Source organism: Bombina bombina, chromosome 3, assembly GCF_027579735.1.
Source record: "Bombina bombina isolate aBomBom1 chromosome 3, aBomBom1.pri, whole genome shotgun sequence".
Taxonomy (NCBI): domain Eukaryota; kingdom Metazoa; phylum Chordata; class Amphibia; order Anura; family Bombinatoridae; genus Bombina; species Bombina bombina.
The window spans coordinates 478828218-478900306 of NC_069501.1; the positions used below are offsets into that span (position 1 = coordinate 478828218).

A 72089-nucleotide genomic window follows, 5' to 3' on the forward strand; every position below is an offset into this window, starting at 1 on the left:
AATAGTAGTACGTTTAGCAAGAGTAGAGATAGCCCCATCAACCTTAGGGATTTTGTCCCAAAACTCTAATCTGTCAGATGGCACAGGATATAATTGCTTAAAACGTTTAGAAGGAGTAAAATAATTACCCAAATTATTCCATTCCCTGGAGATTACTTCAGAAATAGCATCAGGGACAGGAAAAACTTCTGGAATAACTACAGGAGATTTAAAAACCTTATTTAAACGTTTAGATTTAGTATCAAGAGGACCAGAATCCTCTATTTCTAATGCAATTAAGACTTCTTTAAGTAAAGAACGAATAAATTCCATTTTGAATAAATATGAAGATTTATCAGCATCAACCTCTGAAACAGAATCCTCTGAACCAGAGGAATCATTATCAGAATCAGAACGATGATGTTCATTTAAAAATTCATCTGAAATATGAGAAGTTTTAAAAGACCTTTTACGTTTACTAGAAGGAGGAATAACAGACATAGCCTTCTTAATGGATTTAGAAACAAAATCTCTTATGTTAACAGGAACACTCTAAGTATTAGATGTTGAAGGAACAACAACAGGTAATGTAACATTACTAAAGGAAATATTATCTGCATTAACAAGTTTGTCATGACATTCATTACAAACAACTGCTGGAGGAACAGACACCACAAGTTTACAGCAAATACACTTAACTTTGGTAGACCCAGCACTAGGCAGCAATTTTCCAGAAGTATCTTCTGACTCAGGGTCAATCTGGGACATCTTGCAATATGTAATAGAAAAAACAACATATAAAGCAAAATTGATCAAATTCCTTAAATGACAGTTTCAGGAATGGGAAAAAATGCCAGTGAACAAGCTTCTAGCAACCAGAAGCAATAAACAATGAGACTTAAATAATGTGGAGACAATAGTGACGCCCATATTTTTTAGCGCCAAAAAAGACGCCCACATTATTTGGCGCCTAAATGCTTTTGGCGCCAAAAAATGACGCCACATCCGGAACGCCGACACTTTTGGCGCAAAAAAACGTCAAAAATGACGCAACTTCCGGCGACACGTATGACGCCGGAAACAAAGAAAACATTTTTGCGCCAAAAAAGTCCGCGCCAAGAATGACGCAATAAAATTAAGCATTTTCAGCCCCCGCGAGCCTAACAGCCCACAGGGAAAAAGTCAAATTTTAAGGTAAGAAAAAAATTGATTTATTCATATGCATTATCCCAAATATGAAACTGACTGTCTGAAATAAGGAATTTTATATAAAAGTGCCCAACCATAGCTTAGAGTGTCACAGAAAATAAGACTTACTTACCCCAGGACACTCATCTACATGTAGTAGAAAGCCAAACCAGTACTGAAATGAGAATCAGTAGAGGTAATGGTATATATAAGAGTATATCGTCGATCTGAAAAGGGAGGTAAGAGATGAATCTCTACGACCGATAACAGAGAACCTATGAAATAGACCCCGTAGAAGGAGATCATTGAATTCAAATAGGCAATACTCTCTTCACATCCCTCTGACATTCACTGCACGCTGAGAGGAAAACCGGGCTCCAACCTGCTGCGGAGCGCATATCAACATAGAATCTAGCACAAACTTACTTCACCACCTCCATAGGAGGCAAAGTTTGTAAAACTGATTTGTGGGTGTGGTGAGGGGTGTATTTATAGGCATTTTGAGGTTTGGGAAACTTTGCCCCTCCTGGTAGGAATGTTTATCCCATACGTCACTAGCTCATGGACTCTTGCTAATTACATGAAAGAAATGAAGAAATGAACAGCAGCCAATCAGCATCAGCAGTGCTGAGGTCATGAACTCTTTTACTGTGATCTCATGAGATTTGACTTAACTCTCATGGGATTTCATAGTAAGCTGAATAGGGAAATAATATGAGAGTGCACGAGGCTCATCCCCTAAGCTATCCCAGGACAGACATACTAATATGCTGCTTAGAAATCCTTTACAATGGGAGGTGGCTACTGAGAAACTTTTGAGGTAAAATATCTTTCTTTTTTACATAGAGATGTTCAGGAGATATTTTCTAGTCAGCTTTTTACAGCTATACTGCATCACTTTCAAGCGTTTAAACATTTCGGTATTATGGCCCTTTAAGGGAGATTTCTATAAAGTGTTTTTTTTTGTTTTGTTTTTTCCTGCCTGAAGCACTGTAGATGCAGTTATACTCTCTATTATTTCTAATGTACATATTAGATATACGTGTGTTTAACTATTAACCAGTCCTTTGCTATGTAATAGCAGGGATTATCGGTTATTTACTGCTATCCAGTGGTGGTTTTTCTAGCATTTCAGATTTAATCCTCTCCTCCAGTAGAGGTATATTGTGAAATATTATAAGCATTTTGTTCTGCTTATATTTTCCTTTCTTCTGTACATATTAAATATGTCTTTGGGGATTCCTTTTTGATCCTGTACATATTAACTTTCTCTGAAATATAATTTATATATAGGATATTCATATTAAATATGATATGCATTTCCATCTAAAGGGGAGGAGAGTCCAAGGCTTCATTCATTACTATTGGGAATTAAGAACCTGGCCACCAGGAGGAGGCAAAGGCCTCTAGTTATCAAGCTGTCCACCGCAAATATGCTGGAATTCCGCAGTGTATTTGTGGCGAGGCTGATTCGCCATAGTTATCAAGCACTACTGCCCGGTAAAAGTAGAATATAGTGACGTAAGCTACGATCCGCCGGACTCAGTCCGACACAGATCGATGGTTACGTCACTACAGATGTTCCGAACGCAAGTTCGGCACAATCTGACTACTTTTGGTTGTTATCAAACTACTACCAGGTACGCTCGCCACTATTCCGGGCCAGCGTACCTGGATTTCAATCCGCCGCCCTGGAGGCGGCGGATCCCATAGGAATCAATGGGAATCTGACCATAGCGAAAGCTCATGTTCGCTGCTGCCCGATATCCCATTGATTCCTATGGGAGATGTCTGCACCTAACACCCTAACATGTACCCCGAGTCTAAACACCCCTAATCTGCCCCCCCCTACACCGCCGCAACTAAATAAACTTATTACCCCCTAAACCACCGCTCCCAGACCCCGCCGCAACTATAATAAACATGTTAACCCCTAAACCGCCGCTCCCGGACCCGGCGCCACCTACATTATACATATTAACCCCCCTAATCTGCCTCCCTGTATACCGCCGCAACCTACATAAACTTATTAACCCCTATCCTGCGGATCGCGGACCCTGCCGCAACTAAATAAAATGTTTAACCCCCTAAACCGCCGCTCCCGGACCCCGCCGCCACCTATATTAAAGTTATTAACCCCTATCCTGCCCCCCCTATACCGCCGCCACCTATATTAAAATTATTAACCCCTAAACCTAAGTCTAAAACTAACCTTAACCCCCCCTAACTTAAATAATATTTTAATAAATCTAAATAATATTACTCGTATTAACTAAATTAATCCTATTTAAAACTAAATACTTACCTGTACAATAAACCCTAAGATAGCTACAATAAAACTAATAATTATATTGTAGCTATTTTAGGATTTATTTTTATTTTACAGGCAACTTTGTATTTATTTTAACCAGGTACAATAGTTATTAAATAGTTATTAACTATTTAATAACTACCTAGCTAAAATACTTACAATTAAACCTAACACTACACTATCAATAAATAAATTAAATAAATTAACTACAATTACCTAAAATTAAATTCTATTAAATAAACTAAACTATAATTAAAAAAAAAACCCACTAAATTACAGAAAATAAAAAAGAATTACAAGAAGTTTAAACTAATTACACCTAATCTAAGTCCCCTAATAAAATAACAAAGCCCCCCAAAATAAAAAAAATGCCCTACCCTGTTCTAAATTACAAAGTAACCAGCTCTTTTACCAGCCCTTAAAAGGGCTTTTTGCGGGGCATTGCCCCAAAGTAATCTGTAAAAAAAAATACAACCCCCCAACATTAAAACCCACCACCCACATACCCCTACTCTAACCCACCCAAACCCCCTTAAAAAAACCTAACACTAACCCCCTGAAGATCACCCTACCTTGAGCAGTCTTCACCCAACCGAACCGAAATCTTCATCCAAGTGGCGCAGAAGAGGTCCTCCATCCAGCAGAAGTCTTCATCCAGACAGTGTCTTCAATCTTCATCCATCCGGAGTGGAGCCATCTTCCAAGGAGCTGTTGCAGAGCCATCCTCTTCAACCGACGACTGAACGATGAATGAAGGTTCCTTTAAGGGACGTCATCCAAGATCAGCCAATTGGATTGAGCTTGCATTCTATTGGCTGATCGGAACAGCCAATAGAATGCGAGCTCAATCCAATTGCCTGATTGGATCAGCCAATCGGATTGAACTTAAATCTGATTGGCTGATTGAATCAGCCAATCAGATTTTTCCTACCTTAATTCCAATTGGCTGATAGAATCCTATCAGCCAATCGGAATTCGAGGGACGCCATCTCGGATGACGTACCTTAAAGGAACCTTAATTCGTCGTTCAGTCGTCGGTTGAAGAGGATGGCTCCGCGTCGGCTCCTTGGAAGATGGCTCCGCTCCGGAGGGATGAAGATTGAAGACGCCACCTGGATGTAGACTTCTGCTGGATGGAGGACCTCTTCTGCGCCACTTGGATGAAGATTTCGGTCCGGTTGGGTGAAGACGGCTCAAGGTAGGGTGATCTTCAGGGGGTTAGTGTTAGGTTTTTTAAGGGGGGTTGGGTGGGTTAGAGTAGGGGTATCTGGGTGGTGGGTTTTAATGTTGGGGGGGTTGTATTTTTTTTACAGGTAAAAGAGCTGATTACTTTGGGGCAATGCCCCGCAAAAAGCCTGTTTAAGGGCTGGTAAAAGAGCTGGTTACTTTGTAATTTAGAATAGGGTAGGGCATTTTTTTATTTTGGGGGGCTTTATTATTTTATTAGGGGGCTTAGATTAGGTGTAATTAGTTTAAACTTCTTGTAATTCTTTTTAATTTTCTGTAATTTAGTGTTTGTTTGTTTTTTTGTATTATAGTTTAGTTTATTTAATTGAATTTAATTTTAGGTAATTGTAGTTAATTTATTTAATTAATTTAATGATAGTGTAGTGTTAGGTTTAATTGTAATTTAGGTTAGGATTTATTTTACAGGTAATGTTGTAAGTATTTTAGCTAGGTAGTTATGAAATAGTTAATAACTATTTAATAACTATTGTACCTAGTTAAAATAAATACAAAGTTGCCTGTAAAATAAAAATAAATCCTAAAATAGCTACAATATAATTATTAGTTATATTGTAGCTATCTTAGGCCTAGATTTGGAGTTTGGCGGTAGCCGTGAAAACCAGCGTTAGAGGCTCCTAACACTGGTTTTAGGCTACCCCCGGTATTTGGAGTCATTCAAAAAAGGGTCTAACGCTCACTTTTCAGCCGCGACTTTTCCATACCGTCAATTGCGTATCCTATCTTTTCAATGGGATCTTTCTAACTCCGGTATTTAGAGTCGTGTCTGAAGTGAGCGTTAGAAATCTAACGACAAAACTCCAGCCGCAGAAAAAAGTCAGTAGTTAAGAGCTTTCTGGGCTAACGCCGGTTCATAAAACTCTTAACTACTGTACTCTAAAGTACACTAACACCCATAAACTACCTATGTACCCCTAAACCGAGGCCCCCCCACATCGCCGCCACTCTAATACATTTTTTTAACCCCTAATCTGCCGACCGCCACCTACGTTATACTTATGTGCCCCTAATCTGCTGCCCCTAACACCGCCGACCCCTATATTATATTTATTAACCCCTAACCTGCCCCCCACAACGTCACAGCCAGCTACCTACAATAATTAACCCCTAATCTGCCGACCACAAAGAGCCGCCACCTACATTATAGCTATGTACCCCTAATCTGCTGCCCCTAACACCGCCGACCCCTATATTATATTTATTAACCCCTAATCTGCCCCCTCAACGTCGCCTCCACCTGCCTACACTTATTAAACCCTAATCTGCCGAGCGGACCGCACCGCTACTATAATAAAGTTATTAACCCCTAATCCGCCTGACTAACCCTATAATAAATAGTATTAACCCCTAATCTGCCCTCCCTAACATCGCCGACACCTAACTTCAATTATTAACCCCTAATCTGCCGACTGGAGCTCACCGCTATTCTAATAAATGTATTAACCCCTAAAGCTAAGTCTAACCCTAACACTAACACCCCCCTAAATTAAATATAATTTTAATCTAACAAAATTAATTAACTCTTATTAAATAAATTATTCCTATTTAAAGCTAAATACTTACCTGTAAAATAAATCCTAATATAGCTACAATATAAATTATATTTATATTATAGCTATTTTAGGATTAATATTTATTTTACAGGTAACTTTGTATTTATTTTAACCAGGTACAATAGCTATTAAATAGTTAAGAACTATTTAATAGCTAAAATAGTTAAAATAATTACAAATTTACCTGTAAAATAAATCCTAACCTAAGTTACAATTAAACCTAACACTAAACTATCAATAAATTAATTAAATAAAATACCTATAATTATCTACAATTAAACCTAACACTACACTATCAATAAATAAATTAAATACAATTCCTACAAATAAATACAATGAAATAAACTAACTAAAGTACAAAAAATAAAAAAGAACTAAGTTACAAAAAATAAAAAAATATTTACAAACATTAGAAATATATTACAACAATTTTAAACTAATTACACCTACTCTAAGCCCCCTAATAAAATAACAAAGCCCCCCAAAATAAAAAAATGTGTTTAGACTCGGGGTACATGTTAGGGTGTTAGGTGCAGACATAGGAAGTGTTTCCCCATAGGAAACAATGGGGCTGCGTTAGGAGCTGAACGCGGCTTTTTTGCAGGTGTTAGGTTTTTTTTCAGCTCAAACAGCCCCATTGTTTCCTATGGGGGAATCGTGCACGAGCACGTTTTTGAGGCTGTCCGCGTCCGTAAGCAACTCTGGTATCGAGAGTTGAAGTTGCGTTAAATATGCTCTACGCTCCTTTTTTGGAGCCTAACGCAGCCATTCTGTGGACTCTCAATACCAGAGTTATTTTAAAGGTGCGGCCAGAAAAAAGCCAGCGTTACCGACAAAACTCTGAATCTAGCCGTATGGGTTTATTTTACAGGTAAGTATATAGTTTTAAATAGGATTAATTTAGTTAATACGAGTAATATTATTTAGATTTATTAAAATAATATTTATGTTAGGGGGGGTTAGGGTTAGTGTTAGACTTAGATCTAGGGGTTAATAATTTTAATATAGGTGGGGGCGGTATAGGGGGGGCAGGATAGGGGTTAATAATTTTAATATAGGTGGCGGCGGTATAGGGTGGCAGGATAGGGGTTAATAACTTTAATATAGGTGGCGGCAGAGTCCGGGAGCGGCGGTTTAGGGGTTAAACAATTTATTTAGTTGCGGCGGCGTCCGGGATCTGCAGGATAGGGGTTAATAATTTGAATATAGGTGGCAGCAGTGTAGTGGGGGGCAGGATAGGGGTTATTAGGTATAATGTAGGTGGCGGCGTGGTCCGGGAGCAGCGGTTTAGGGGTTAATACATTTATTATAGTTGCGGCGGGGTCCAGGAGCTGCGTTTTAGGGGTAATAACTTTATTTAGGTGCGGGGGGCTCTGGGAGCGGCGGTTTAGGGGGTAAAACAGTGTAGTTTAGTGTGGGTGCTTAGTGACAGGCTATCAAGAAAGCCGCAAAGAAGCCGATGAGCAGCGAGATCGATGACTGTCAGTTAACAACAGTCCGCTGCTCATCGCTCCTTACTTGGTGCGCGGCTTCTTGACAGCTTTTTTTATAACTTTGGCGAACGTATTCAGGTCCGCGGTGGCGATGGTAGGCGAGCTTAGGCGAGTGTATTGGGCCGGCGAATGCAGGTAAGTAGACGCCTTCACAACTAGAGGCCAAAGGCTTAAATACCTCCCCCACTTCCCTCATCCCCCAGTCATTCTTTGCCTTTCGTCACAGGAGGACGGCAGAGGAGTGCCAGATTTTCGGAGTAGTCTCTTATGGAGGGTAGTACTCTTCGCAGTGGGACTGGAGTTTTAAGTAGTCCTGTCAGCCTTTCAGTGAGGGCCTGGGCAAATGTTAGAGTCCAGAGATGCAGGGGGAGTCTTTCTGCGAAACCATCCCGACTCATATAAACAGCTCCATAAGCAATCAGTGTTGACGAGTTTCGCTGCCTGCTTTCTTCACTCAAGTCCATGTCAGGAGCGAGGCTACTAACCTGTCACACTTGAAGGGCCGTGTTCTTGTTCCATGGCGTAGATTCTGGTAAGATTGTTTAATTTTTTTTATTAATAACATAGAAGACAGGGTCACAGTGTGGCGCCTTTTTATCTTTACAGAATCTAGGGTTAATATTCCAGGAAGGGGGATTATTGAACGGGGGGGGGGGGGGGTTATACATAATATTGTTTATTGTGTCATTGCTGCACTATGTGTGAGATGAGGCTCTGGCAATGTGTGAAACTTTCAGGTTACTTGCGGAATCTTGAGCGGCCATTGTTTGGTGCGTTTTTCCCTAGTGCAGGGGCGGTCCTGCCAGGCATTCCATGCGACTGGGTTTGGCTATCTATCTTTCCTGTTGATCTGTGGTGCAGAAGACGTAGCGGCTTCTGTAGTCCGGATCCTAGGAGGTGGTGAGTGCCCCGGCCATTGGTGGTATAAATGTGCCTTTTTAATAAAGTTAGTCTAACCAAGCGTGCAAGCAATAGAGGACTTTGAAGCGTTGGAAGGCTCTACTTCCATAAAGTCTAATTCCTGTGTTTATTGCGAGGAGGTTCTGATAGGTCAGCCTGCACAACTATGTTCCACATGTCTTGATAAAGTTACAACATCTAAATGTAAACGGATGTCTAGTACTACTTAGCCGTCCACCTCTGAGGTTTCTTCGTCCCGGGAGGTACGTTCCCTACATTACATCTCCGATTGCACATGCAGTGCCCCGGGGGCTGACCATTACTCCTTCAGGAGAGATTTGTTGGTCGTCAGACTTTGCGGACCAACTGGAATCGGCGGTTTCGAATGTGATCCATGCCTTACCATGTTCTGCTAAGCGCAAGCATAGGGTTTATCATAGCGTCCCGGCCCAGTGTTTTTCCTCGCCGATGGGAGATCCAGAGGCTCTATACGAGGATGAGGCCCACTCTGACTCTTCGGAGGAGCTACCTTATGGGTCGGAGTCCGTGTCATCTAAACCAGTGGAGGAGGAGCCCGGTTATAGGTTTAGGATGGAAAATTTGCACTTTCTGCTACGGCAGGTGCTTGCTACTCTGTCCGGTCCAGGATTGGATTCGATTATATCCACGGTTACGGGAGGCAAGAGAGCTTTCCTACTGCAGAATAAGAAGGCTAAGCCTAAGGGATCTACTTTTTGTGCGGATAAGGCCCAGCACCAGCAACCCGCCGCAAAAGCGGACCAGTCCAAGGGATCTTGGAAGCCGGTTCAATCTTGGAACAAGTCTAAGCAGAGCAAGAAGCCCGCCAAGACTAAATCGGCATGAAGGGGCGGCCCCCGACCAGTCTCCGGATCACGTATGGGGCAGATTATCTCTATTCTCAGACACATGGTTGCAGGACGTTCAGGACCCTTGGGTTCTAGAAGTAGTCTCCCAGGGTTACAGGATAGGATTCAGATCCCATCCACCCGAGGGCAGATTCCTCCTGTCTTCAAGAACAGAGAAGAGAGAGGCCTTTCTAGAGGGGGTGTGTGTTATTTTTTTTTCCTTGAGATTCCCAAGACTGTTTTACCTTTCCAACGGTTTCTAAGATTTGCATTTCTGGACCAACACTTCGTTTGTGGCCCTTCACGAAGGCGCCTTACCTGGAAGACATCCTAGTTCAGGCGCTGTCATTCAGCCTCGCAGAGGATCATTCGGGGCTCTTCTGCTCCAATCTCATGGTTGGAAGATCAACTCAGGAAAGAGTTCCCTGGTTCCCAGCAACAGGGTAGGGTTCCTGGGCACGATAATGGACTCTATGTCCATGAAGATATTTCTCACAGCTCAGCGGCGCAGGAAGCTTGCGTCCACCTGTCTTGCCCTTCATTCCTCCTCAAGGCCATCGGTGGCTCAATGTATGGAGGTGATAGGTCTCATGGTGTCAAGCATAGATGTCATCCCATTCACCAGGTTCCATCTCAGACCTCTTCAATTGTGCATGTTGAGACAGTGGAACGGCGATCATTCAGATCTATCACAGCTGATATCCCTGGATGCTCGGACTCAGAACACCCTCTCTTGGTGGATTTGTCCGGAGCAACTGTCCATGGGGACATCCTTCTTGAGACCGTCCTGGGAGATTGTGACCATGGACGCCAGTCTGTCAGGTTGGGGAGCGGTTTGGGGTGCCAGGATGGCACAAGGAAAGTGGTCCAGGGAGGAGTCTCTCCTTACGATCAACATCCTAGAACTACAAGCAATCTACAATGCTCTGAAGGCTTGGCCTTCTCTGGGGTCGGTCAGTTTTACCAGATTCCAGAGCCACACCATTACCTCGGTGGCTTACATCAACCATCAGGGGGGTACAAGGTGCTCCCTCACTATGAGGGAGGTGTCTCGGATACTGGAGTGGGCAGAGTCCCACGACTGCTTGCTCTTAGCAATTCACATTCCGGGTGTGGACAACTGGGAAGCAGACTTTCTCAGCTGACAGTCCTTCCATCTGGGGGAATTGTCTCTACACCCCGAGGTGTTTGCAGAGATTTGTCTCAGATGGGGAATGCCAGAGATATCTCATGGTGTCCAGACTCAATTGCAAGCTACCTTGATACGGGTTGAGCTCCAGGGATCCACAGGCAGAGCTGATAGATGCCTTAGTGGTTCCTTGGGGATTTAGCCTAGCTTACATTTTTCCACCGTTACCACTTCTACCTTGTGTAGTGTTACTAATCAAACAGGAGCGGGCCTTGGCCATTCTGATTGCTCTTTCGTGGCTGGGGAGGATGTGGTTTGCGGATATGGTGGGGATGTCATCCTCTCCCACCGTGCAGGTTACCCTGTCGCAGGGATCTGCTGTCACAGGGCCCCTCTCAACATCGAAATCTAGATTCTCTGAGGCTGACTGAGTGGAGATTGAATGCCTAGTCTTAGCCAAGAGAGGCTTTTCTGAAGGTGTGATGATACTCTAATTCAGGCAAGGAAGCCAGTTACTCGTCGCATCTACCATAAGGTGTGGAGGACTTACTTGTCTTGGTGTTAGAAGCATGGATATCCTTGGGATAAGGTGATGGTATCAAGGATTCTGTCCCATCTCCAAGATGGTTTGTAGAAGAGTCTTGCCGCTAGTTCCTTAAAGGGACAGATTTCGGGATTATCAATTTTTTTTGCATAGGAGACTCGCTGAGCTCCCTAAAATTCAATCTTTTGTTCAGGCTCTGTCTAGAATCAGGCCTGTCTTTAGACAGTCGGCTCTGCCTTGGAGCTTAAATTTAGTACTTAAGGTTTTGCAGAGGGTTCCGTTTGAACCTAGGAATTCCATAGAAATTAAGATTCTGTCCTGGAAGGTTCTCTTCCTGTTGGCTATTGCATCGGCACGTAGAGTATCTGCACTAGCTGCCTTGCAATATGACCCTCCTTATCTGGTGTTTCATGCGGATAAGGCTGTACTTCACCCTAGGTTGGGTTTTCTCCCCAAGGTGGTGTCTAACCTTAACATCAATCAGGAAATAGTTGTTCCTCCTTTGTGTCCTAACTCTTCCTCTTCAAATGAGAGGTTACTTCATAACCTGGATGTGGTTCATGCCTTGTAGTTCTATCTTCAGGCTACAAAGTATTCAGGCAGTCTACATCTCTTTTAGTGGTGTATTCTGTGAAGTGCAAGGGGCAAAAGGGCCTCTGCTACTTCTTTGTCTTTTTGGTTGAGGAGCTTGATTCGCTTGGCTTATGAGACAGCGGGACATAAGCCTCCTCAGAGGATCACAGCTCATTCAACTAGAGCTGTGGCTTTGTCTTGGGCCTTCAAGAATGAGGCCTCTATGGAGCAAATTTGTAAGGCGGCTACCTGGTCCTCCTTACACACTTTTACAAAGTTTTACAAATTTGACATGTCTGCTTCTGCAGAAGCTGTTTTTGGGAGAGAGGTTATGCAGGCTGTGGTGCCCTCAGATTAGGGCCCGCCTTTTACCCTCCCGGGTTCATTCAGTGTCCTCTAGAGCTTGGGTATATGTTCCCAATAGTAATGAATGAAGCCGTGGACTCTCCTACCCTTTAGATGGAAAACATAAATTATGCTTACCTGATAATTTCATTTCCATCAAGGGGAGGAGAGTCCACGGCTCCCGCCCGTATCTCAGTTGGGCGGCCCTAATCATCTTCTGGCACCTTTTTTACCCTGATATTTATCCTACTGTTCCTTGTTCCCTTGGCAGAATGACTGGGGGATGAGTGAAGTGGGGGAGGTATTTAAGCCTTTGGCAGGGGTGTCTTTGCCTCCTCCTGGTGGCCAGGTTCTTAATTCCCAATAGTAATGAATGAAGCCGTGGACTCTCCTCCCCTTGATGGAAATGAAATTATCAGGTAAGCATAATTTATGTCATTTAATATTTTTTAAGTGTATGTATGTATGTATGTAGGTAAGTTTTTCATACAATGATTTATAGGAATATAAATAAAATGTCTTAGGATTTATTGATTTTTATGTTGTTCATAATATATATATATTTTGTTATATCTTCGGATATATTGATACATATTAAAGGGACACTTACCCCAGATTTTTTCTTTCATGATTCAGATAGAGCATGAAATTTTAAGCAACTTTCTAATTTACTCCTATTATCATTTTTTCCTTCGTTCTCTTGCTATCTTTATTTGAAAAAGACGGTATTTAAGCTTTTTTTTTTGGTTCAGTACACTGGGCAGCACTTTTTTTATTGGTGGATAAATGTATCCACCAATCAGCAAGAACAGCCCAGGTTGTTCACCAAAAATGGGCCGGCATCTAAACTTACATTCTTGCTTTTCAAATAAAGATAACAAGAGAATGAAGAAAATGTGATAATAGGAGTAAATTAGAAAGTTGCTTAAAATGTCATGCTCTATCTGAATCACAAAAGGAAAAAAAAATGGGTTCAGTGTCCCTTTAAGTATAGTGTTATCCTTATGATTTCTCATAATGAGGAGATTCAGCTATGTCTGACAGCATATCTTTGTATTTTGTAAATACATAGTGATCTTTTTTATTTTTATCTCTAATATGATTTAATTCATAATTATTTTATGTATCTGTGTGCTTCTCAGTGAGGAGATTAAAACTCTGGCTGATGCACATTCTATTTGTATTATATAAAATACGTTTTCTTAGTGATGTTTATGTCACTATCATTATAATGATTTCCAAAGCTGACTGTTACTGCTCTCCATTTTCTATGGTGTAGTGGTATTCCACGCACCTAATCCTTATTTTCCATATTGTCTCAGTGAATATTGGTCACTAATTTGGTTCCAATCATTCTTATATAATTTTGTATGTGTACAATTTTTCTATTCTCTGACTGTGGAAATGCAGCTAATGATGTCGCTTCAGGACCTGTCTCTCTCTGGTGTAGCTTAGTGGTTAGCACACCTGACAAGGAGGCAGAAGGTTGAGAACATACTTAAAGCCTCTGGTAGCTCAGTATAAAGTCACTGGGATATAACATGAGACCATAGTTCAAGACCTGATGGGGGTGACAGTACCCCCCCCCCCCCTTCCAAGGCTGACCTCCTAGCAGCTTTAGCTTTCTTGGAAGTTTTCAAAGCAGATCCTACTCCCAGCTGATGAGTAGCAATTTCCATGAAGTAGCTGTCCAAACTGTGTTGAAACATAAAAGTGGTGTATACTGTAATGCTTTTATGTAAGGGGGACTTCGTATCACCTGATCAAGGTATAGGGAAGGCATTGTAATCCTTATTGCATGTCTTACCCAGAATCCTTTTCTGCATTTGAAATCAACGTGTTTTGCGATTTCCTGTGAGGATTCACAAATCAGATTCCTGTTCTCAAGGAACATTCTCAATATGTAGCCCTTCCTTTTGGCCTGGCTACACCTTCCAGGATCTTTTCAAAGGTGCTGGGGGTTCTTTTATCTGTAGACAGTTCCTCAGGGAATTGCTGTGACCTTGCTCCCATGCTTTGGCATGTGCTATTTTAGTCCATCTTGGGAGATTGGGACTACGGATGCTAGCTTCTTAGGCGGGGAGTAGCTTGGAGTCTAAGGAGCTCTGGGACCCTAGTTACCGAAGGAGTCCGCCCCCCCTACATAATTTTCATCCATAAGGCAGGGAGAGTCCACAACTTCATTCCTTACTGTTGGGAAATACAACACCTGGCCACCAGGAGGAGGCAAAGACACCCCAGCCAAAGGCTTAAATATCCCTCCCACTTTCCCTATCCTCCCAGTCCTTCTTTGCCTTACGTCACTAGAGGAGGTGGCAGAGAAGTGTCAGAAGATTCAGATAGTCCTGTAATGGTTCCCTTAAAGATAGGACTGGCGTTTTAAGTAATCATATAAACCTCAGTTAGAGTCTGGAGATGCAGGTAAAACATTTTTTGTGAAACCATCCAGACTGTTAGCTAACAACTCCTGAGCAATCAGTGTTGACGAGTTTCACTGCTTGCTTTTAATTACTCATACTGCCTCTCAAGTGTGACAGCCTTGTAGCCACACTCTGACAGGGACCTCTGTTCCACTGCATGGATCCTAGGGAGTAAGTCTGCTCTATTGTTATAGCAGGGACTCCTGTATAGGGTCACATTGTGACTCCTCTCCTCTATACCTCAATAGGATCAAGGTTTAATATCCCCTTTAGGGAGATTATTGGTAACGGTTATGGGGATTTTTAGTTCTGCATTAGGTTTGGGCTCATAAGATTGTGTGCTTTTGGCTTGGTAACAGACAGGTTTCACTTTAATTTTTGAGTGTTGCGCAGCTCATATTAGCTTAACACTCTTTTGCATAGCAGGGGAAGTCCTGTCTTGTGCACCACGTGACCGTGTGTGGCCTCTTTCACTTCCTTGCAATCCTGCTGCAGACAGCACTCCTGATGAGAGTGTTTCACTGATCATTTGTCTGGGTCTAGGAGGTGGTGAGTGCCCCAGCCATTGGGATTTTAAAGGTGCCTGTTTATATTAAAAATGCTTGCTTTTTGTAACTTTTTTCATTTTATTTATTTATTTATTTATTTTTATATCCCATCTGTGGAATTGCATGCCAAAGCTATGGAGGACTCTGATACTATGTTAGAGGGTTCCACTCCTTCTGTAGTGAATAATAATACCTGTTTATATTGTGAGGAGGCTGTGGTTTGCCCGCCTGCTCATTTTTGTTCATAATAAAGATAATATTGGACAGCCTGTCGAGAGATTTGCTCTCTTGGTGGCTCTATCAATATCACCTGTACCAAGGCACGTGCTTCTTGAGACCATCCTGGGAGATTGTGATTATTGACGCAAGTCTATCTGATTGGGGAGCCGTTTGGGTTGCCAGGAAGGCACAGGGTCTGTGGACACAGGAGGAGTCTACGTTGCCGATCAATATCTTGGAACTTCGGGCAATATCCAATGCCCTAAAGGCTTGGCCCCTTCTGGGTTCGTCCCAGTTTATCAGATTCCAATTGGACAATATAACTTCAGTAGCCTACATCAACCATCAGGGGGGAACGAGGAGTTCATTAGCGATGAGAGGTTTCTCAGATCCTGGAATGGGCAGAGACCCACAACTTGTATGCTGTCAGTGATTCACATTCCGGGTGTGAACAACTGGGAAGCAGACTTCCTCAACAGGCAATCAGAGGTATTTGCAGAGATATGCTCCATATGGGGGATGCCAGAGATAGACCTCATGGCCTCCCGTCTAAATGCCAAACTACCCAGGTAAGGGTAGAGATTGAGGGATCCTCAAGCAGAACTAATATATGCTCTAGCGATTCCCTGGAGGCCCATACTCTTATCTATTTCCTCCATTACCTCTTCTCCCCCGTGAGGTGGCTCTGATCATGCAGGAGCAAGCACCAGGGATTCTAATTGCTCCATCCTGGCCGCGGATCTGGTGGTGATGTCCTCATCTCCTCCATGGAGGTTACCCTGTCTCAGGGACCTGCTACTAAAGGGTCCCTTCCTACATGAAGATCTAGATTCTCTGAGGCCTACTGTGTGAAGATTGAATGCTTAGTCTTAGCCAAGAGAGGTTTCTCTGAGAATGTTATTGACACTTTGATTCAAGCTCGTAAGCCAGTTACTTGACCCATCTACCATAAAGTGTGGCAGGCTTATCTGCACTGGTGTGAAGAGCGTGGTTTTTCTTGGCATAAGGTTAAGGTTGCCAGAATTTTCTTTTCTCCAGGAGGGACTGAAGAAGGCTCTATCTGCTAGTTCCCTGAAGGGACAGATAACAGCCCTGTCAGTGTTGCTGCACAAGAGATTAGCCGAGCTTCCGGATGTGCAGTCCTTTGTTAAGGCCCTGACTAGGATCTGGCCTGTGTTTAGAAGGTTGGCTTCGCCTTGGAGTCTCAACGTTCTTCGTGTGTTGCAGCAGGCTCCATTTGAGTCAATGCATACTGTTATCCTGGAAGGTTCTGTTAGCTATTGCCTCTGCTCGCAAGGTCTCAGAGATTTCTGCCTTGCAGTGTGATCCCCCTTACCTTGTTTTTCACACCGATAAGGCGGTTTTACGTGCTTCGTTAGGTTTCCTTCCTAAGGTGGTGTCAGATTGGAACATTAATCAAGAGATTGTTGTTCCTTCCTCGGTGAAGGAATGTTTGTTTCACAATCTAGATGTGGTTCGTGCCTTCAAATTTTACATTCAGGCTAAGGAGTTCAGACAATCTTCATCTATTCAGGTAAACGTAAGGGTCAGAAGGCCACTACATCTTCCTTGTCTTTCTGGTTGAGGAGTGTCATGCGCCTATCTTACGAGACAGCGGGACAACATCCTCCTGAGAGGATTATGGCTCATTCCACTAGAGCAGTAGCTTCTTCCTGGGCTTTTAAGAATGAGGCCTCTATGGAGCAGATTTGTAAGGCGGCTAACTTGTCCTCCTTACATACTTTTTTCTAAATTTTTACAAGTTTGATTTTTTTGCTTCGGCTGAAGCAGCTTTTGGGAGAGAGGTTTTGCAGGCTTTGATGCCCTCAGATTAGGGTCCGCCTCCATTTTGTTCCCTCCCGTTATTCCTTCAGTGTCTTGAGCTTGGGTATGGTTTTCCCAACAGTATGGAATGAAGTTGTGGACTCTCCCTGCCTTATGGGGAAAAAAATATGCTTACCAGGTAATTTCCTTTCTTTCCTAGCAGGGAGAGTCCACAACCCTGCCCTTAAGATATTTTTGTTTGGGTGCCTCCCTTTTTATAATTTCTTCTGGCACCTTTTATACCCTGATGTTTCTCCTTCTTTTCCTTGTTTCCTCAGCTGAATGACTGGGAGGATAGGGGAGTCTGAGGGATATTTAAGCCTTTGGCTGGGGTGTAGTGCCTCCTCCTGGTGGCCAGGTGTTTTATTTCCCAACAGTATGGAATGAAGTCATGGACTCTCACTGCCAGGAAAGAAAGGAATTTATCTGTTAAGCATAAATTTTGTTTTTCCAGAGTTGAGAGCAATCTACTATGCTCTGGTAGGTGGCCTCTTCTGTGTTCTGCCTGGTTTATCATTTTTCTTTCGAAAACTTGATATTTGTTTTTTTCCAACTATTGGGATGGAACAAGGTGTTCCCTAGCTATGAAGTAGGTCTCTCTTGCATCCTTCACTGGGCAGAGTCCCACGCTTGTCTCATTTCGGATTCTCTCCAGGGTCATAGCCATCATCTCTCTGGTGCGGGCCTCTGTCATCCTAATTGCTCCAGCTTGGCCTTGCAGGTCTTGGTTAGTAAATATGGTGAATATGTCATCCTCCCCTTCTGGGGAGGTTTTCCACTGAGGAAGGACCCTCTGTTTAGGGTCCTTTTTTTTTTTTCTCCTTCTAATCTAGATTCTCTGAGGCTATCTGCATGGAGATTGAAACCGATAGTCCTGTCTAAAAGAGGCTTTCTATTTTTTAGACCGGGTTCATTGTCTCTTTTAATCTAGTCTTGTTAGCCAGTGACTTGCCGGATGTATCAAAGGGTCTGGCTCACCTTTCTTCCTGGTGTGAGTCTCAAGGCTCCCTTGGCACAAGGTGAGAGTTCCTTGTATTCTGTTATTTCTCCAAGATGGTTAGGGAAAGGGTTTGTCATCCAGTTATCTGAAGGGACAGATCTCTGTCTTTTCTGTTTTTTGAAAAGTTTGCCTATTTTCAGGCATTCAGTCTTTTGTTCAGGACCTAAAAGATTAAGACCTGTGTTCAGACCTGTTGTCCCTCATTGGAGCCTTAATCTAGTTATTTGTGTTCTGATGCAGACTCTGTTTGAGCCTATGCATTGTGTGTCTTGGTCAGGTTTTGTTTTTTTGGGGAGTTTTCTTCTGCTAGTAGAGTTTCAGAATTATCCACTTTCCAGTGTAAACCATTTTCATGTCAATAATGCGGTTCTTCGTCCCACATTGGGATTTCTTCACAAGGTGGTATTGGTCTGCAATATAAATCAGGAGATTGTAATATCTTTCTTTTGCCCTAATGCTTCTCAGAACAAACTTTTTTTTTTTTGTGCCCTAGAGTTTTATTTCCAAGCCTAGGATTTTAGACCTTCTTCCTTGTTTGCTCAGGTAGGAACAAGGGTCAAATGGCCTTTGCAACTACTCCTTTCTTTTGGGCCGAGGAGTGTCATTTGTTTGGTCTATGAGGATGATGTTCTGCAGCTCTCTCTACTCGTGCTTTTCTTATATCTGTACTTTTAAGATCGAAGTTTCCATGGCACAAATCTATAAGGCCACTTGGTCCTATTTGCATATATTTTCAAAAAAGTTTAGAGTTTGATTGTTGGTCTCAGCTGAGGATTCTTTTCGGAGAAAGGTGCTTCATGCGGTGGTGCCTTCAGTTTAGGTGCGCCTGCCTCCCTGTCCAATCTGTATCCTCTCTGGTTTGGGTATTGGTTTCCCAACAATAATTGAATGAAATCGTGGACTCTCCATGCCATTGGAGATAAAAAAAAATTGATGCTTACCTGATAAATTATTTTCTTTCCTGGCATGGAGAGTCCACGACCCGCCCTTTTATAAGTTTTAAGGTGACATTTATTTTGCTATAATCTTCAGGCACCTTTTTACCCCTAGTGTTTCTCTTTCCTTTTCCCTTGGCTGAATGACTGGGGATTATGGGAAGTGGAAGGATATTTAAAGCTTTGCTAGGGTGTCTTTGCCTCCTCCTGGTGGCCAGGAGCTGAATTCCCAACAGTAATTGAATGGAATAGTGGACTCCCCATGCCAGGAAAGAAAAGAATTTATCAGGTAAGCATAAATGTAGTTGTGTTTTTTTGTTTTTTTTTGTTTTTTTGTGGGGGTACTCACCGGTACTGAGTACCCCCACCTCTGCCAACTCATAACAGGTAAAATGTCGTATTTTGCAGCCCCTCTTGTGAAAACCAATCAGACATTGTAAATAATATTGTCCCTTTTTGCTTTTCTCAAAGTTACTGAGCAGAATAAATCGATCAATAATCAGTGAGTACTGGCACCTTTTCTTTTACAAAAAAAAGCACTGTGTATATGTAATGTATGTATATGTGTATTTACATACATATATACTTTACACATATAAACACATACATACATATGTATACATCTATATAAGTGCATTGGAGCCCTTTACTGTCAAGTAGAGGAAAACCTTTAAAAGCAGTTTATACAACATTCATATTTATTAAAGTGTTTAACTATGTATTTACTGTAAATATTTTACGTTCCAATGTTCTGCACATAGCAGAATGTTTTATATATAATTAAATAGATATAGATTTATACCTATTTATAATCCTGTATATATGTACTGTAGGTATAAATCTATATTTGTGCAAAAAAACCTATATTTCTCTTTCATATTCTGCTATGTGCAGAACATTGGATTATGAAATCTGCAATATTATCTTATGTTGCAATTTTAATAACCGCAATTGTGTTAACGCAACCTACGGGGGGGTCAACGTTTTCAGCTATATTGAAGCCTATGGGGAAATGCAATGTTGGGTTCAAGACTTCTCAAAGTATCTTTGTTACCGCAACTTTGTGAACGCGAGAGTGCAAACTTTTTACATTCAACTTGTAATACGAGCACGAATCTCAGAGCACAATTAGAAAAATTTCTAATTTACTCCTATTATCAATTTTTCTTCGTTCTCTCTGTATCTTTATTTGAATGTAAATTTAAGAGCTGGCCCATTTTTGGTTCAGCACCTGGGTAGCGCTTGCTGATTGGTGGCTACATTTAGATAACGATCAGAATGTGCTACCCAGGTGCTGAACCAAAAATGGACCGGCTGCTATGCTTACATTCTTGCTTTTTCAAATAAAGATTGCAAGAGAACAAAGAAATTGATAATAGGAGTACATTAGAAAGGGGGATTATTGAACAGGGGGGGGATTGTACATAATGTTACTGTGTCATTGCTGCGATATGTGTGAGATGAGGCTCTGGCAATGGGTGGACTACAGGTTTCATTCCTGGAGTTACTTTATGCGGCCGATTTGGCGTGTTTTGTTTTTCCCTAGTGCAGGGGTGGACCTGCAAGGCACTCCATGTGACCGGGTGGGGCCTATTCAACTTCCTCTTCTTGACCGGTGGTTGCAGGAGACAAGCGGCCTTTTCTGTGGTCTAGATCAAAGGAGGTGGTGAGTGCCCCGGCCATTGGAAGTATAAAGGTGCCATTTATATATTATATCTAGTCCGTAATAAAGGTGTAACCTACGGAGGACTCTGACGCGTTGGAGTGTACTCCCTCTTTAGCAAAGTCTAATACCTGTGTTTATTGTGAGGAGGTTCTGATAGGTTTGCCTACTCAACTCTGTTCCACATGACTTGACAAAATGACTACATCTAGAAAGAATAAGATGTTTAGTACTACTGAGCCATCCACCTCTGAGGGTTCTCCGTCCCGTGAGGTGCATTCCCTACATTTATCTCTGATTACATATGTAGCTCCCCAGGGCACGACTATTCCTCCTGAGGGAGAGGGCCGCTGGCCATCAGATTTTGCTGATCAACTGCAAACGGCAGTGTTGGCAGTGATTAGTGCCTTACCACATTCTAAGCACAAGCATAGGGTAAAACATTGCGGCCCGGCCCAGGGGTCTTCTACCCTGATGGATATCTCGGAAAGATTATCCACTGACGAGGACAACTCCGACTCTTCGGAGAACTTCCTTCTGGGTCGGAGTCTGTGTCATCTAAACCTCAGACCGCGAAGGAACCAGACTTTAGGTTTAGGATGGAAAATTTGCGCTTTTTACTGAAGCAAGTGCTTGCTACGCTGGAGGTTCCGGAACCGAAACTACTGGAGGAACCTTCGATTCCAAAATTTGATAAAGTATATGAGGACAGGGTGGTGCCCGTGCCTCAAACCTTCCCGGTTCCTGTTAAGATGGCCAACATTAAGAATGAATGGGAGAAATTGGGATCATCCTTTCCCCTTCCTCTTCTTTTAAGAAACTGTCTCTAAGGTGGATGGTGCTATTGTCACGCTCGCAAAGAGTATGTTGATTCCTCTCGAGGATAGTTCGTCGTTTAAGGAGCCCATGGATAAAAAATTAGAAAACATGTTGAGAAAGATGTTTCAGCACACAGGGTTAGTTTTTCAGCCGGCAGTGGCGGTAGCTGCGGTAGCCGGAGCTGTGACATTTTGGTGCGAATCCCTGTCCGAGAGGGAGACTTCCATTGACGAGAAACAGGATAGAATTAAGGCCTTGAGGGTAGCTAATTATTTTATTTGTGACGCCAATATGCAGATTATTCGCCTGAATGCAAAAATATCAGGTTTTTCTGTCCTAGCCTGTAGGGCTCTGTGGCTGAAGTCATGGTTTGCGGACATGACCTCTAAATCTAGGCTTCTATCCTTTTCCTTTAAGGAAAAGATCCTATTTGGTCCAGGACTGGACTCGATCATATCCACAGTCACAGGAGGCAAGGGCGCCTTCCTGTCACAGGATAAGAAGGCTAAACCTAAAGGATCTACTTTTCGTCCCTTTCGTTCGGACAAGGCTCAATGCCAGCAGCCCGCAGCAAAAGCGGAGCAGTCCAAGGGAACTTGGAAGCCAGCTCAGTCTTGGAATAAGTCCAAGCAGAACAAGAAGCCCACCGAGACAAAATTGTCATTAAGGGGCGGCCTCGACCGCTCAACGGACTTAGTAGGGGGCAGATTATCTCTTCTCAGAAGTCTGGTTGCAGGATGTTCAGGACCCTTGGGTTCTGGAGGTCATCGCCCAGGGTTACAGGATAGGGTTCAGATCTCTTCCGCCCAGGTGCAGATTCCTCCTGTCAAACTTGTCTTCAAGACTAGAGAAGAGAGATGCCTTTCTAGAATGTATGAGGGATCTCTCTTCTCTTGGAGTTATTGTACCAGTACCTCCAGCAGAAAGAGATCTAGGGTACTATTCAAACCTTTTTGTGGTCCCAAAGAAGGAGGGCCTTGCTGTGGCGCCCTATCTTGATGACATCCTAGTCCAGGCGCCGTCGTTCAGTTTAGCAGAGGAACACTCGAGGGCTCTTCTTCTCCTCCAATCTCACGGATGGAAGAAACTCAGAAAAGAGTTCCCTGGTTCCCAGCAGCAGGGTGGAATTCCTGGGAACGATAATAGACTTTATATCCACAAAGATATTTCTCACAGATCAGCGATGCAGGAAGATTGCATTCACCTTTCTTGTCCTTCAGTCCTCCTCAAAACCGTTTGTGGCTCAGTGTATGGAGGTAATTGGGCTCATGGTATCCAGCATCAGTGTCATTCCATTCGCCAGGTTCCATCTCAGACCTCTTCAGCTGTGTATGTTGAGGCAGTGGAATGGCGATCACTCAGACCTATCCCAACAGATTTCTCTGGACGATCGGATGAGGGAATCCCTATCTTGGTGGATCCATCCGGAACAACTGTCCCAAGGGACATCCTTCCTGAGACCGTCCTGGGAGATTGTGACCATGGACGCGAGTCTGGCAGGATTGGGAGCTGTTTGGGGGTTCCAGGATGGCACAAGGAAAGTGGACTCGAGAGGAGTCTCTCCTTCTGATCAATATTCTGGAACTGCAAGCAATTCTCAATGCTCTGAAAGCTTGGCCTCTCCTGGGGTCATTCAGCTTCATCAGATTCCAGACAGACAACATTACCTCGGTGGCCTACATCAACCATTGGGGGGGGGGCAAGAAGCTCCCTAGCAATGAAGGCGGTATCTCGGATATTGGAATGGGAAGAGTCCCACAACTGTTCGCTATCAGCAATCCACATTCAGGGTGTGGACAACTGGGAAGCAGATTTTCTCAGCAGACAATACTTCCATCCGGGGGAATGGTCTCTCCACCCCAAGGTGTTTGCGGAGATCTGTCACAGATGGGGGACGCCGGAGATAGATTTCATGGCATCCAGACTCAATTGCAAGCTACCCAAATATGGGTCATGGTCCAGAGATCCCTAGGCAGAGCTGGTCAATGCCTTGGCAGTACCTTGGGGTTTCAACCTAGTTTACATTTTTCCACTGTTGCCACTTCTACCTTGTGTAGTGGCCCGCATCAAGCAGGAGCATGCTTCGGCTATATTGATTGCTCCGTTGTGGCTGTGGAGGAAGTGGTTTGTGGATCTGGTGGAGATGTCATCCTCTCCGCCATGGAGGTTACCCTGTCGCAGGGATCTGCTAGTACAGGGTCCCTTTCAAAATCTAGATTCTCTCAGGCTGCCTGCGTGGAGATTGAACGCTTAGTCTTGGCCAAGAGAGGATTCTCAGAGTGATTGATACTCTCATTCAGGCCAGGAAGCCAGTCACTCGTCGCATCTATCATAAGGTGTGGAGAACTTACTTGTCCTGGTGTGAGAAACATGGATATCCTTGGCACAAGGTTAAGGTATCTAGGATTCTGTCCTTTCTCCAGGATGGGTTGGAGAAGGGGCTTGCCGCCAGTTCCTTAAAGGGACAGATTTTGGCGTTATCTGTTTTGTTGCACAAGAGGCTCACGGAGCTTCCTGATATTCAGTCTTTTATTCAGGCTCTGGCCTCTATTTATCAAAGCGTCAACTATGGTGCATTCGCGGGCGTCAATACTCTAGCCAAACTTCGCCATACATTGCAGCCACTGACCTTAATACGCTCGCCATATTTATAAAAAAAAAGTCTAAAACCTGTGCGTCAAGTACGGTGCGAAGAGGATTGGACTGTTATTAACTAACAGTCATCGATGAAGAAGCGATTCGGGCTTTTCCCAACTTTATTTATATCTGCAGTTCAGTCCACGAACATAGCACATACCTTGTTAGGACATGATTGTATATAGATATTTTAATTTTGTTTTTTTAAATACAATTTTAAAGATAGCAAGTAGCAACATATTCTTAGCAAAATGGAGAGGGAATTATGTTTTTTATAAATTGTATATACTGTGCATATTTTACTATGATTACGTTATATTTGCAACTTCTATTTGTGTGTTTATATGGAGTATATGTATATGAGATCTATCACTATTTGAAAGGGATAGGAAATAAAATATTTAATTTACAATAGTGGGAGCTAGCTGCTAATTGAGCCTATTATGTAGTTCTTTTGTCTTTGTATATTTATTATTGCGACAAGTTAGGTGCAAAACTGTGCACAAAATATGTAATCATTGATTTTTAAAGAGACAAACTTAGAGCATAATCCATTCAAAGCATTTTTATATCTCTATATCTAATAATGTATTAAATGTAGATCAATAATATATTTTTTTTCAGGGTCTACATATTTAATAGTTTGTTATTGACTTCTTGTTAGGTTATATGTTTCATTGTCTTGCATCATCAAACATATATATATATATATATATATATATATATATATATATATATATATATATATATATATAAAACAAGCAATAGGTCCAGCACAAGTCAGCAGTTCATATATAAATAGCAAAGTGCACGGCAGCCAGAGGGTCCTGCTCACCTCCAATATGTAAATCCAAAGGAAAAAGACAAAGTGGAAAAACCTTTATTGAGGTGTCATCATGAAAAGACAGCAACTTTTCGGGTAACGTAGACCCTTAATCATGCTATGGATTGCTATGCAACACAGCTTTAAATAGGCTGAATACCTTAATTGCAAACATATTAACTCCATAAGAGCCAAACATTATTAACCAAATGTGAATGTTTCTACTGCCATCTACAGGATAGGTTCATATATTACTCATAGTGAACATTTAAAGCATATTTTTCTTCAAAGTTAGAAAATGTTAAGCACATAGGTAAAGTTAAACACATGCGCCATGTTGCATATTTTGATCATGAGATCCAAAATGTAAAATATTTTTATAAATGTGAAGAACTATAATTTATAAAAACAAATGGAGATCATAATCTCTGTTTAGACCTACAGGATGCAGAGTTTTAAGATGTTGAATCCACCATACCTCTCTCTTATTTTAATTCCAATTCCCTATTACCTCCTCTCCTAAGTTTTGGAATATGGTTGATTATTTGGAACCTGAGTTGACTGACAGTGTGTCCCATTTCTAAAAAATGGGAAGAAACTGGGAGTGTATCTTGGCATCTAATTGAGGACTAATGTCCACTAATCCTATCTCTGATGGGGTGTGTCGTCTCTCCTACATAGCCCCTCCCACAAGGGCATTTTAATAGGTAAACCACAAAATCTGTATCACGAGTATAGTAGCCATTCATTTCCCGAATTTTTCTTTCATTGTTTTTTGATATGTGTTTACCTTTTATCATTGCATTACATTGTGCACAATGAAGACAGGGGTATGAACCTTTCTTAGGAGTTTTAAGATAGGTAATTCTGTTGGTATTGGTGCCACCTATGTCAGCCTTAACTAAAGTGTCCCTAATGTTTTTAACTCTTCTATAGGAGTGCATAGGGGGATCTTTAAATTCAGGTATATGAGGGTTAAACTTTCCTAAAAGATACCAGTGTTTCTTTATAATATTAGCAATATGATCACTGTGTGTATTGAACTCAGAAGAGAAAATGACACGTTTAGTGTCTTTCTTTATCTTTACCTTTGTATCATGTAAAACTTCATTTTTACACCTGGTGATCATACATGGGGGATATCCTCTTTCAATAAATTTGTCAGCCATTTCCTCAAGTCTAGTGCCTTGCATATCCTTGTCTTGCACATTTCTAATGGTTCTAATAAATTGGCTTTTAGGAATAGAAGAAAATCTTTCTTAGGATGATAACTGTTATACTGAAGTAATGTATTGCGATCAGTAGGCTTCACATACAAATCCGTTATAAGAGTTGTATCTTTTTTATATATAACTGTGTCAAGATAATACACAGAAGTGTAGGAAAAATGTTATGTGAATCTCAAACTGTCAGTACATTTATTGAGGTCCTCCACAAAATCTATTAAAGATGTTATAGGGCCCCTCCATACGCCAAACACATATTCGATATAGCGCAGCCATAGCCTGCATTTTGTTTTAAAGTCTAGGGGCGCGATCTGATATAGATCGTAGTTTGTGGCGCAAGCGAGGGAACCCCCGCCGCCCGTAGTTTCAGCTCGCAACTCGGGCTATCCCATATACCGCGCCATCAGATGTTAAAGTGCCGTAAGTCAGATAAACCAGCGATGTCCAGAAATCTGCGTAAGTACAAATTTCTGGAGTCCCCAGTGACTTACGGCACTTTAGAAACTGCCGGCGCCTACAAAACCTGACTATGTTATAAAATCTCCCGTACTGTCTAACACGCCTCCCAAACATAGCCCGACACGTATACCCCTCTATCCGCTATCCCCCCTCACTCTCCTAATAATAAAAAATGTATTAACCCTAAACCTCCGCTCCCGGACCCCGCCGCCACCTAATAAAGTTATTAACGCCTAAACCGCCGCTCCTGGACCCCGCCGCCACCTACATTAACTACCCCCTAATGTGAGCCCCTTACACCGCCGCCAGCTACATTACCTACCCCCTAATGTGAGCCCCTTACACCGCCGCCAGCTACATTACCTACCCCCTAATGTTAGCCCCTTACTCCGCCGCCAGCTACATTAACTACCCCCTAATGTGAGCTCCGACTCCACAGCCAGCTTCATTAACTACCCCCTAATGTGAGCTCCTACCCCGCCGACCAGCTATATTAAAATTATTAACCCCTAATCTAATCCCACTACCCCGCCACCAGCTATATTAAAATTATTAACCCCTAATCTAATCCCCCTACCCCGCCGCCAGCTATATTAAAATTATTAACCCCTAATTTAAATCTCCCTACCCCGCTGCCAGCTGTATTAAATTAATTAACCCCTATTCTAAATCCCCCTACACCGCCGCCACCCATATTACATTTATTAACTCTAATCTAATCCCCCTATACCGCCACCACCTATATTAAATTATTTAACCCCTAATCTAATCCCCCTATACCGCCGCCACCTATATTAAATTAATTAGCCCCTAAAATACTAAACTATCCCTACCACTAAACCTAAGTCTAACCCTACAAATAGCCCTGAAAAGGGCTTTTTGCGTGGCATTACCCCAAAGAAAACAGCTCTATTGCCAGCCCTTAAAAGGGCTTTTTGCGGGCCATTGCCCTAAAGTAACCAGCTCTTTTACCAGCCCTTAAAAGGGCTTTTGCATCTAATCTAAATCCCCCTACACCGCCGCCACCTATATTAAATACATTACCCCCTAAACTAATCCCACTATACCGCCGCCTATATTAACTATATTAACCCTAATTATATTAGGGTTAATATAGTTAATATAGTTATTATATTATATATATTAACTATATTAACCCTAATTATATTAGGGTTAATATAGTTAATATAGTTATTATATTATATATATATTAAGTATAATAACCCTATCTAACTCTAACACCCCTAACTAAATTCTTATTAAAATAAATCTAATTAATATTAATATTATTAATTAAAATATTCCTATTTAAATCTAAATACTTACCTATAAAATAAACCCTAAGATAGCTACAATATAATTAATAATTACATTGTAGCTATTTTAGGGTTTATATTTATTTTCCAGGCAACGTGGTATTTATTTTAACTAGGTACAATAGCTATTAAATAGTTAATAACTATTTAATAGCTACCTAGTTAAAATAATTACCAATTCACCTGTAAAATAAATCCTAACCTAAGTTACAAATACACCTACACTATCAATAAATTAAATAAACTACAAATCTCTAAACTAAAATACAATTAAATACACTAAACTAAATTACAAAAAAAACAAAACACTTAATTACAAAAAATAAAAAAAGATTACAAGAATTTTAAGCTAATTACACCTATTCTAAGCCCCCTAATAAAATAATAAAGCCCCCCAAAATAAAAAAAATGCCCTACCCTATTCTAAATTAAAAATTAAACAGCTCTTTTACCAGCCCTTAAAAGGGCTTTTTGCGGGGCATGCCCCAAAGTAAACAGCTCTTTTGCCTGTAAAAAAAACACAATACCACCCCCCAACATTAAAACCCACCACCCACATACCCCTACTCTAAACCCACCCAAACCCCCCTTAAAAAAACCTAACATTAAGCCCCAGAAGATCTCCCTACCTTGAGTCATCTTCACCCAGCCGGGCCGAACTCTTCATCCAATCCAGGCGATGTCTTCATCCAAGCGGCAAAGAAGAAGTCTTCCATCCGGCGATATCTTCATCCAAGCGGCAAAGAAGAGGTCCTCCATCGGGGCAAAGTCTTCCTCCAAGCGGCATCTTCTTTCTTCCGACCTCCTATGCGGAACATCCAGCTGGCCCGACGACTGAACGACGAATGAAGTATCCTTTAAATGACATCATCCAAGATGGCGTCCCTCGAATTCCGATTGGCTGATAGGATTTCCGATCAGCCAATAGAATGCAAACTCAATCTGATTGGCTGATTGAATCAGCCAATCAGATTATCTTACCTTAATTCCGATTGGCTGATAGAATCCTATCAGCCAATCGGAATTCGAGGGACGCCATCTTGGATGACGTAATTTAAAGGATACTTCATTCGTCGTTCAGTCGTCGGGCCAGCTGGATGTTCCGCGTAGGAGGTCGGAAGAAAGAAGATTGAAGATGCCGCTTGGAGGAAGACTTCGCCCCGATGGAGGACCTCTTCTTTGCTGCTTGGATGAAGACATCGCCGGATGGAAGACTTCTTCTTTGCCGCTTGGATGAAGACATCGCCGGATGGAAGACTTCTTCTTTGCCGCTTGGATGAAGACATCGCCGGATGGAAGACTTCTTCTTTGTCGCTTGGATGAAGACATCGCCGGATGGAAGACTTCTTCTTTGCCGCTTGGATGAAGACATCGCCCGGATTGGATGAAGAGTTCGGCCCGGCTGGGTGAAGACGACTCAAGGTAGGGAGATCTTCTGGGGCTTAGTGTTAGGTTTTTTAAGGGGGGTTTGGGTGGGTTTAAAGTAGGGGTATGTGGGTGGTGGGTTTTAATGTTGGGGGTGGTACTGTGTTTTTTTACAGGCAAAAGAGCTGTTTACTTTGGGACATGCCCCGCAAAAAGCCCTTTTAAGGGCTGGTAAAAGAGCTGTTTAATTTTTAATTTAGAATAGGGTAGGGCATTTTTTTATTTTGGGGGGATTTATTATTTTATTAGGGGGCTTAGAATAGGTGTAATTAGCTTAAAATTCTTGTAATCTTTTTTTATTTTTTGTAATTTAGCATTTTGTTTTTTTTGTAATTTAGTTTAGTGTATTTAATTGTATTTTAGTTTAGAGATTTGGAGTTTATTTAATTTATTGATAGTGTAGGTGTATTTGTAACTTAGGTTAGGATTTATTTTACAGGTAAATTGTTAATTATTTTAACTAGGTAGCTATTAAATAGTTATTAACTATTTAATAGCTATTGTACCTAGTTAAAATAAATACCAAGTTACCTGTAAAATAAATATAAACCCTAAAATAGCTACAATGTAATTATTAATTATATTGTAGCTATCTTAGGGTTTATTTTATAGGTAAGTATTTAGATTTAAATAGGAATATTTTAATTAATAATATTAATATTAATTAGATTTATTTTAATAAGAATTTAGTTAGGGGTGTTAGAGTTAGATAGGGTTATTATACTTAATATATATATAATATAATAACTATATTAACCCTAATATAATTAGGGTTAATATAGTTAATATATATAATATAATAACAATATTAACTATATTAACCCTAATATAATTAGGGTTAATATAGTTAATATAGGCGGCGGTATAGTGGGATTAGATTAGGGGGTAATGTATTTAATATAGGTGGCGGCGGTGTAGGGGGATTTAGATTAGATGCAAAAGAGCTGTTTACTTTGTGACAAAGCCCCGTCAAAAGCCCTTTTAAGGGCTGGTAAAAGAGCTGGTTACTTTAGGGCAATGGCCCGCAAAAAGCCCTTTAAAGTGCTGGCAATAGAGTTGTTTACTTTGGGGTAATGCCACGCAAAAAGCCCTTTTCAGGGCTATTTGTAGGGTTAGACTTAGGTTTAGTGGTAGGGATAGTTTAGTATTTTATATTTTATTTTTTAAAAGAATTTATATTGAGATAAACCAAATTACAACAAGGATGTATATGCATTAAAACATTAAAAGAAATACAGAATATGGCCAATGATACACATCTGGAGTTCAATAACAAACATTAAGACATTCTTTAAGTCAACAACCATAGTTGTACATTCCATTAGAGAGCGCTTGAAAAGGAGAAAGTATGATCTTAGAGACAAAATTAAAGATGTGAAAAGGCTTTCTCGTTATGCTTAACAAATTTTTACATTTTTTTTAGAATTAGGCATATATTGAATTATACAGATACTCATTGCTGAGGCTCTAGAGTACAGACCTCAGCATCTAGTACACAAGGACAGAAGAAAAGAGAGAAAGAAGGGAAAAAAAAAAAAGGGGGGGGGGAAGGGGAGATCAACAGCGCCCTCGTTCTGACCAAATTGAAGGGGGTTGCTTATAGTGGATATATATAATCTATATGTTCCTATCCCACATGGCTAACATTATCTCATGTATTTCTAGTTTGTGAATTTTCATGTAGTGGTATCTCTCTAGAGAGAGAAGTTCAGCCACAGCTGATCTCCATATGTGAAGAGTAGGGATTGTTTGAGTTTTCCAGAACTTCGGGATAAGTTTTTTGGCCGCCGTAAGCAGTTTAGTATTTTAGGGGTTAAATAATTTAATATAGGTGGCGGCGGTATAGGGGGATTAGATTAGGGGTTAATAATTTAATATAGGTGGCGGCGGTATAGTGGGATTAGATTAGGGGTTAATAATTTTAATATAGCTGGCGGCGGGGTAGGAGCTCACATTAGGGGGTAGTTAATGTAGGTGGCGGCGGGGTAGGAGCTCACATTAGGGGGTAGTTAATGTAGGTGGCGGCGGTGTAAGGGGCTCACATTAGGGGGTAGATAATGTAGATGGCGGCAGTGTAAGGGGCTCACATTAGGGGGTAGATAATGTAGATGGCGGCGGTGTAAGGGGCTCACATTAGGGGGTTATACATTTAATGTAGGTGGCTGCGGGGTCCGGGAGCGGCGGTTTAGGGGTTAAATACTTTATTAGGGATTGCGGCGGGGGATCGCGGTTGACAGGTAGATAGACATTGCGCATGCGTTAGGTGTTAGGTTTTATTTAGCAGTTTGCGGTTGCCAGGTAGATAGACATTGCGCATGCGTTAGGTGTTAGGTTTTATTTAGCAGGTAGTTTAGGGAGTTACGGGGCTCCAATAGACAGTGCAAGGCTTACTACGCCTGCAATTTGTGGCGAGGTGAAAATGGAGTAGAATTTCTCCATTTTCGCCACGTAAGTCCTTACGCTGTATATTGGATACCAAACTGCGCTGGTTTGGTATACCTGTCTATGGGCTAAAAAACTATGGCCGAAGGCAGAAATATACGAGCGTAACTTCTAGGTTACGCCGTATATGTGATACCAAACCAGCGCAAAATTTGGCGTCGCCGGCTTTTGCGGACGACGATTTTTTATATCGGATTGGGCCCTTGGTTGGTATAAACATTCCTTTGCTCAAACTGATTAACGAAAATGTTGGCATATGAAGGGGCCATATTTGAAACCATAGCGGTTCCTTGTTTTTGCAGATAAAAAGTATCTTGAAAGAGAAAATAATTGAGATATAAAATTATATTAAGTAAATAAATATTCAATAAAATTACTTTGTTGCAAAGAAAAGTTTGTTTCTTGTTTAATTGAACAGCTTGAATGCCTGCCTCATGAGGAATACATGTGTAAAGGCTCACAACATCTAATGAAAAGAGGATATCATTCTTCACATCTGAAATAAAAGAAAGTTTTTCTAATAAATCACCTGTATCTTTCAGGAAAGAAACTTGTTTGGACGCAATAGGGTTGAGAATTTTGTCTACAAATATGGCAATGTGTGAAAATACAGAGTCTGTACTAGCGGCAATTGGTCTACCAGGGGGGGTGTTGTGGTTTTTGTGAAGTTTAGGTAGTGTATAAAAGACAGGAGTAATAGGGTCAGTTTTAAGTAAGAACTTTGCCAGATCTTTTGAAATAATGTTATTCTTTAAAGCGGTATCCACCACAATTTTTATTTCTTTCTTAATCTCCATTAAAGGATCACCATCTAAAACCTGATAGATACCATCATCAGAAAACTGACCTAATATTTCTTGTACATAATACTCAGTGTCTAATATAATATAAATGTTTTTATTTGTAGCCAAATCTGTCTTCCGCCATAGGTAATACTTTTTTGTTTGATCTTTTTTTTGAGACAACAGATTCTTAACATCATTCTGAACAAATTGTATAAATGTCTAAACACCTGGGTTAATAGAACTTGGAACAAAATTAGATTTGTTTTTTAATTTAAGAGACTTTAAATTAAACATTGCATTGTCAATATCAGTAGATGTATTATCAACCATACCATCATTTTCATTGCCAAAATGTGCTTTTAATTTTAAGGAACGAAAAAACCTATACAGATCTTTTTCAACAGTGAATTCATTCACAAAACCTGTGGGACAAAAAGATAATCCCTTACATAATACAGAATATTCATCCTGGGTTAGTATATGTTTAGAAATATTAATAACCACATTACTCTTATCATTATGGTTCAACATATCAGGGTTAGTATTATCCATTTGTTTCAAATCTACTAGGGTTTGTGCAAACAGTTCATAAGGGTTAAGATCAGGGAGACTTTGTGAGTACCTTGGATTTAATTGGTTACATTTTTCTTTCCCCTTTGCGGTTGCTTTTTCCTTGCACTGCTCCGCTGTGAACGAGTGTCTCCACTGGGCTTGGTGTTTCTTTCCTCCCCTCCGGTATCGTTTTCGGTGCCTGAACTTAAAAAATCTTCAGATGAGCTGGAGGGTGAATTACCCATTGCGGCTGCCTTCGGAGCATGTCTAGCTCCCCTTCACGCTCCTCCACCTCTGCCCTGTCGCTTCCACATGACGTCACGGCTGCGACCATCATGTGACCACCTGTAGACTCGATCATGCTGGTAATCTTCTTCATCTCTGGTAAATTTTTAAAAAACCTAAAGAGCATATGCTGTCGGCATTTATCTTTTATATATATTTTTCAGGGTTAGTCAACAAATACAGAATAGTTGTGAAGATCTTGCAGTGTGGAATAAAAAGCAGCCTGCGGAAGTACAAAACGCATACAAGTCCAGACCTAGTTTGCAGTACAGGGAGATCATTTTGTATAAACCATCTTTATTTTAGACGTGCAGCACATTGCAGGACAGTGTGACATAGAAAACCAGCACAGATATAGGATAAATAATATTTAAAAAAACAAAACACAAAAGTCATTTCCTTATCCACCTGTATAAAATTGGTTTTGGCAATCAAACAAGCGCTGATGTACAGATTGACATTGAATGAAGATGCAAAAAAAAACAAAATCACACACATCTTTTCCTTGATGGACCACTTTGCATTTGAAATGAACTGCCTAAGTGATTAGCTAAGGCTGATGTCAGTGCTTCCAACAACATTTCTCTAGTGAGTGAACACCCACTTTGTATTTGTTACACACTGAAGGTAACTTATAAGCACATATCAAGAAGGGTACTATTAAATCATACGGATTGTATACATTGAGTACCGCTTATGGGTTAATCTCTTACAGCACAAAAAAAGAATAATTCAGCACTGAGTGGTATATGAACAGCAACCAGAACTGTTGTATGAGGGGTCTCCATTGTAATAAGTCATGACTAGCAGCACATTGATGGGTACACAAGTAACAAGATTCTCAATGTTTGTTAAAAACCAGTGAATTCCGAACCTTTTGATGGGCAGTAAACAGGGCAGGATTTCACAGGCCCTCTGCATGTGGGTTAACTTGAGCACATGGTTTCATATAATCATAAAAACGCTGCCTATTTATTAAATAATAGCATCAAATTTGGATATCTGTAGTTTAAACCCGTAATTAAATGTTTAGAAAAAAAATGGGGAAATGTCTTGCTCTGTGTCTCACTTCTATGTGTGTAACATTAATTGTGTAGTGAATACAAAAAAAAAAAAAATATATGTTTCCTTCTGTTTTAATAGCTCACAGTGACGACTGTAAACACAGCACAAACTAACAGACTTTAAAAGAGAATTGTAAAATGTGCACAGTAGACAATCAATACTTCCCTCAAAAAAACTAAACAAAAAAAAAAACACACACCCCTTGCTTTTCAGATCTGCTGGATGTACACACTTAAGACCTAGCACTATAATAGGACATGGGGTGAAGTTTCAGAGAGTTACAACCTTTATGATGTCTTAAAATCTTCTTTATAAAGTTCCTAGGGGGCGGATACCTCTGTACATTTTAAGAAATTTTCAGTTTGTGCAGCATATTGCAAATAATGTATGTGACCTAAATCTGTAGTAAAATGGGTCTTCTATGCAATTTAAAGACAACTGACAATAATTCCAGTAGCGTTTCACAGCATGTTTCCCCCCCTTAGGAAGGGATAATCTAAAGCGAGCGAAGCACTCTAACGCACTGTACTGCCATACTTTAACAAGGGAACACAGGACTTTGCCTTACAGAACTGAGGATAATTTCAGAACACGCATATACCAGTGCTGCATTTTGTCAGTAAAGAATAAGAGTTATGTAATTGTTCCCGCTACTGCAAGGCATAGAATTAGCACACTTCATGAGGCTGTTAAACCTCCAGTCTCCTCTTTCAAGGCCAGAGAATTATATCCTTTAGAAATTATCATCAGGCACTGAAAGGGTATATCTAAAAGCTGCAGACAAAAAAAACATTCTTCCATGAAAAAACATACTGCAATGTATACTGCCACACAGTCTCTTAACTAGCCCAGTACCACTAAGCTCCTTAAATGGAGCTACCACAAACATGGCTGACCAGGAGGAAGCCTGGTAAGCAGATTGGAGATGAATAGTTCTATAAAGGATTACAGGATACTGCATTAATGACAAACGCACTCAGGTGGACTTTCAGCGATGACGAAGAATCACATACAGTCCGCAGAACTCTGCGGTGCACAAGATGTTTAGAGGACAACTTTCAGGCAGATGTTTCACCAGGACTCTGTTTTCATACAAGACATTGTACAATTTACAAGCAGTGTTGGGTCTGGTGAGATGTTACCATTCCTTTTTCTTTTCATCCATAGAGACTCCACCTGGGCCCAGAGCCACCACTAGAAGCAGCCCCCCAATAACAGACATGGTCTGGAAGAAATCATACTTGAGGAAGTCATGCATGGGCTTGTATGCTGGGATGGTCCAGAAGGCATTGAAGTAGACGTTGATAGCAAATAGCCACACGACCAGAGTAAGAGCGGCTAGCTTGGTCTTGAAGCCGATAGCAACCAAGATAATCAGCGCCGTACCCACAATGTTCTGCAGAATGGAGAAGAAGCTGGCGTCGAAATGAAGCAACGTCATGAACATGAGGACGAGCAGTACGCGGCCCCCTAGTTGCATGTACTGCTTCGGAGAGCTCTCGCCCATAGTGGGGACCCCAGCAAACATACTTTTACCTTCTGACCGAGACTCCGCCAGAAGGAGCAAGAGCCCTCCCCCAAGTGCCAGGTTCCTCATCAGGAATTTCAGGTCCCAAAGGATACTGTATGCGATAGTCTGCATTGCTATAATTCCAAACAACCCAAAACACGCGTACTGTACAAAGTTTCTACTAAGGACCAATATACAACCACCTAGTAGTCCCAGCAAGTTGAGGAGGACAAATATAGTTGCAAGCAGATACCCGCAGTTCCAGGTTGCATCAATGTAGTCTCTCTGCTCATTCCACTGAAACCACATTCGGATTCCGTCCTCTAGGAAGGTACTGATGAGACACAGTCGTGCCACGTGGGGAAGATACTGTTTTGTAACTCTAAGGAACTGATCCACAAAGTCCTCGGCGTTTCCCATTATGTTGTTGCTGGCCATGTAGAGGCTGTTCCCGGCACTCTAGCTACTCAAGTCCCTGGCACTGTGGTAATGACGTGAGGCCTAGCCCAGCGTGTGTATCGGGCCCCTCCTCCGACAGCAGCTGATCACTGCTAGGGCTGCCACGTAGGCCAAGCTTAAAGGTACCGGGGACTGAGAGAGAAAAGGGGGCGGCCTGGGGGAGGAGAGTCTCGCTGTCGGCATTTATCGATGTGCAGCGGACATGATCCGAAATATTGTATCATGTCCGCTCGCACAATGATAATTCGGCCCCACAGTGTGATATTTTAGACAATCATTTTAAAATTTGAATGATGTTTGATTCAATATAATCTAACCTAACTTTAAACTTTCATGATTCAGATACAGCAGAAATTAAAATCACCTCTACTGTCATGCTATTTTCAGTGTTTTTCTTTTTTCTCTTGAATTTAATTTACGCTGCATCCAGGTGTATTCTTTCACCACCCTGCCATTTTTGGAGCTGCATCCAGATGGATTCTTTCACCACCTTGCCATTCAGGTGGATTCCGAAAAAGGCAGGGTGGTGAAAGAATCCATCCAGGTGGATTCTTTCACCACCCCTTTTGCTCTCTCTCCCCTCTCTCTTTTGCTCTCTCTCCCCCCTCTCTTTCGCTCTCTGTTCCCCCTCTCTTTTGCTCTCTCTCCCTGCTCTCTTATGCTCTCCCTCTCCCTCCTCTCTTATGCTCTACCGCCTCTCTTTTGCTCTCTTTTGCACTCTCTCCCCCTCTCTTTTGCTCTCTCTCTCCCTTCTCTTTTGCTCTCTATTCCCCCTCTCTTTTACTCTCTCTCTTCCCCTTTCTTTTGCTCTCTCGGCCCCTCTCTTTTGCTCTCTCTGCCCCCTCTCTTTTGCTCTCTCTGCCCCCTCTCTTTTTCTCTCTCTCCCCCTCTTTTTTGCTCTCCCCCCCTTTTGCTCTCTCTCTCCCCCTTTCTTTTCTACTCTCTCTCCCCCTCTCTTTTGCTCTCTCTCTCTCCTCCTCTCTTTTGCTCTTCCTCTGCCCCCTCTCTTTTGCTCTCTCTCCCCCTTCTCTTTTGCTCTCTCTCCCCCTTCTCTTTTGCTCTCTCTCCTCCCTCTCTTTTGCTCTCTCTACCCCCTCTCTTTTGCTCTCTCTCCCCCCTCACCTTTGCTCTCTCTGCCCCCTCTTTTGCTCTCTCTCCCCCCTCTCTTTTGCTCTCTCTTCCCCCACTCTTTTGCTCTCTTCCCCCTCTCTTTTGCTTTCTCCCTCCCCTCTTTTGCTCTCTCTCCCCTCCCCTCTTTTGCTCTCTCTCCCTCTCTCTTTTGTTCTCTCTCCCCCTCTCTTTTGCTCTCTCTCTCCCTTCTCTTTTGCTCTCTCTCTCCCTTCTCTTTTGCTCTCTATTTCCCCTCTCTTTTACTCTCTCTCTTCCCCTTTCTTTTGCTCTCTCGGCCCCTCTCTTTTGCTCTCTCTGCCCCCTCTCTTTTGCTCTCTCTGCCCCCTCTCTTTTTCTCTCTCTCCCCCTCTTTTTTGCTCTCCCCCCCTTTTGCTCTCTCTCTCCCCCTTTCTTTTCTATTCTCTCTCCCCCTCTCTTTTGCTCTCTCTCTCTCCTCCTCTCTTTTGCTCTTCCTCTGCCCCCTCTCTTTTGCTCTCTCTCCCCCTTCTCTTTTGCTCTCTCTCCCCCTTCTCTTTTGCTCTCTCTCCTCCCTCTCTTTTGCTCTCTCTGCCCCCTCTCTTTTGCTCTCTCTCCCCCCTCACCTTTGCTCTCTCTGCCCCCTCTTTTGCTCTCTCTCCCCCCTCTCTTTTGCTCTCTCTTCCCCCACTCTTTTGCTCTCTTCCCCCTCTCTTTTGCTTTCTCCCTCCCCTATTTTGCTCTCTCTCCCCTCCCCTCTTTTGCTCTCTCTCCCTCTCTCTTTTGCTCTCTCTCCCCCTCTCTTTTGCTCTCTCTCTCCCTCCCTTTTACTCTCTCTCTCCCCCTCTCTTTTGCACTCTTTCTCCCTCTCTCTTTTGCTCTCACTCCTCTCTCATGTGCTCTCTCTCCCTCCTCTTATTTGCTTTCTCTCTCTCCCCTCTCATTTGCTCTCTCTCCCCCCTCTCTTTTGCTCTCTCTCCCCCTCTTTTGCTTGCTCTCTCCCCTCTCTTTTGCTCTGGATCCCCCCTCTTTTGCTCTGTCTCCCCCTCTCTTTTGCTCTCTCTCCCCCCTCTCTTTTGCTCTCTCTCTCCCCCTCTCTTTTACTATCTCCCCCTCTCTTTTACTATCTCCACCTCTCTTTTGCTCTCTCTCTCCCCCTCTCTTTTACTCTCTCCCCCTCCCTTTTGCTCTCTATCTCCCCCTTTCTTTTTCACCCTCTCTCCCCCTCTCTTTTGCTCTTTCTCTCCCCTCTCATTTGCTCTCTCTCCCTCCTCTCATTTGCTTTCTCTCTCTCCCCTCTCTTTTGTTCTCTCGTCCCCCCTCTCTTTTGCTCGCTCTCTCCCCTCTCTTTTGCTCTGTCTTCCCTCTCTTTTGTTCTCTCTCTTCCCCTCTCTTTTACTCTCTCCCCCTCTCTTTTTCTCTCTCTCCCCCTCTCTTTTACTCTCTCCCCCTCCCTTTTGCACTCTATCTCCCCCTTTCTTTTGCACTCTCTCTCCCCCTCTCTTTTACTATCTCTTTCCCCCTCTGTTTTGCTCTCCCTCTCCCCCCTCTCTTTTACTCTTCCCCCCCCTCTCTTTTGCTCTTTCTCCCCCCTCTCTTTTGCTCTCCCTCTCCCCTCTCTTTTCCTCTCTCTCCCTCATCTCATTTGCTCTCTCTCCCCCCTCTCATTTGCTCTCTCTCCCCCATCTTATTTGCTTTCTGTCTCTTCCCTCTCATTTGCTCTCTCTCACCCTCTCTTTTACTCTCTCCCCCTCTCTTTTACTCTCTTTTACTCTCTATCATTTGCTTTCTCTCTCTCCCCTCTTATTTACTCTCTCTCCCCCCTCTCTTTTGCTCTCTCAAATACTCCCCTCTCTTTTGCTCGCTCTCCCCCCTCTCATTTGCTCTCTCTCCCCCTCTTATTTGTACTCTCTCCCCCCCTCTCTTTTGCTCTCTCTCCCCCCTCTCTTTTGCTCTCTCTCCCCCCTCTCTTTTGCTCGCTCTCTCTCCTCTCTTTTGCTCTCTCTCCCACCTCTCATTTGCTCTCTCTCCCCCTATCATTTGCTTTCTCTCTCTCACCTCTTATTTACTCTCTCTCCCCCCTCTCTTTTGCTCTCTCTCATACTCCCCTCTCTTTTGCTCTCTCTCCCCCCTCTCATTTGCTCTCTCTCCCCTATCATTTGCTTTCTCTCTCTCCCCTCTTATTTGCTCTGTCTCCCCCCTCTCTTTTACTCTATCCCCCCTCTCTTTTGCTCTCTCTCATACTCCCCTCTCTTTTGCTCTATCTCCCCCCTCTCATTTGCTCTCTCTCCCCCTATCATTTGCTTTCTCTCTCTCCCCTCTTATTTGCTCTCTCTCCCCCCTCTCTTTTGCTCTCTCTCCCCCTCTCTTTTACTCTCTCTACCTCTTTTTTGCCCTCCCTCCCTCCCTTTTGCTTTCTCTCTCCCCCTTTCTTTTGCACTCTCTCTCCCCCTCTCTTTTGCTCTCTATCTCACCCTTTCTTTTGCACTCTCTCTCCCCCTCTCTTTTGCTCTCTCTCCCCCCTCTCTTTTACTCTGTCTCCCCCCTCTCATTTGCTCTCTCTCCCCCTCTCTTTTGCTCTCTCTCCCCCTCTCTTTTACTCTATCTCCCCCTCTCTTTTGCTCTCTCTCATACTCCCCTCTCATTTGCTCTCCCCCCCCTATCATTTGCTTTCTCTCTCTCCCCTCTTATTTGCTCTCTCTCCCCCCTCTCTTTTGCTCTCTCTCCCTCCTCACTTTTGCTCTCTCTCCCCCTCTCTTTTGCTCTCTCTCCCCCTCTCTTTTGCTCTCTCTCCCCTCTCTTTTGCTCTCTCTCCCCCCTCTCTTTTACTCTCTATCTTTTTTGCTCTCCCTCCCTTTTGCTCTCTCTCCCTCTTTCTTTTGACTCTCTCTCCCCCTCTCTTTTGCTCTCCCTCTCCCCCTCTCTTTTGCTCTCCCTCTCCCCCTCTCTTTTGCTCTCCCTCTCCCCCTCTCTTTTACTCTCTCTCCCCCCTCTCTTTTGCTCTCTCTCTCCCCTCTCATTTGCTCTCTCTCCCCCCTCTCTTTTGCTGTCTCTCCCCCAACTCTTTTGCTTGCTCTCCCCCCTCTCTTTTACTCTCTCTACCTCTTTTTGCCCTCCCTCCCTCCCTTTTGCTTTCTCTCTCCCCCTTTCTTTTGCACTCTCTCTCCCCCTCTCTTTTGCTCTCTATCTCACCCTTTCTTTTGCACTCTCTCTCCCCCTCTCTTTTGCTCTCTCTCCCCCCTCTCTTTTACTCTGTCTCCCCCCTCTCATTTGCTCTCTCTTCCCCTCTCTTTTGCTCTCTCTCCCCCTCTCTTTTACTCTATCTCCCCCTCTCTTTTGCTCTCTCTCATACTCCCCTCTCATTTGCTCTCTCCCCCCCTATCATTTGCTTTCTCTCTCTCCCCTCTTATTTGCTCTCTCTCCCCCTCTCTTTTGCTCTCTCTCCCCCCTCACTTTTGCTCACTCTCTCTCCTCTCTTTTGCTCTCTCTCCCCCTCTCTTTTGCTCTCTCTCCCCCTCTCTTTTGCTCTCTCTCCCCTCTCTTTTGCTCTCTCTCCCCCCCTCTCTTTTACTCTCTACCTCTTTTTTGCTCTCCCTCCCTTTTGCTCTCTCTCCCTCTTTCTTTTGCACTCGCTCTCCCCCTCTCTTTTGCTCTCCCTCTCCCCCTCTCTTTTGCTCTCCCTCTCCCCCTCTCTTTTGCTCTCCCTCTCCCCCCTCTCTTTTACTCTCTCTCCCCTCTCTTTTGCTCTCTCTCTCCCCTCTCATTTGCTCTCCCTCTCTCCCCTCTCTTTTGCTCTCTCTCCCCCTCTCTTTTGCTCTCTGCCCTCTATTTTGCTCTCTCTCCCCCCTCTCTTTTACTCTCTCTACCTCTATTTTGCTCTCCCATCCTCCCTTTTGCTCTCTCTCTACCCCTTCCTTTTGCACGCTCTCTCCCCCTCTCTTTTGCTCTCCCTCTCTCTTTTGTTCTCCCACTCCCCCTCTCTTTTGCTCTCCCTCTCCCCCCTCTCTTTTACTCTCTCTCCCCCCTCTCTTTTGCTCTCCTCTTTTGCTCTCTCTCCCCCCTCTCTTTTGCTCTCTCTCCCCCCTCTCATTTGCTCTCTCTCCCCCTCTCATTTGCTCTCTCTCTCCCCTCTCATTTGCTCTCTCTCTCCTCTTTTTTGCTCTCCCTCTCCCCCTCTCTTTTGCTCTCCCTCTCCCCCTTCTCTTTTACTCTCTCTCCACCCTCTCTTTTGCTCTCTCTCTCCCCTCTCATTTGCTCTCTTTCCCCCCTCTCTTTTGCTCACTCTCTCTCCTCTCTTTTGCTCTCTCTCCCCCTCTCGTTTGCTCTCTCCCCCCTCTCTTTTGCTCTCCCTCCCCCCTCTCTTTTACTCTCTCTACCTCTTTTTTGCTCTCACTCCCTTTTGCTCTCTCTCCCCCCCTTTCTTTTGCATTCTCTCTCCCCCTCTCTTTTGCTCTCCCTCTCCCCCTCTCTTTTGCTCTACCTCTCCCCCTCTCTTTTGCTCTCTCTCCCCTCTCTCTTTTGCTCTCCCCCCTCTCATTTGCTCTCTCTCCCCCCTCTCTTTTGCTCTGTCTCCCCCTCTCTTTTGCTTGCTCTCTCTCCTCTCTTTTGCTCTCTCTCCCCTCTTTTTTGCTCTCTCTCCCCCCTCTCTTTTACTCTCTCTACCTCTTTTTTGCTCTCCCTCCCTTTTGCTCTCTCTCTCCCCCTTTCTTTTGCACTCTCTCTCCCCCTCTCTTTTGCTCTCTCTCTCCCCCTCTCTTTTGCTCTCCCTCTCCCCCTCTCTTTTGCTCTCCCTCTCTTTTGCTCTCCCTCTCCCCCCTCTCTTTTACTCTCCCCCCCTCTTTTGCTCTCTCTCCCCCCTCCCTTTTGCTCTCTCTCCCCCCTCTCATTTGCTCTCTCTCCCCCCTCTCATTTGCTTTCTGTCTCTCCCCTCTCATTTGCTCTCTCTCCCTCTCTGTTTTGCTCTCCCTCCCCTTCTCTTTTGCTTTCTTTCCCCACTCTCTTTTGCTCTCTCTTCCCCTCTCATTTGCTCTCTCTCCCCCTCTCATTTGCTCTCTCTCCCCCTCTCATTTGCTCTCTCTCCCCCCTCTCATTTGCTTTCTGTCTCTCCCCTCTCATTTGCTCTCTTTCCCCCCTCTCTTTTGCTCTCCCTCCCCCTCTCTTTTGATCTCTCTCCCCCTCGCTTTTGCTCTCTCTCCCCCCCTCTCTTTTCCTCTGTCTCCTTCTCTCATTTGCTCTTTCTACCCCTCTTGTTTGCTCTTTCTCCCCCTCTCTTTTGCTCTCCCTCTCCCCTCTCTTTTGCTCTCTCGCTCCCCTCTTTTTCCCTCTCTCCCCTCTTTAGCTCTCTCTCCCCCCTCTCATTTGCTCTGCCTCTCCCCTCTCCTTTGCTCTCCCTCTCCCTCTATTTTGATCTCCCTCTCCCCTCTCTTTTGATCTCTCTCTCCCCTCTCATTTGCTCTCTCTCCCCCCTCTTTTGCTCTCTCTCCCCCCTCTTTTGCTCTCTCTCCCCCCTCTCTTTTGCTCTCTCTCCCCCCTCTCATTTGCTCTCTCTCCCCCTCTCATTTGCTCTCTCTCTCCCCTCTCATTTGCTCTCTCTCTCCTCTCTTTTGCTCTCCCTCTCCCCCTCTCTTTTGCTCTCCCTCTCCCCCCTCTCTTTTACTCTCTCTCCACCCTCTCTTTTGCTCTATCTCTCCCCTCTCATTTGCTCTCTTTCCCCCCCCCTCTTTTTCTCACTCTCTCTCTCCTCTCTTTTGCTCTCTCTCCCCCTCTTGTTTGCTCTCTCCCCCCTCTCTTTTGCTCTCTCTCCCCCCTCTCTTTTACTCTCTCTACCTCTTTTTTGCTCTCACTCCCTTTTGCTCTCTCTCCCCCCTTTCTTTTGCATTCTCTCTCCCCCTCTCTTTTGCTCTCCCTCTCCCCCTCTCTTTTGCTCTACCTCTCCCCCTCTCTTTTGCTCTCTCTCCCCTCTCTCTTTTGCTCTCCCCCCTCTCATTTGCTCTCTCTCCCCCCTCTCTTTTGCTCTGTCTCCCCCTCTCTTTTGCTTGCTCTCTCTCCTCTCTTTTGCTCTCTCCCCCCCTCTCTTTTGCTCTCTCTCCCCTCTTTTTTGCTCTCTCTCCCCCCTCTCTTTTACTCTCTCTACCTCTTTTTTGCTCTCCCTCCCTTTTGCTCTCTCTCTCTCCCTTTCTTTTGCACTCTCTCTCCCCCTCTCTTTTGCTCTCTCTCTCCCCCTCTCTTTTGCTCTCCCTCTCCCCCTCTCTTTTGCTCTCCCTCTCTTTTGCTCTCCCTCTCCCCCCTCTCTTTTACTCTCTCCCCCCCTCTTTTGCTCTCTCTCCCCCCTCCCTTTTGCTCTCTCTCCCCCCTCTCATTTGCTCTCTCTCCCCCCTCTCATTTGCTTTCTGTCTCTCCCCTCTCATTTGCTCTCTCTCCCTCTCTGTTTTGCTCTCCCTCCCCTTCTCTTTTGCTTTCTTTCCCCACTCTCTTTTGCTCTCTCTTCCCCTCTCATTTGCTCTCTCTCCCCCTCTCATTTGCTCTCTCTCCCCCTCTCATTTGCTCTCTCTCCCCCCTCTCATTTGCTTTCTGTCTCTCCCCTCTCATTTGCTCTCTCTCCCCCCTCTCTTTTGCTCTCCCTCCCCCTCTCTTTTGATCTCTCTCCCCCTCGCTTTTGCTCTCTCTCCCTCCCTCTCTTTTCCTCTGTCTCCTTCTCTCATTTGCTCTTTCTACCCCTCTCGTTTGCTCTTTCTCCCCCTCTCTTTTGCTCTCCCTCTCCCCTCTCTTTTGCTCTCTCGCTCCCCTCTTTTTCCCTCTCTCCCCTCTTTAGCTCTCTCTCCCCCCTCTCATTTGCTCTGTCTCTCCCCTCTCCTTTGCTCTCCCTCTCCCTCTATTTTGATCTCCCTCTCCCCTCTCTTTTGCTCTCTCTCTCCCCTCTCATTTGCTCTCTCTCCCCCCTCTTTTGCTCTCTCTCCCCCCTCTCTTTTGCTCTCTCTCCCCCTCTCTTTTGCTCTCTTCCCCCCTCTCTTTTGCTCTCTCTCTCCCCCTCCCTTTTGCTCTCTCTCTCTCCCTCTCTTTTGCACTCTTTCTCCCCCTCTCTTTTGCTCTCCCTCTCTCCTCTCTTTTGCTCTCTCTCCCCCTCTCATTTGCTTTCTCGCTTCTCCCTCTCATTTGCTCTCTCTCCCCTCTCTCTTTTGCTCTCTTTCCCCCCTCTCGTTTGCTCTCTCTCTCCTTCTCTTTTGCTCTCTCTCCCCCCTCTCTTTTGCTCTGGCTCCCCCCTCTCGTTTGCTCTCTCTCCCCCTCTATTTTCCTCTCTCTCCCCCTCTCTTTTGCTCTCTCTCCCCCTCCCTTTTGCTCTCTCTCTCTCTCCCTCTCTTTTGCACTCTTTCTCCCCCTCTCTTTTGCTCTCCCTCTCTCTTCGCTTTTGCTCTCTCTCCCCCTCTCATTTGCTTTCTCTCTTCCCCCTCTCATTTGCTCTCTTTTCCCTCTCTCTTTTGCTCTCTTTCCCCCCTCTCTTTTGCTCTCTCTCTCTCTCCCTCTCTTTTGCCCTCCCTCTCTCCCTCCCATTTGCTCTCTTTCTTCCCTTTCATTTGCTCTCTCTCTCCCCTCTCATTTGCTCTGTCTTCCCCTCTCTTTTGCTCTCCCTCTCCCCTCTCTTTTGCTCTCTCGCTCCCCTGTTTTGCTCTCTCTCCCCCCTTTCATTTGCTCTCTCTCCCCCTTTTTTTAACTATAGGAGTTTGAGACTTAAATCTTGGCATGCTGATATGACTTTTTAAGTCTAGATTGCTATCTCTTTCTTTCCAAGGTAATAAGAGACCTAAGGGTAAATATAGAGCTTCTAATAGTTTTTGTTCTTTTTGTCAAATAAGGAACAAAAACCTAATCCTTCCCTATGTAATCTGTTTCCAATTGGAAACCTTCATTAATTGGAATAAATCCAACTAATTTAAGAAACCAAAAGCCAGCCCTTAAGTTTGCATGAAGGTGCGACTCTTATTCCAGCTCAGCTGGTAGGGGGCAGATTAAGGTTTTTTTCAAGGATGTTTGGATAAATTCTGTCCAAAATCAATGGTTTCAGAGTATTGTCTCTCAGGGGTATCAAATAGGATTCTGAGTAAATCCTCCTGTGAGAAGATTTTTTTTTTTTCTCTCACGCATCCCAGTAAATCCAGTTAAACCTCAGGCTTTCCTGAAGTGTGTTTCAGACTTGGAGTTCAGGGGTAGTCATGCCAGTTCCTTTTCAGGAACAAGGTCTGGGGTTTTATTCAAATCTATTCATTGTCCTAAAGAAGGAAATTTCATTCAGACCAATTCTGGATCTGAAAATTTTGAATCGTTATGTAAGAGTACCAACTTTCAAATGGTGACTTTAAGGACTGTTCTGCCTTTTATTCAGCAAGGACTTTTTATGTCCACAATGGACTTGCAGAATGTATACCTTCATATTCCGATTCATTCAGATCATTATCAGTTCCTGAGATTCTCTTTTCTAGACAAGCATTACCAATTCGTTGCTCTTCCATTTGGACTAGCAACCGCTCAAAGAACCTTTTTTAAAGGTTCTAGGTGCCCTGCTTTATGGAAACCAGAGAGCAGGGTATTGCTGTGTTTCCTTATTTGGACGATATCTTGGTACTAGCTCAGTCTTTACGTTCCGCAGAATCTCACACAAATCAACTAGTGTTGTTTCTTCAAAAACATCGTTGGAGGATCAATTTACCAAAAAGTTTGATTCCTCAGGCAAGGGTCACCTTTTTTAGGTTTCCAGATAGATTCAGTGTCCATGACTCTGTCTCTAACAGACAAGAGATGTTTGAAAGAGGTTGCAGCCTGTCGGCACCTTCAGTCTCAGTCATTTCCTTCAGTGGTTATGTGCATGTAAAATTTAGGTCTCATGGCTGCAGCATCGGACGCAATTCCATTTGCTCGTTTTCACATGAGCTTTGTTTGCTGAATCCATTGTGCAGGGATTATACAAAGATATCACAATTAATATCCTTATATCCCAATGTTTAACACTCTCTGACGTGGTGGTTAAATCACCAGCGTTTAGTTCAAGGGGCTTCTTTGTTCGGCTAACCTGGACTATGATCACTACAGATGCAAGTCTTTCAGGTTGGGGAGCTGTTTGGGGATCTCTGACAGCAAATGGGGTTTGGAAATCTCAAGAGGCGAGATTACCAATCAATATTTTAGAACTCTGTGCAATTCTCAGAGCTCTTCAGTTTTGGCCTCTGTTGAAGAGAGAACCGTTCATTTATTTTCAAACAGACAATATCACAGACAGTGGCATTTGTCAATCAGCAGGGTGGGACTCACAGTCCACAAGCTATGAATAAGTATATTGGATACTTGCTTGGGCAGAATCCAGCTACTGTCTAAATTCTGCAGTGCATATCCCAGGTATAGACATTGGGAGGCGGATTATCTCAGCCGTCAGACTTTACATCCGGGGGAGTGGTCCCTCCATCCAGATGTGTTTTCTCAGATTGTTCAGATATGGGGTCTTCTAGAGATAGATCTGATGGCCTCTCATCTAAACAAGAGACTTCCCAGATGTCTGTCCAGGTCCAGGGATTTTCAGGCGGAAGCAGTGGGTGCGCTGACACTTCCTTGGTGTTATCAACCTGCTTATATTTTCCTGCCTCTTGTTCTTCTTCCATGAGTGATTTCCAAAATCATCATGGAACAGTCGTTTGTGTTGCTGGTGGCTCCAGCATGGCATCACAGGTTTTGGTATGCGGGTCTTGTTCGGATGTCCAGCTGCCAATCTTGGCCACTTCCGTTAAGGCCGGACCTACTTTCTCAAGGTCTGTTTTTCCATCAGGTTCTCAAAAATTTAAATTTGAAGGTATGGAAATTGATCGCTTAGTGCTAAGTCATAGAGGTTCTCTGACTCAGTGATTAATAGTATGTTACAAGCTCGTAAATCTGTCTAGAAAGATTTATTATCGAGTTTGGAAGACTTACAATTCATGGTGTTCTTCTCATAAATTCTTTTGGCATTCTTTTAAAACTACTCGAAGAATCATTTAGGAATTGATTTTATGTTTATTTATCGTTTACTACACTTATTTATTTGTCGTTTGTTTTTTCTTTGCATCTATTCATATATTTGTTTTTAGTGTTGTTAAGCAATTGCTTGTTTTATTGTCAGTATCTTATTATGTGTGTATGAATTACCGTGCAGCATTGTTGTGTATTACTATTATGAATTATAGTGATTGAAGTGTATTTATTAAATTATTAATTTTTAATTAACCCATTTTTTATATGCATATATGATTTTGATTCAGTTGATAGATTAACTAATTAAGTATATTCATAAGTATTTATATATTCCTAGCCATTTAGTTTATAGTTTAGCTGTATCCTCAGCGCCACAGATTTTTTAGTATTGATTAAGTGCCCAAGCTGGCAACTAATCATTCTAAATAAGCTTCCTCTATACTATATCTAAGGTGTTTTAGGAGATAATCACCTGTGTCTGTAGGCTTCTGTTGACTGATATTGTGAGCGCAGTTCTAACCTTGTATACCTACATTCTTTTAGAGTTGCAAGAATTTTACAGTTTATTCAGGATGATTTGGATAGGGGTTTGCCTGCAAGTTCCTTGAAGGGACAAATCTCTGCTCTTTCTGTTTTATTCACAGAAAGATTGCTAAACTTCCTGATATTCACTGTTTTGTACAGGCTTTAGTTCGTATTAAGCCTGTCATTAAATCAATCTCTCCTCTTTTGAGTCTTAATTTGGTTTGGAGGGCTTTACAGGCTCCTCCATTTTGAGTCATTGGCCCCTATTTATCAAGGTCTGGCGGACCTGATCCGACAGTGCGGATCAGGTCCGCCAGACCTCGCTGAATACGGCGAGCAATACGCTTGCCGTATTCAGCATTGCACCAGCAGCTCGCAAACTCTTAGCTAGGGATTTAAAAAAGAAAAGGTTTAAATCATACATATATGAACTCAATGGCACACAAAAGAGACCTCTACAAACTACTCCAGAAATATTACAATCTTTCCACAAGTATTACACCTCATTATATAACCTTAAGAAAGATAACCCAACACTGGATTACCTCTCTAACATGTCAGATTATATAAAAAACTGCACACTACCGAAATTCACTGAAGACCAAAAAACATAAATTAATCAACCAATATCCTCGCGGGAAATTTTATATGCCATGAAAAATTTGAAAATAGGAAAAAGCCCTGGTCCAGATGGCTTCACAGCCAGATATTATCAGACATTTTTATCTACCCTAACCCCACATCTTACTGCAATGTTTAATGAAGTAACAAAAGATAACCCATTTCCATCATCAACGTTAGAAGCGCAGGTTGTAGTACTACCTAAACCTGGTAAGACCCCAAATACCCGGCTAATTTCCGCCCGATTTCTCTTTTAAATATTGATGTTAAACTCTTCGCAAAGATTATAGCTTCCAGAATAAATTTAGTTCTACCCACTATAATACATACCAATCAAGCTGGTTTTACACCCATGAGAGAGGCTAGAGACAACACCACTAAAATTCTAGACCTCATGGAATTTGCTATGCATCAAGGGGACCCCTCCGTGTTTATATCTATGGACGCAGAGAAGGCCTTTGATAGGATAGATTGGCTCTTCCTACAACATACAATGCAAGCATTTAATTTCCCCCAGGAAATTATAGGGAAAATCTTTACCCTTTATAATAATCCACAAGCCAAAATAAAACTAAATGATTCCACATCGGTTCCATTTATGATTACTAACGGAACAAGGCAGGGTTGTCCTCTCTCACCCCTACTATTTGTCATGGCAATGGAGGACTTAGCCTCGCAAATTAGGAATAATATTGATATTCATGGGATCAACTTTGGCTCAACCACCTATAAAATTACACTTTATGCAGATGACATATTCTTAACACTTACGAAACCCGAACAATCAATCCCTTCACTGATGCACACACTGCAAACTTACGGAAGTTACTCAAACTTTAAAATAAACTTCACAAAATCCGATTTACTGAGCATTCATCAAACACCACACGCATTACAAAGTATCCAGCAACAATTCAGTTTTCGAATACAACCTAAAGCTATCAAGTATCTAGGTGTTCATATCTCACCCCAAACTACAAACTACTCCAGAAATATTACAATCTTTCCACAAGTATTACACCTCATTATATAACCTTAAGAAAGATAACCCAACACTGGATTACCTCTCTAACATGTCAGATTATATAAAAAAAGCTGCACACTACCGAAATTGACTGAAGACCAAAAAACACAAATTAATCAACCAATATCCTCGCGGGAAATTTTATATGCCATTAAAAATTTGAAAATAGGAAAAAGCCCTGGTCCAGATGGCTTCACAGCCAGATATTATCAGACATTTTTATCTACCCTAACCCCACATCTTACTGCAATGTTTAATGAAGTAACAAAAGATAACCCATTTCCATTATCAATGTTAGAAGTGCAGGTTGTAGTACTACCTAAACCTGGTAAGACCCCAAATACCCCGGCTAATTTCTGCCTGAATCCGATTGGCTGATTGGATCAGCCAATCAGATTGAGCTCGCATTCTATTGGCTGTTCCGATCAGCCAATCAGAATTTTCCTACCTTAATTCCGATTGGCTGATAGAATCCTATCAGCCAATCGGAATTCGAGGGACGCCATCTTGGATGATGTCCCTTAAAGGAACCTTCATTCTTCAGTTGGACGTCGGAAGAAGAGGATGGATCTGCGACGGAGGTCTTCAAGATGGAGCCGTTCGTCATCGGATGAAGATAGAAGATGCCGCTTGGATCAAGATGGTTGCCGGTCCGGATCTCCTCTTCTTCCCGGATAGGATGAAGACTTTGGAGCCTCTTCTGGACCTCTTCAGCCACCGCTTGATAGAAGACTTCAGCCGGATTATGGATCGCCAGCCCCGCTTGGGCTTGGATGAAGACTTCGGAGGCTTGGATCAAGACTTCGGAGGACGGATCGGTGAACCTGGCATGGTGAAGATAAGGTAGGAAGATATTCAGGGGCTTAGTGTTAGGTTTATTTAAGGGGGGTTTGGGTTAGATTAGGGGTATGTGGGTGGTGGGTTGTAATGTTGGGGGGAGGGGTATTGTATGTTTTTTTTTTACAGGCAAAAGAGCTGAATTATTTGGGGCATGCCCCGCAAATGGCCCTTTTCAGGGCTGGTAAGGTAAAAGAGCTTTGAACTTTTTTAATTTAGAATAGGGTAGGGCATTTTTTTATTTTGGGGGTCTTTGTTATTTTATTAGGGGGCTTAGAGTAGGTGTAATTAGTTTAAAATTGTTGCAATATTTTTCTAATGTTTGTAAATATTTTTTTATTTTTTGTAACTTAGTTCTTTTTTATTTTTTGTACTTTAGTTAGTTTATTTAATTGTAGTTATTTGTAGGTATTGTATTTAATTAATTTATTGATAGTGTAGTGTTAGGTTTAATTGTAACTTAGGTTAGGATTTATTTTACAGGTAATTTTGTAATTATTTTAACTATTTTAGCTATTAAATAGTTAATAACTATTTAATTGATAGAAGAGGTTCGCAGCACCTGTGATTGTATTGTTGCGTTGCTTACTCAATTATGAATGAATACACCCCTTGTGTGTATAACACCTGCTTTAAATCTCAGCACATCACAGTGGCCCCCAAAAAGTTCAGTTTAACATACATACGACCTGTGTATTTGAATATTAATAAGGCTGGCCTACAGTTCACCCATGAATATGGGCCTACTAGCATCAATTTTTTAGATGTTACCCTTCATGGTGTGAAACCAGAACGTGTTAAGGTTGAGCTTTTTAGGAAACCAATAACCAGAAATACTCTCTTACATGCCCATAGTAGCCACCCGAAACAGGTATTTAAGTCAGTCTTGAAGGGTCAGTTCACCAGGGTCAAAAGGAATTGTACCCGAGACAGTGAACATTTCAAGCATGAAACTGAACTAGTCACCAAGTTTAAAGAGAGAGGGTACCCTAAGCAGGATATATATAGGGCACGTGAGGAAGTAAGGGCCATAAAAAGGACCACCCTACTTAGTGAGAAACAATCCAAATGTGACACTAAACCAGAACAGTTAACTTTTGTCACTCAGTTCAGTAGGCAATATTATCAGGTGTGCAATATTATACGCAAGCACATGACAGTGCTGAAGGCTGATGACGAGCTTGCACACATTGCCACACAAAGGGTGAGGTTTGCCTTTAGAAAAGGCAAAACCATAGGCAATTATGTAGCCCCCACGCAACTGAAACAAGATGAAATAAATACATCCTCTTGGTTAAGGTATAAAGGGGTTTACAAGTGTAATTTTAGTAGCTGTATAGCATGTGGACATGTAAAATTAGGAAATATATTTAGGAGTGCCTATTCAGGTGAAACATTTGCACACAGGGCGCTCTTCAACTGTAGGTCCACATATGCAGTCTATCTTCTCAGTTGCGACAGATGTGACATCCAATATACAGATCAAACGTCTCGACAAGTTAGAACCAGGATAAGGGAACATATAAATGACATTAAGCAAGGCAAACTCACCACCCCCCTTGTGAACCACTTCAAGTTTAAACATAACAAGGATCCAGGGACATTGTCATGGACAATTATTGAAGTAGTAAATACACAAAATAGGGGAGGTGATAGGGAGAATCTGCTCCTCAAAAGGGAAGTGTTTTGGATACACAGGTTGAACACCAGGGTGCCGAATGGGCTCAATTCTGAATATGATTTAATCAATTTCTGGTGTTAGCCTGTGTATTCGAGACAAAGTATTAAAATGCTGATGTATGCTTATAGGTTTATATATATAAATAAGTTTGGATGAATTTCCCCTTAGGCAACTACACACAAGACATAGAAACTGACTAAATATAGTCTAGTGTATGCACACTATAGTAAAACACGGTTTTATGCAAAAATGCCTACTAGTGTTAGTTGCCAAGAATAACTCTCTGGTACCTCCAGCATTGTGTCTGTTTAACAGATCCTTATCTTTATTTATTCATTTATTTTCATTGCATTTATTTTCATTTGTATTTTTAGTTTACTATTTATAATTTATTATCAAATGGGTTTTTTCAGTTTTGGTATTATCTTATTTATATACACATGATAAGGAATGTTTTGTGAATGATACTACTTATCATATTAATCTGGCTTATAATTATGACAGATAAAATTGTGCACAAAGTGGATAACATGGTAATACATCCTAGATTAGGGCAGATATATTAACTACAGGTGAAGGTGGGTGTTACCTACGTAGCACATTAGATTTTAACCTATCACATGTGAACTGTGTATTTAAATAAACAAACAAGCTTGCACCCTTTAGCTACGATTACGGCATTTGCCGAAACATGTCAGCACTAGGGTACGTGGGGTACCTCCACTACACCATTGCCCCAAAGGTTTAAGGCTTTTTCCGAAGTGTCTCCTGTTTTATTACCTTAATAAAGGACGATTTTGTTTGTGAAACTACCTGGTGCCTTCACTCTTTCTTTGATGTAATAACTATTTAATAGCTATTGTACCTGGTTAAAATATATACAAAGTTACCTGTAAAATAAATATTAATCCTAAAATAGCTACAATATAATTATAATTTATATTGTAGCTATATTAGGGTTTATTTTACAGGTAAGTATTTAGCTTTAAATAGGAATAATTTATTTAATAAGAGTTAATTTATTTCGTTAGATTTAAATTATATTTAACTTAGGGGGGTGTTAGTGGGGTGTTAGTGTTAGGGTTAGACTTAGCTTTAGGGGTTAATCCATTTATTATTATATTATTTTTAGTAGCGGTGAGGTGCGGTCGGCAGATTAGGGGTTAATTATTGTAGGTAGCTGGCGGCGACGTTGTGGGGGGCAGATTAGGGGTTAATAAATATAATATAGGGGTCGGCGGTGTTAGGGGCAGCAGATTAGGGGTACATAGCTATAATGTAGGTAGCTGCGGTGTACGGAGCGGCAGATTAGGGGTTAATAATAAAATGCAGGTGTCAGCGATAGCGGGGGTGGCAGATTAGGGGTTAATAAGTGTAAGGTTAGGGGTGTTTAGACTCGGGGTACATGTTAGGGTGTTAGGTGCAGACTTAGGAAGTGTTTCCCCATAGGAAACAATGGGGCTGCGTTAGGAGCTGAACGCTGCTTTTTTGCAGGTGTTAGGTTTTTTTTCAGCTCAAACAGCCCCATTGTTTTCTATGGGGGAATCCTGCACGAGCACGTTTTTTAAGCTGGCCGCGTCCGTAAGCACCACTGGTATCGAGAGTTGCAGTGGCGTTAAATATGCTCTACGCTCCCTTTTTTGGAGCCTAACGCAGCCCTTCTGTGAACTCTAAATACCAGCGGTATTTAAAAGGTGCGGGGAAAAAAAAAGCATGCGTAGCTAACGCACCCCTTTGGCCGCAGAACTCTAAATCTAGCCGTTTGAATTTTAAATTCAATTTCAAGCCTTTTTAGGAATCAAACAGCTCCCAGTGCTCCCACATAATTATTAACAGAGAGTAAAAATGGCACTCACAATCTTAGACCTGCTGCTCTTAAAACGTGGTAAGGTGGACTGCTGTGGAGTCTGCAAAAACAAAACAAAAACACTTTGACTTCTGACTTCAGCTCAGCGTTTAAGATGCCGCCATCAGTGCTCTGCGAGTCTGACTGACTACTGCCCTCGCTGCAAACACACTGCTGTCCCACTCACTGACTACTCGTGCAGTCATGAGCTGATTGAGGAGACTACACGTGCATGATGGGGTAAGAGCCTATCACTATCTGGGTCCCATGTCAGATTTAAGTCACTCCCTATGCATAGTTCGCCCTACCTGACGGTGGACACCAGTCTTAGTAGTTTTCTAAGGAAATGAATCTGACATGAGTTAGGTGCGTAGACGTTGACTAGTGTTAGCAGTACATTATTAATTTTGCAAACCAATATTATGTACCTAGCTTGGAGGTCATACGTTGTATTAACTGCTTCAAATTTTATGGAGTCTCTAACTAATATGGCTACCCCTCTGGATATTGTGTGGCAGGATGCCCCAAACATATTAGAAAAGTTATGAAAATTGTGAGACTTACCCTGGGAGCGTAGCTAGTGGGTCTCCTGTATAAATGCTACCTCTACTTTGTTTTTCTTAAGGTTGTTTAGGAGGAGACTTCTCTTGGCAGGAATGTTTAGTCCCTGTACATTATGCAACATAAGGCGGAGGTCAGTCATTGTTAGGTTACAAACAAAAAAAGAGGGGGGGAGAGGGGAAATAGAGGAAAGGGAAAAGTAAGAGAAAATACAGCAATGGAAAGAGTAAAAAAGATGGTATAAGATTTCTTAGTTCGGATCTCTCTTCCAAATTGAAGTGTTATATCCTCGGTGCTAAGTGGTATCTCTATTATATATGGGCTACCAGTAGCCTATAGTCTTCAATCAACTGTATAGTTTATGCACTCTGTTCAGATATACATTTTAGTTGACTTTATCTGGATGGCAAAAAATATTACAACATGTATAAATAAATATAATGCTGCGCAGGGCCATCTTTAACACAGGGCAAAAGGGGCAGCTGCCCAGGGCCCAGTCTCTGTTGAGGGGCCCACACATATTCAGTCCTAATACTGTCACAGTCAAAAGTATTCTGCTTATATTTTTTTTTTTTAAACTGTGCCAGACCGTGTTGGTGCCATGTGACATGCCAAGCTATTGCCATGTGCTGTTTTAGATGTGCACTGTACAGCACTGAATGCTAAGCCCTAACTCAACATCCAGCCATTAACACTGCATCAGAAAAGGTCCTACTGGGGTTACCACTGTTACCAGGTGGTGGGGATTGTTTCTGGCTAGGGCTGACTGTAGGCGCATGCAAAAGAAATCTGGAGTCTTGAGACTCTGTGACTCATCTCACACTGTATCCATGCAGCCTTGGGCAGACAGCATCCAGTCTGCTGGTCCCCTTAGCCCTGCTCTTTCTGCTGTGGCCCTAAGATCAACTAACTGAAGTTTGTTAGGGGAACAAGTCTTTACCTTGCTTTGCTCCTGTTGGCTGCCCTAAATCTCTTTAACCAGCTAACCTCACACCAGAATCACATTAAAAAGAATATTAAATGAATCCACAGTGGAATAATTTATATATTTATTTACTTATTAGTACTACTTAGGTCCAGTTTCATATATTGCAATTTATTTCATTTTTTTAAAATGATTTAGTTGTTTTTTGGGATGTTGGGGTGGAGAGCGAAATTGCATGGGGTGGGGGGGGGGGCAGGAACATTTTTGCCCAGGGTCTAGTCAATATTAAAGATGGCCCTTTCTTCCGCTGGAGAATTCACCAGACTGGGTGAATTTAGACTAGGAGGCCTATTTATGAAATGTCTGTCGGACCTGATCCGACAGTGCGGATCAGGTCCGACAGACATCGATGAATGCAGAGAGCAATACGCTCTCAGTATTCAGCATTGCACCAGCAGCTTAGCTGCTGGTGCAGTGGACAGGGTTATGGCCCTCAAGATCCATTCGGAGCTTGATAAATGGGTATCTATTTATCTAAGAGCTATATAACAGATTTATATGGATACTTAGTCAATGGGGAGGGGGTTAGTGTGTGGTTTATTAGTATGAGTAATCCTATCAGTAGTATGTTTTAGTAGTATGTTTAGTAGTATGTTTTGTAACAATGAATTGTGGAGCTCTTAAAGGTAGGAGAAAGTTATTGAATTTATGTCACAGAAATGTAGGAGAATAGGGGGTAGGGGATAAAGCACTGCTAACTGTGGTGATTCCTGAGAAGAATAAAAAGAACCTGGTTAATCTACTTAACATTTTCACACAACATCAAAACTGGTATAATCTATAATTATTTAAATTATTTTTGAGAGACTGTAGTAATATAAAACTAGCATCTTTGGAATTTAAATGTTATTTTCCTATCAATGAGAGACCCAAGTAAAATAACACAAAAAGATATGCACAGTAAGAATACATACATATTCAAAAGACAAGTTTCTAGTCACTATCAGATACTTGATATTGCCACTATTCTATACATATACTAGTATGTATTAGTTCACAGTCTCAGAGTGTTTTAAGAACATTTTGCTAGGGGATAAAGGATTAATGGGAGACTGTTGAAGTCATGTAATAAACATGTAGGAGAGTAGGGAATAGGGAAAAAGGTGATGCTAACAGTGGCAACTCCTAATGAGGATAAGGAAAAAACTTATCCTTTAGCCGAACTTTTCAAAAAACATTGAATTTGGTTTGATCTATAAACAGTAAGATTATTATTGAGGAACTGTATTAGTATAGAGCTAACACTTTTGGGAACTATCAGCTAGATTACGAGTTTTGCGGTCAGAGCTGCTCGGTGCTAACTTGCAAGTTATTGTCACCGCTCACCTCCCTATAGTGCTGCTATTACAGGTTTGCAAAAACCCGCCGTTAGCAGGCAATAAGTGAGCATAGAGCAAAATTGAGCTCCATACCGCACTCTAATACCAGCGCTGCTGTGAGCTGGTTTCACGTACTTGTGCACGATTTCCCCATAGATATCAATTGGGAGAGCCGGCTGAAAAAAAAGGCCTAACATAACACCTGCAATAAAGCAGCGTAAAGCTCCGTAACGCAGCCCCATTGATTCCTATGGGGAAACAAAAGTTATGTTTACACCTAACACCCTAACATAAACCTTGAGTCTACACACCCCTAATCTGCCGCCCCCAACATCGCCAACACCTACATTACACTTATTAACCCCTAATCTGCTGCCCCCGACATTGCTGCCACCTACATTACACTTATTAACCCGTAATCTGCCGCCCCTGACAGCGCCACCACCTACCTACACTTATTAACCCCTAATCTGCCACCCCCAATGTCGCCGCCAACTACATTACAGTTATTAACCCCTAATCTGCCGCCCGCAATGTCGGCGCCACTATACTAAAGTTATTAACCCCTAACCCTAACCCTAACACCCACTAACTTTAATATAATATAATTAAAATAAATCTAAATAACAATTACTATTATTACCTAAATAATTCCTATTTAAAACTAAATACTTACCTATAAAATAAACCCTAAGCTAGCTACAATATAACTAATAGTTACATTGTAGCTATCTTAGGTTTTATTTTTTATTTCACATCTAAGTATTGTATTTGTTTTAACTAGGTAGACTAGCTAGTAAATAGTTAATAACTATTTACTAACTAGTCTACCTAGTTAAAATAAATACAAATTTGCCTGTGAAATAAAAATAAAACCTAAGCTAGCTACAATGTAACTATTAGTTATATTGTAGCTAGCTTAGGGTTTATTTTATAGGTAAGTATTTAGTTTTAAATAGGAATAATTTAGGTAGTAATTGTAATTTTTATTTAGATTTATTTTAATTATGTTAAAGTTAGTGGGTGTTAGGATTAGGGTTAGATTTAGGGTTAGGTTTAGGAGTTAATAACTTTAGTATAGTGGAGGCGATTTTGGGGGCAGCAGATTAGGGGTTAATAATATTTAACTAGAGTTTGCGATGCGGGAGTATGGCGGTTTAGGGGTTAATATGTTTATTATAGTGGAGGCAATGTCCGGAGGGGCAGATTAGGGGTTAATAATTTTATTTTATTATTTGCGATGCGGGAGGGCCTCGGTTTAGGTGTTAATAGGTAGTTTATGGGTGTTAGTCTACTTTTTAGCACTTTAGTTATTACTTTTATTTTACGGCATTGTAGCATAAAACCCATAACTAATGACTTTCAGTTTATGGTATGGATCTTGATGGTATAGGCTGTACCGCTCACTTTTTGGCCTCCCAGTGAGACTCGTAATACCAGTGCAAAGGAAGTCCCATTGAAAAAGGACTTTTGGAAAGCTGCGGTAGTTACGTTGCGTTACGGCCAAAAAAGTGTGCGGTGCAGCTAAACCTGCAAGACTCGTAATACCAGCGGTAGTGAAAAAGAGCCTTAACGCTGCTTTTTCCATGAGAAACCAAAAAAAAAAGTTAAATAAAAGAAGAATATATGCACAGTAGGATTACATACATACTCAAGTGACAAGTTCCTGAGCACTGTTTGAAACTTAATATTACCACCATTCCATTCGTAGTCCTGTGTATAGCAGTTCAAAGTCTCAGGCTGTATTAAGAGTGTTATTGGAGAATGCATGAGTAATGCAGGAGAGGTCAGTTTGATCTCCAGCGGCATCTGGGTCTGCCCTTCTAAGTTGCGTGTTCGGCCTTTTAGGTAATGGCTGCCTCTCTGGGGCTGAAGATCTAAGGTCTTTTGGGTCTTCAGATGATGCTCTAGGGTGTGGCTGCTGTGTGTTGATACCAATCGATGACATCAGCTTTAGGCCTTGATCCAGATTTGAGATGATGTAACTTTTGCCCTCATGTTGAAAAAATAACTTCACAGGGAAACCCCATCTGTATTTAATTCCATTTCTTCTTAGGTTCTGGGTAATTAGAGTAAATGATCTTCTTTTTGCAAAGGTATGGGAGGATAAATCAGGAAACAACTGGATGTCTTTGTATTTGTCTGACAGAGACTTATTGATAACAGCTGCTCTCAGGATACGCTCCTTAAATTTATAATAGTGGAGTCTAATGATGACCTCCCTTGGGAGATCTGTAGTCGCTGATCTAGGTCTAAGAGCTCTATGAGCTCTTTCTATTAAGGAGTCAGAGTCCTGAAGTGGGCCTAGAAATTCCTTAAATAAACCCAAAATATAAGTGGGTAATTCAGCCGTACCAACCTCAGGTATGTCCCTTATCCTGATGTCATTGCGGCGAGACCTATCTTCCAGGTCTGCCATTTTAGATTCTAGGTCTGCAGTGTTTCTGCAAGTGTTTGAGCATATGATAGTAAGTTGGCTTGGTCTACAGCAAGGTCCTCTTGTTTTCTTTCTATGGTCTCAGATCTCTCTCCTAAGGCGTTCAAGTCTCTTCTTAGTTCCGCTACTGAGCTCCTTATCTCGCTTTTAAGTGAAGAATAATGGTTGTCCAGTTTTGTAGATAGGGCCTTTATGGATTCTAGGACTGGTGAGTTCACATGTGATGGCCTCATCATTACTGAGGAGCCTGGATCTTAAATGACTTTAAGGGAAAGGGGCAAATCTCTGGAATCATCATCTGAGCCGTCTCTGTCTAACTGTATCTTACTATTAAAGTGATCAGCAATAGTACGTTCCTTCAGGTTGTCTTTGTTTGTTTTTATTGGTGTGTGCCATTTTGGCGTGAGATAAAACTAGCAAAGGAGCTTTACTTAGGATTTGGTCGTTGTTTGCTATAGCTATTGAGAGCAGGGACCTCCTGGTAGTATAGTAGAATTAGCGTAGACTCTCAATGTCCAGTTTCACCCATGGGTTCTGTATGAAAATGAGCAGTGACAATATCCCCCATAAGACCCTCCTCAGGGTAGCTTATACATGTTCCATGATCTTGAAAAGTCTTTAGAATATAAAAGGTAGTATGGGCCAAGCAATTCAGTTAGAGCAGTTTGTTAGCTTAGTAGATCTACAAAGGTGTAGAGATGGCACAACTCCCCAGGGTATGTGTCCTCACTGGACAATGACAAAGGGGAGGAGCCGCTGCTGGCTGCCACACTTTCCTCAGGCTCCTGACCTCTTCTGGATTTATCTTAATTTTAACCTTCTTACATTCAAAATTCATCATAATTATTTCAAGGACCAATACCGACTCCACATAACACACAACTAGACTCATAATAATTGAACGGATGGCATTACTAAAGTGAGATACTCAACCCATGCAAATTGGGTTTTGGATTTAATCATCCATTTAGCAATGCTCAGATTTCATTTCTAAACACAAGAAAAACTAATTGATGAAGTCTATTTTACTAAAATACATTGGTTTTAAAACCCCTGCATGCTTTCTTATCTGTTATCTACAATGCAGCCTGAAGTGCAAAATCTCACACCTCACTCTGGCCTGAATACTATAGAGCAGGGCAATGTAACCAGCCCCCACTGCTAACATTCCTACAAAAACTAGAAGCTATTTTAACCCCTTCACTGCAGAGGGAATGACCACCTATATGCCCTCACATCTGCACTCCTTAAGACCCCAAAAAGCGGTCGCAGCACTCAGTCCCTCACTAGTGGCTACCCTAAAATCACTCAGCATTTTCAAAGGGACTGACAGGGGCTGTCGTGGAGGAAAATCAAAATTTAAAGTTCTATATCCTGACACTATCACAGCTGCCCCACCACCCTGTCCACCTACAAGCCCAACTGAAGTGATCCAACCTAAAAGCCACAAAAACTGCACTATCAAATCAAGAAAATCTCTTTGTGTGATCCCTATTAGAAGACACGCTGTCTCCAAAGTACAGAGCAAAAACTCAGAATCCCAACACTGTCCTATCAGAGCAATCCTATGCAATGCCAGATCAATAAAGAACAAAACAGCTATTATTTCCGACCTTATTAAAACATGCGAATTAGCATGCATCACAGAATCATGTTTAGATGAAAATTTTGGGGGCGTATTCTAGAGGTAGCTATTCCAGACAATTACACAGTGTTCCACCGCCCGAGACAAGATCGCAAGGGTGGCGGAGTTATGATCTGTGCAAAATCATCCTTAAATCCCAGACCAATATCAGTCCACAAAACCCAATCTTTTGAATGTGTAGCTGCCAGCCTCTCAATAGAGAGAGGATTCCGAATACTGCTAATATACAGACCCCCAGGAGATGGGAAGAGATTTCTTCAGGAACTCCCAGACCTTTTGGCTGGCTTAATCCTTGAACACCACAGATGGCTTATATTAGGAGACTTCAACACTTGAATCGACAACACCCTATCCCTGCTTGGGCAGGATCTCCTCAGCTTGATGAGTACACTGGGCTTTACACAAATCGTCACCACTCCCACCCACAGAAAAGGTCATACACTTGATCTAGTGTTTCAGTTTGGACTAGAAGTGTCACCAGTAACTGTAAACCCAGTTACCTGGTCAGACCACCACTCCATTCACTTCTCCTTTGTATCACAATCAACCAGACACCAGCCTCAGAACCTGGTCAAACACCACTCATTAAAAGGGGTGACACCACTGGATGTAGCATCACATATGGATCTAAGTGAACTAATGGGCACCTGCGAAGACCCCAGCTCCTTAGTCCGACTCTACAACAAAACCATGAGAGACACCCTAGAAAGCATTGCACCATCTCGCATACGCACTGTCCAAACCCACAACAATGCACCATGGTTTGATAGCTCCATCAGAGAAATTAAAAGAACAGGACGTAAGCTCGAGAGAAAGTGGCGCAGAACACATGATCCAGAGGATAAAGCCATTCTTACCAAACATCTAAATAAATATCAATCCAAGATAACTCAGAAAAAATCTTCATTTTTATCACGCGAAATTGCACTCTCCCACAATAGACCCAGGCAACTGTTTTGCACAGTAGAAAGGCTCTGCAAACCAGCATGCATGCTTAGCCCTATCAACTTTTCTCAGGATAAATGTGAAGCATTTGCGATCTTCTTCAGAGACAAAATTTCCTCAATCCGAAACGCTATCACAGCAGGCCAAACAGTTACACACCAGAACCACTACAATGGAATGCCAGATTGCCCCAGTTTATGGGCCACTTTTACACATGTGGATATAAAAGGAGCTAAAAACACCATACAAAAGTTGCACCCTACTACGTGTGACTTAGACCCTGCTCCAACTCAGCTCATATCTGGATGCATTGAAACACTCGCCCCAGTCCTCACAAAAATAGTGCAGTGTTCACTAAAAATAGGAGACTTCCCAGATCCTCTAAAAGAGGCTGTGGTAAAACCACTCCTAAAGAAACCTTTATTAGACCCAGACTGCATGACTAATTACAGACCAGTATCCAACCTCCCATTTCTGGGGAAAGTAATTGAAAAAGTATTGGCAACTTAACTGGAAGCCCATCTATCATGCCTAAACATATTCGATCCTTTCCAGTCAAGCTTTAGATGCCGCCACAGCACTGAAACAGCGCTAGTCCGAGTGCGAAATGATCTCCTCATGGCAAGAGACAAAGGTGGTTACTCCATTCTAATCCTCCTGGATCTCTCAACTGCATTTGACACCATTGACCATAGGATTCTAATAGAGCGTTTGCAGTACATCTGTGGTCTAGGAGGCACAGTCCTTAACTGGTTTAAATCTTTCCTCGCTGGTAGATCACAGAGAGTAATATCGGGATCAAGCTCATCAGCACCAACAGAACTGGCCTTCGGAGTTCCACAAGGATCTATCCTGTCTCCTATGCTATTCGCAATTTACTTACTACCACTGAGGGACATCATTAACCGACATGGCCTAAGGTATCATTGTTACGCTGATGACACGCAACTCTACTTCTCCTTTGCTCCAGATACTACAGACCCAGCATGCCACATAAACAATTGCTTAAAGGGACACTGAACCCAAAGCTTTTCATTCGGGATTCAGATAGGGCATGCAATTTTAAGCAACTTTCTAATTTACTCCTATTATCAAATTTCCTTCATTCTCTTGGTATCTTTATTTGAAATGCAAGACTGTAAGTTTAGATGCCGGCCCATTTTTGGTGAACACACTGTGTTGTTCTTGCTGATTGGTGGATACATTTACCCACCAATAAACAAGTGCTTTCCATGGTCCTGAACCAAAAAAATAGCATAGATGCCTTCTTTTTCACATAAAAAAGCAAGAGAATGAAGAAAAATTGATAATAGGAGTAAATTAGAAAGTTGCTTAAATTTGCATGCTCTATCTAAATCATGAAAGAAAAATGTTGGGTTCAGTGTCCCTTTAACAGACCTCATAGAATGGATGAATGCTAGCAGTCTCAAAGTGAACCCAGACAAAACAGAGTTACTCTTGGTGAGGGGACCCCGGGCATCAAAAATAGCCCATGATCACCCAACTGGCCTTGAGCTTGGAGGCTCTAAACACGTTAGTTCAGCAAAGGTACGAAACCTTGGAGTGCTGATTGACGCTGGACTATCTTTTAAACAGCAGATTTCCTCCATAATAAAATCTGCCTACTTTCATCTGAAAAACATAGCCAGGATACAACACTTAATTCCACAGGATGATATGCCAACATTAATCCATGCATTTGTATCCTCTAGGCTAGATTACTGCAATGCACTTTACTTGGGCCTCCCAACAAAAGAACTCCATCACCTTCAGACAGTACAAAACGCAGCAGCCAGACTATTGACCAATCAAACTGGCTCCTGCCACATAACACCTGTTCTCCACTCCCTGCATTGGCTTCCAATTAAATGGGGAACATATTTTAAAATTGGCCTGCTGACCGTCAAAGCCTTAAACAATCAAGGCCCACAGTACCTGAAAGAGCTCCTGACACCCTACATCCCATCCCGTTCACTTAGGTCACTGACACATCCCTCCTCTCAGTGCCAAGAATAAGGACAAACTCAGGCTCCAGAGCATTCTGCCACGCTGCCCCTATTTTCTGGAACTCTTTACCTTGCACAATCAGAGAGACACTGTCCTTACAGACTTTTAAAAAAAAGCTAAAAACCCACCTCTTCCATCAGGCATTCAGTCCACTTATCTGACCTTCAGAAACTCCTAACTTTTATGTCTTATGTTGGTACAGTATATTTGTAAAGTGCTTTGAGTCTCACAGGGAGAAAAGCTCTATATAAATTGCAAATTATTATTATAATTATTATTGACACTGAGTTCAACAGGAAAGGGGGGAGGGAGAGTGCCTTATAGACCTACAATATTGCTGACTCCTCAAGGTAACTTATTGTAAGACATGTCTTTATGTTCAGCTAGTGTGTAAAAGCTCCTGTCTGGTGTATTACAGCAATGCTATAAAGCTGAGTAAGATGGGTCCTAGATGTGATATATCCGATTTGGTGACAGCTTGTTTGTGCTGCGTATGAGGATATGACAGGCAGATGCAATTTGGTCAGAATGTGGTAAACTGCTGTTTAAAAGTTCCCCTCTTTGCTGATGTGGTTTATGAGAGCTTTTCACCTTACCAGGATAGCAGAGGTTCCTCACTCCTATTCCCTGATCCAGGCTGTTAAAGGAAAGTGATGAAGCTCCTACACTTCTGCTAAAGATGGCAGATTTTCGCACCAAAGTGCTAAGCTCTGCTATGCAGCCGTGTAAGTTCTATGGCTTTCACTCTGATGTGGCTCAACCTGCAAGCAGGTCCTCTGGAGTAAATCCTGTTTGTGAGGTTTTTATTCCAGCGACGATTGTGGATCACTTGCCCCTGTTTGGTCGCAGTCGGCGGATCTGCGATGTTGTCCGGCCAGTTGTCGGCCCTCCTGAGGAGGGTGTGCTGTGTCTGACACTGATGAACACCTCAGTCTGTGCCGCTCTTCCGAAAAAGGTACAGTGCTTGTACTCCGGCGGTATTCCTGAGCTTTGGTCTCCGATCTGCTACCTCAGCGTTCACTAAAATAGTCTTCCGATATTTGAAGTGCTTCGCTGGGTAATGCTTGAGATGCAGGAAAGGCACCTTTAGAGATTAAGCCCTACTATAGTTTTACTCCACAGATTTCGTGAAATTAAGCTTTAAAATAATAATTTGCTCTAAATCTACTTGTGTGCGACTGCTCTCGTTTGTTGCTGGCTCCGTCGCCCCTAATAAAAAATGTATATTTATATTAGCTTCTTCACAATTTCAACTTTATTTAAGTGTTTATTTAAGTGCTGAAAAAGTGTACTTTTGAAGGGACATTAAAAGGCAGCAAGAAAAGGCTATTTGTTTGCACTATGGCTGGCATGTATTGCTTTTCAGGAGTTAAAGATCTAGTTAAAATCAGCTACAGAGCAACAGAGCCTACTGGCCTATTGACGAACACTGCCAGTGAGCCAATGATAAAAGAGAAATGTGCTTAGCAACCAATCACTAGCCATGTTCACCTCTGGAAAAGAACTATGTTCTGCAGTTTACCTTAACTATGGTAAAGTTTACATAGTTTTATTATTATCAGCAGTCATTAAAGGGACATGAAACCCCAAATTGAGTTTCATGATTCATGTGGCGCATGCAATTTTAATCAACTTTCCAATATACTTTTAAAATCTAATTTGCTTTGTTCTCTTAATATCCTCTGCTTTAAAGCATGCCTAGGTAGGCTCAGTAGCAGCAATGCATTACTGGAAGCCAATAGGAATGCAAGGACAAATCTATATAAGGGGGAACCTCACATTCATGATTTATTATGCGTGACCGCATGAAGACGGATCAGGTGGAAGATAAAAATAAGAAAATAAGAAGCAGTATTGGATGGAAGATAGAAGATGGAAGAAGACTTGCCAAGCGGAGAGAAGCAATAGATGTAGAAAGAAGAGCACTGCCAGAAGTGAACACCTAGGGGCCGAATTATCAAGCTCCAAATTGAGATTGATGCTCCTGTTTTCGCGTGAGCCTTCAGACTCGCCGGAAACAGCAGTTATGAAGCAGCGGTCTAAAGACCACTGCTCCCTAACATGTTCGCCTGCTCTGAGGCTGCGGACATCAATCTACACATTCCTATACAATCGGGCTGATTGACACCCCCTGCTAGCGAAAGTTACAAGATGTTTCTAAACTAAAATACAACCTTGCCCCAAAATCTCTGAATAAACGGACAACTCCGAAAGCAGTGAACATTATTGGCTCTCAGAAGACTACAATTAATACATTTAGCCATGATACCATCTTTTTTTCATCTAAAACAAAGGTCAGGAGTCATGTAAGGATGATATATTGGGGCATATTTATCAAGCTCAGTATGGAGCTTTATGACCTGTGATTCTGACCGCTGCTCAATAACCTGTCCGCCTGCTCTGAGGCGGCGGACAGACATCACCAGAAATCAACCCGATCAAATATGATCGGGTTGATTGACACCCCTTGTTATCGGCCGATTAGCCGCAAATCTGCAGGGGGCGGCAATGCACCAGCAGTTCACAAGAACTGCTTGTGCAATGATAAATGCAGAAAACGTATGCTGTCTGCATTTATCGATGTGCGGCGGAAATGATACGCTACATCATATCATGTCCGTCCGAACTTTAATAGATCGGCCCCCTAGGGGCCAAATTCAGTTTTGGGGTTTAGTGATAGGAGTTTTTTTTGGTTAAATGTTTCTTTTTTAGCTTAGGGTGTAAAAGAGCTGAGATAACTGATGCCCCTTTTTATTTTTTGGGCAGCAAAAGAGCTGAGTTACTTTAGGGCAATACCCTACAAAAAGCCCTTCTAAGGGCTATTGCTATAGTAAATTTTAGTGTTTGGGGGTAATAAGGAGGGCTTTAGTTTTAGAATATGCATAACTGTGTTTTTTTTGGTAAAAAAAATAATATTTTTTGTAATGGTAGTTTTTTTCTGTAATGTTTTTATTTTCTGTAATGTTATTTTTTTATTTTTATGTAATGGTAGTTTTTTTGTGTGGCAACTTAGGGGGAGTTAGGTTAGGGGTGTTAGCTAAAACAGGGGAGTACAAAGAAGCGCAAAAGAGAAACAAGCTTGAGTAATTTATTGTAGCAAATGAAATAAATAAACGTAAAAACTTACATTCAGGTAAGCAGCAATGATCGTCTTAAGAACAAACAAAGTCATCCAGTGTAAACCTGCAGCAGTCTGAGTCCTGCTCTGCAACAAGCTGAAAACGTCTGTGATGGAAAACAAGCCGGCAAACTTAATTCGGCGTCTGACGTCAGTATGGAGCTGGAATCGGAGCGTCCCCCTCAGATGGATCCGTTCTCTGACCGCACAGTCACTGTTAGGTGTCCCCCCCCAGGGGGTTAAGTGTCAGTGCAGGCCAAAGCCTGGGGCCTAGTGTACCACCTGAGGCATATGTAGATTATCTGATAAGGGCCCCTGAGAATGACTCAGACCACGCAGCATTATGATCGAAAGCCAATTCTGTTTATTGCACAGTGCAAGCCTTTCTTATAGTGACATACAGGGTTAAGGGGATGACACGTTAGGACCGCGTCATCTTACACAGTTATACAGAGCAAAGTACAAGGAAAAACTGGAACATGAGTTTCTCATAACAATACTTACAGAGTCATAACAAACTACCATCTGCGGAGACAACAATTCTATCTTATTTCTGGGCGTCGGGCCAGGGTACATTGGCAAGGCCGAACAGCTAAGGAAACTATCATAACCCAGTATAATAAAGTCTATTCATTACAAAATGGCTGCGAGGAACAAGATGGCTGTGAAGAACAAGATGGCTGCCATCAGGTTCATTTTACCCCTAACATACCATCCTTTTATTCTAACAGAATAACATAAAAATAGACAGGCATAGAAAATTAGTAAAGCCTTGTATTATGGTAACAGAACTCTATAAGAATACTAAAGAGAAAAATATTCCTATGTCGTGATATACTTTTATAGGCTAATTGTCACTGCATATAGGTACAGCCCCTCCAATACATTCCATCTATCTTCCAGCCTTCCCAAAACTACCGGTCTACCAGCACAGAGACCCAACCAGCCCCCCATCTACCCCCAAACAACGCTGCATCGTCTATCTCTCCACCTGCATTGCTAGCACCCCCCAATATGTCCAACAGTTCCTTTTCCACAGTAAAGCATGACATAGCAACAGCACAACTGTCTCTAGGTGGCCTCTGATCACTTTAAGAACAGTCTTTGTCCATTGAGAGCGCTGCACCTCAACACTTTGCTATAATACAATTCTCCAACAGTTCATTTGCAGTAGGGGTGCTTATCCACGGTTCTTCCGCAAGGGAGATACTGGACATCTGGTGGTTTGTTCATGGGGTAGACAAGGCAACCAGTGGACACCCATGGCAAGCAAACACTCGAGTCACAGGGAGTCTAGGAAGCAAACAGAAACAGTACAGGATGAGTACACACCGCAATACAATCACAATTATGTCCAAATAAAACGTCACTTTCATCCTATGTCATTTAAAATAAAACAAAACATTGTTGATATATAATACAAACTAAATACATTGATATTTCTCAGAGAATAATTTACAACTTCCCTATACACTTTTAAATGATACTTCATGAATACTACGCAAGTGAAAACCTGTCAGACTTCATCACGGGCCTGAATGGTTATGCTAAAACTTATGCTAAGGCCTGCCCTGTAGTAAGAATGGAAAAAAGAAAACAGTCAATGAAAATAAATGAATTTCTTTACACTGTCACTTTGAACTTCTAAAAAAATAAAAGAACCTCGTGTTGCTTTATTCTGGATGGCTGCTATCTATAATGTTTATAATTCTCCAACCTAAATTCTCTCACACTCCTGTATGAGGAAAGCATACAAACAGAACATCATTTAAAACTACAAGTTCTTTTGAAGGTAAACACATCTTTATGGTAAGAATTACGCTCTTTGACAAACATCAGGAATGACCAAATTCACTTTGCAGATACCACACTAATTAATAAAAGGGAAAAAATACATTTGCTTTCATAACCTATAATTATGCTATTCCCTGAACAAACATTTCTCTGTATATTTACTATAAACTTCTAGCTTAGACGTGTCCTCCTTATGTTCTAAAGGGTGAAGGGTCTAAGATATTATGCTATGGTGCAGCATTTTACTTAAACATATTTTTATACTCAGTGGGCCATTCAATACCTTTATCTAAAGGGTTACTTTGTTAAGCACATAAACTACCATGTGCACTAATACCAATGAAGCATATGATGTCTTATGCCCAATATGATCAATAAAAATAATACAAATACAAGAGAATACAAAACAAGCAATATAAGGAATTGAGTTAAAACAATACTCCCCTAATTTAATTGGTTGACCCTGTAACAGCATAACAGGACCTCCATATCGAGCGGTAAGGCACAGTCCAGAGAAGGATAGTCTTTATGTCCTGAAGACACACATCAGAGGAAACAGTCATGGATTACCCAGAGTCCAGTTCTGGGGCTGGTACCAGCATGCAAAGCAAAGAATGGATCCAAAGATAGTTCAGTAACTCTTTTTACTGCAGTATGGTGGTTAAAACAAGCTTGACAAAAGGTCTTTCATCTTCTTCTTTTCTTTCTTTAAAGGTTTACTTGCTTTCAATCTTTAATCTTTTGAAGATTGCACTTATGGAATTTTGCCTGTACAGATTTTACCTAAATATGGAAACTCAAAAATAATTCAGTTAGTGTGTTTCAATCTCTGAAGACAGCATACTCTCATCCTGCAAATACAAATATGTTAAGACCAAATAGAAAAATAAAACATTTTAGGCATCTGAAATATGAGAGCAAAATAAAACACAGAAAGACAATAAAAAGATCTAATCCACCAGGGAAGGAAAAAAAAGAGTGGGGTGTGGGTGTACAGGCTACGACCGGGGTGGCCAGCAAGGTAGATGCTTTTCCGTGGCCAGATTCCCAATGTAGGAAAGTTCTAGACAATCCTAGGGACGTAGTGCATCCTGCATAGGGGTAAGACAAGGAAATTTTAGGGCACAGCTGGTGGTTAGACAATAACATTGTACGAGGAGATTCAAAACGTTTTAGGTTCACCTCCTAAAAGCAATCACCCCCATTACATAAAGATATTCATCAATACTCATCAATACTTCCCCCATGTTTGCGTGAAACATCTCATGTGACACGCAAACACAAGATAACAAGAAACTAAACGGCAAATCATGCACTCCACTCATGCAGAGACAATTCTCAATAGCAAGCAAAATGAAATACACTTCACAATTCAATATGCTGTCCATACAGCACGCTTCCACACGTAGTCACAAAAGAGAAAAACATAACAAACAAACAGTGAAAACCAATCGTTCTTGTCTTTCACAACACAAAACATTAGCTGCTGACACAAATTTCAAACAACCACAATTAACTTAGAATGCAACACATATTCTGACATTCACTGAAATCAACACTCCCAGAACACTACAAACAATTAAAAACATCCACTATGTACAAACACGGCAGATGCACAAGAAACTTCAGTTGCAGATTATACAAATAAAATTGCGCTTATTTGGGAACGATCAGATAACCACGGTAGCCACTGTTAAAGGGACATTGTAGGATAAATGAAAATTTCATTATTCAGATAGGACTTTTAATTTTGGCTTATATGCTAATTTTTAAACCTTTGAGGACTGCCTCTTATCACAGGCTGTATAACTCTCATTACAACCCCAAGAGACAAAATACACGTAAGCCATATAAATAAAACTAAAACTGTGATCAGATAAATTAGCCAGTTATATAAATGCAGTAGAATCAGATAAAATGTGCATCATTTGTTTTAGGGGGTGTTTATTTGTAAACACCTTATAGACCACGGCTTAGCTGTTAAGCAGCAATCAAAGTCATTGCAATAATAGTGGTAGACTAGTTAATAACCGAAAAACTATATATATTTTAAAGTGTCACTAAAATAACTTCATTAAATAACATCTCATTTATTTATTGAACGCAGTGGGGGTTATTTTAAATAACAAAGAGTTCTGAACTATCTGTGAGATACAGTTTGACAGCCACAGAAATAAAATTATCATTTTTAAGCTATATTCTGTGACAGAATATAATATAAATACTTGTTTCTTTGTAGTGAGCAATTTATAGTTATCATTTTTTATAACATAGAACACCAGTACTGCCGCTTTAAATAATAGTACAAATCGTTCTCTCTGTAACAAAGCCAAACACAAGAGAGAAACTTTTTTTTTTTTTTAAAGAAAAGCAAAACATGCACAGTGTTATCATTCTTCTCAAGGATAGTGAGGTAAGCTCAAAGTTTCATTTCTACTTAAAGGAGAAACACTGTTTACTGCTTAAAAATATAAAATTCACACTAAAACTTGATAAATGCTAATTAGTTTAACCACAACAAAATTATTGGATTGAATATTATGTATAATTTGATATTCACCATTCTGCAGTTGTCCAGCCAAATATAACAACCGTATATAACACAAAAAAATAAGCTTTCTGAAAAAGAATACTAATACAATTTCCCCTTTAAATTATTCCCAATGATCCTTATAATAAAAAATGCATACTGACGTTCATTAAATAGCCTAAACAAGCATAAGCAGCATAAGAACGCACTCACAGTGGGATGCAGGCTAGTTAAAGGGACATTTCAACCAAACTAAAAATAATCTTAAATTGAAACTGCTAACACAGTGAAATATACTAGTGTTAGGCTTACAGTAAACCTCATCGTCTTTTATGTAAATATTCCCTTAAATTCTCAGATGTTATATCAGTTTTCCTGTATCCCTTTAAATATTTTCACTCCTCTGTTTTTTCTCGTTTTTTTTTTCTTTTCTGTCCGCTAGTCTCCCGGATCCCTACACTAAAATTGTAGACAACTTATCACTTCACTTTGCATTACAGAGAGAATTAAGTTATGCTGCAAAAAAAAATATACTAATACAGTGTTATTGCACTGGTTCTTTAAATAATAAAATGACAATTTTCTATTGCTCCATCTACG

At 41.9% G+C, this 72089-nt stretch overlaps 1 protein-coding gene across 1 annotated transcript; it reads right to left on the bottom strand.

Moving 5' to 3' along the window:
- Positions 1-35411: 35411 nt before the first annotated feature.
- On the bottom strand, positions 35412-36676 carry LOC128651734 (surfeit locus protein 4-like). Its single transcript, XM_053704721.1, has one exon. It carries the CDS (start codon positions 36515-36517, stop codon positions 35708-35710), a length of 810 nt encoding a protein of 269 aa, XP_053560696.1. The 5' UTR covers positions 36518-36676; the 3' UTR covers positions 35412-35707.
- Between the last annotated feature and the right edge of the window lie 35413 nt (positions 36677-72089).

Excerpts from the sequence above, each read along its gene's own strand:
- LOC128651734 (XM_053704721.1), bottom strand. The coding sequence starts at position 36,517 with ATGGCCAGCAACAACATAATGGGAAACGCCGAGGACTTTGTGGATCAG.